The sequence below is a fragment of the Medicago truncatula genome, chromosome 7 (genome assembly GCF_003473485.1).
Source record: "Medicago truncatula cultivar Jemalong A17 chromosome 7, MtrunA17r5.0-ANR, whole genome shotgun sequence".
In the NCBI taxonomy this organism is placed as follows: Eukaryota; Viridiplantae; Streptophyta; class Magnoliopsida; order Fabales; family Fabaceae; genus Medicago; species Medicago truncatula.
In genome coordinates, this window is record NC_053048.1 from 36,653,654 (window position 1) to 36,725,742 (window position 72,089).

At 33.4% G+C, this 72,089-nt stretch overlaps 4 protein-coding genes across 4 annotated transcripts; 2 read left to right on the forward strand and 2 right to left on the reverse strand.

Annotated features, from left to right (window-relative positions):
* Window positions 1–4,794: 4,794 nt before the first annotated feature.
* On the forward strand, window positions 4,795–10,076 carry LOC11411204 (putative F-box protein At2g16220). The gene is made up of 2 exons (XM_024771003.1): window positions 4,795–5,781; window positions 9,759–10,076. The coding sequence occupies exons 1-2, from the start codon at window positions 4,795–4,797 to the stop codon at window positions 10,074–10,076; spliced, it is 1,305 nt and encodes a 434-aa protein (XP_024626771.1).
* Window positions 10,077–16,294: 6,218 nt separating this feature from the next.
* On the reverse strand, window positions 16,295–22,604 carry LOC11405168 (C-terminal binding protein AN). Its single transcript, XM_003624028.4, has 7 exons — window positions 21,902–22,604; window positions 20,280–20,433; window positions 20,046–20,176; window positions 18,195–18,953; window positions 18,028–18,075; window positions 17,347–17,463; window positions 16,295–16,626 (listed from the first exon to the last, which is right to left on the reverse strand). The coding sequence occupies exons 1-7, from the start codon at window positions 22,463–22,465 to the stop codon at window positions 16,546–16,548; spliced, it is 1,854 nt and encodes a 617-aa protein (XP_003624076.4). The 5' UTR covers window positions 22,466–22,604; the 3' UTR covers window positions 16,295–16,545.
* Window positions 22,605–31,267: 8,663 nt separating this feature from the next.
* Window positions 31,268–33,409, reverse strand: LOC11409669 (F-box/kelch-repeat protein At3g23880). The gene is made up of 2 exons (XM_024771004.1): window positions 32,156–33,409; window positions 31,268–31,396 (listed from the first exon to the last, which is right to left on the reverse strand). Exons 1-2 carry the CDS (start codon window positions 33,407–33,409, stop codon window positions 31,268–31,270), a joined length of 1,383 nt encoding a protein of 460 aa, XP_024626772.1.
* Window positions 33,410–57,486: 24,077 nt separating this feature from the next.
* On the forward strand, window positions 57,487–60,729 carry LOC11416893 (heavy metal-associated isoprenylated plant protein 39). The gene is made up of 3 exons (XM_003624039.4): window positions 57,487–57,854; window positions 58,286–58,361; window positions 60,084–60,729. The coding sequence occupies exons 1-3, from the start codon at window positions 57,849–57,851 to the stop codon at window positions 60,518–60,520; spliced, it is 519 nt and encodes a 172-aa protein (XP_003624087.1). The 5' UTR covers window positions 57,487–57,848; the 3' UTR covers window positions 60,521–60,729.
* Window positions 60,730–72,089: the final 11,360 nt, after the last annotated feature.

The window sequence follows — 72,089 nt, forward strand, 5'->3', positions numbered from 1 at the left end:
GTTGAAGAGCTCCAAGCTCAATTAGATGAAATTTTTTCACAATGATATTTAGAATAAAAAGGAAAATTCAAATTGGAAAAAACCCAGTTGAGGCCTCTTTACCGGCTGCCAAGGAGAAAGGTCCCTTGGAACTAATGCTCATGAACAAATTGGAACAAACTATGTAAAAAAACATGAGGCAAACAAAGATTATGGTGCTAACAAAAAAGCAAGGGCTAGATGTATATAGTATATTGCTCGATTCTTTTATACGAATGGAATTGCTTTTAATGTTACAAGATCAAAACATTTAAAGTTGATGTTGGAAGTTGTTGGAATATATGGTTGTCATATGAAACTTCCAAGCTACTATGAAAAACAATACTCAAAAAAATACTCCATTCGGCCAAATCTGAGCCAAAAAAATACGTTTCTGTTATATTTTCTGCTGGCGAATTCGGGTCCCGAATTCCTCGATTCGGCCACCAATTTTTGTCGTACCAACAGGCTGAAAAACAATACTCAAATTTGGGCTCCGGACAGCACCATTCGGGCCCCGATTTTGATAGATTCAAATCTCCAATTTTGAGTCACTTTCACAACATAAATTGTTAATGAGGAATAAACCCCGCTTATTTTGGACTCCAAGTGTTTCACAGACAAGGGGGGATTAGTCTTCTATGTTACATTTATAACCACACATCTTCTTTGAACTTAATGAGGAAGAAAACCATCAATGTTGAGTTGGTTAGGCATGGAGTTACGAGGTTTGCTACCACATTCCTTATGTTGCAAAGGTTACCCAAACTAAAATCCAAGCTTAGGTAGATGTTTATATGTAAAGATTTGTTGAATTTCATGTGTTAAGGATCATAAAGAAAGAAGAAAATCGTATGTGCAATTATGCCATCATTTTGAAATGATGTATTCTAGACTCTTGGGGTCATGAGACCTCTTCTAATGTGTGAAATATATGCAGCAATGGAGGTTGCCAACGATTCAATAAAAAAAAAATTAATAAATTTTAATTTAGACCAGTTTATAGATGTGATTGTGATTAGAATCATTGAATAAAATATGGGAGTGCCATGTGTTGTTAATTGATATTTGAGTTTTTCATTGAACGACGGTGTAAACTTTATTATGAGTTGCATTGCTTCTTTAAACTCATATATCAAAACTGCAGTAGGTGAGCGAATCAATTATCAGTAAATACTCCCTCCATTCCTTTTCTTTTGATGTTTTAGCTTTTGACACAAGTTTTAAGGAGTAATTAAAGTATATAAACACTTGTGTGTTTTTTACTTAAATGTCCTTATTTATCATTAAATTCACATGTGATAAACCAAAAGTCACAACTACTTTAATAGTTTATTGTGTTTTCCATCAAGGATAAACTTGAGAAAACAATCATAAATTCACTAAAACATCAAAAATTTTGGAATATAGTTGAAGTTTTAAAACATCAAAAGAAAAGGAATGGAGGGAGTAGTAATTAACGGTACTTGCGGGTATTCTCGTCAGTTTAAGGTGTGTGAAAGCAAACAATGGTGGTATTCTCGGCAATTTTTTTTAGGGACTCTCATATGACGTTGATCAAGGATGGCAAACAAATCTACACCCGCAGATATCCGTGGATAAAATCTGTCACAGACACGGGATGGATACCTTAATAGGTACATGGATAAAATAAATGGGGATATACATGGATAAAATAAATGGAGAAGTTTTACCTTGTACCCCTACATCAATACCCCCACCCCTGCATTTTACTTGAATTGCCAACATTACCCTTCAATATAAAGTTCAAACACCAAATTATTTTATTTTTCTCCAAAATTTGTCTGTTTACCCTACGTGAAAACTTACGGAAAAACACTTTCTAAGTTTTCCGGGTAGGACAAAGCATCAATTCATCGCTCATCTCCAAAATCTCATCTTGTCAAGAATCTCGTCCTCTAGCTCAATGTCTTCTTGTCCATAATCATCAATTTTTTGCGATAGCTAGTTTTAAGGAATTAATTTTTACGTTTGTGTAACAAATCTGGATTATCGGATTCGATTCTGGATTAATTTCGGATGAGACGACGATAGTGAGCTTTCCAAAATCATTTATGAGGTTACATTTGTCTTTGTGTTTGCACATTGAACATGTATCTGGATTTGATTATTAATTATGTAGTCGAAGCTTTCCCATTGGGATACCGTGAATTGGAAACTGTACCGTGAATTTGATTTTGTTAGTAATGATCAGTTAGTAACTCAATTAAACTTTTCACGGAGTTGACTAATAAATGTTATTGACCCATGTTTTTCATCGACCTTCTTCACCATCCATATTCAATTGGTACTATTAACAATGGTTACGGTAATGATTATGGTGACCAAATTTTATTTGATTTAATAGTTGATTCACATTTGTTGTTATAGGAAGAGTGGTTATGATGATGAGCAATTGATAAAGGAACCCATTGTTTTCTTTCAAAAACCTTTTCAACAATTTAATAGTCTATTCACATTCATTTTTGTATGATTATTCACATTGTTGTTGTTATATGAACAAGGTTTTTCGGAAAACACGAATCTGCACTACTATCTGGAGGATGAACTCATGTTGGACAGAAATTTAGATAGTGAGGGTGAAAAAAAAGAAAAGAAAAAGTTCAATAAAAAAGGGTAATATTGGATTTTTTGTTAATTTGTAAGGGTGAAAGTATAGACACAGTGGTATAGGGTAAAAGTTCCAATAAATGGATATTTCAGCTATCCATTATTCAATAGATCCAGATAGTTTTTTTTTTTTTTTTTTTTTTTTAGGAAGTAGATACAAATAGTATTCACATCCACGTATATCTGCATCCACTATTAAACTAAGTAAATTACGTAAATAATCTTACTATTCTTTCACTTAAAGTCATATTACAACGTGGCGTTTCAATTCTCTAAAAGAAACCAATCTTTTATTGAACCTTTTTTTTAATCAAAGAACTTTGTTTTTGTTAAAGTGATTGATATTTTTTTTATTAGAAATGAAATTTATGGATATATTATTATTGTAATGTATGAATATTATTATATTTTTGAAAAAGCAAAAAATTGAAATTGATAAACTTTTGTTATTAAATTTAGGTAATACTCCTCCGTCGTTTTTTTCATAGAAGTAGTTTACAAAAATCACGGGTATTAAAAAAAATTGGAGTAATAAAGTTGTTTCAAATGTATGTGACTATTACTAGATTACCCTTAATAAATATATATATTTAATGTTAACTTTTCATATACCAAAACAAATTGGTAGTATTAATAAGGGGTATATTTGAAAAAAGAGTAATCACTGCATCTAGGAATTTGTATATGATTATATTTAGGGACAAAACTTTTTTGTAAACTAAGGGGGATGTATTAGATTAGGATTCTATGAGATTTTAAAAGACTTTTTAATTATGAAAAAGTCTTGTGGTATTCAATCAAGACTCTTTGTCATTTTAAAACAGTCATGAGGTATTCAATCAAGACTTTTCATCACTTAAAAAAAGTCTTGTAGTATTTAAAATAATTCAAATTTCTTGAGATTGTTTTTCTTTTAAAAGTTACTATCTCTTTCTTCTCCTCTCTCCCTCCCCATCCCTATTCTCTCATTTCTCTCTTCGTCTCTCTCTCTCTCTCTCTCTCTCTCTCTCTCTCTCTCTCTCTCATCCCCCCTCTCTCTATCTCATAAAAAAATAAAAAATTGTATTGAGAATATTCTGATAGAGAGTATGTCGTAATCAATGTTCCGCAAATCGAGTGTTAACTCTCCGAGATTACCGAGTTTACATTTTTAAGTACAAAAATCGTGTTAACTCTGAGGTAAACTCAGTTTCTGGTGAAATCGAAAGGTTTAACGAGTTTGACTGAGTTAACACTCGGTAAACTCGTGTAAACTCGACCGATTTATAATGGCTGCCACAATATTATTTTTTGAAAGATTTGTAAGTGCTGACATAATTTTAAATATGTACAATTGAATTTTGTGGAATAACATTTTTAACAAATAAAAAATATCTGTTAGAGTGTTTTGTAGTCCCTTAAAATCTTATAAAATCCATAAAATTCTTAAAATTTGAAAATCAATAGTAAAATAATTTTTATTGGTTTTATTTTTCTTTATTCAAACGCTAAAATTTATTTGTTCATTATTTCTATCATTCACGCTTGTAAGTTTGTTCTTTTTCCCCTAAAATTCATTGAATCCTTTGAAATTTTAAAATCACATAAAATCTTTTGAAATCTTTAAAAGTCAGTGTGATAAATTCTTTAAAATCTTGAGTGTATAAAGTCTTTTACATAAAAAGTCTTTTAAAATCTCACAAAATCAATACAATCTCACACAATCTTTTAAAATCTTAAAGACTTTTTTTTATTAAAATAGTCTTTTAAAATCCTAATCCAATACACCCCATAAAATCATCTTTTATCTAAAATGTTATCCAAGGATATTTGTATATACACGTAGATATCTCAAAATCTGTGTATATTAACACTTAACGGATGTCGATATGGATATGAGAGGGAAGAATATCATATTTTATCCAACGAACGTGAATATCATATTATCGGCATCTATGCATATCCATTTACATCAAAGTGCTGGGATGGTCGTTAGCTTATTTTGGAAAAAAAAAAAAAAACTCTCACGAGTGATTCTGTTGTGACCGTAGTATAGCTTATTTTGGAAAAAACTCTCGCAAGTTGTTATCTCACCTATATGAAGTAAAAAAGTGTTTAATTGAAAAGTAGGTCAAGAGCTCCGTTCAGAACACAGTGACTGCAAGGATGACAAGGAGACGTGGTAAAGGGTTGGATTTTTCTCATCCTCGACGCCAACACCCGACTGCATCTATCATGATTCCGACAAAGCTGGTGGTTCTCCCTGACGATCTCATCTTCAAGATACTTTCCTTACTTCCGGTTATATCTCTTGTTCGATTCACTTGTGTTAGCAAGTCTTGGAAAACCCTAATCTTTGATCCCACCTTCGTCAAATTACACCTCAATAGATCCTCTTCAACGCGAAATCCGCCATGCACGCTAATAACGCGTAACAGTTACTACAAAATCCATACCATCGCATATACCGCCAAAGGATCTCCCAGTGTTACATCCTACGAAAAACATGTGCTTGCTGTCGTTCCTTGCTCCATGCAACGTTTAATTGAAAACCCGTCGTTCACTCTTTTCATCAATCGTTGCTACCTATTCAAAGACGAGGAATGCAATGAATGCACTCGTATGCTTGGTACCTGCAATGGACTCATTCTTCATTTGACAACTGCTGTTTTTACCCATCCTCCATATCTAGAGTACTGGTTTCGTTTATCGAACCCAGCCACCAGGACAACATCTCCAAAATTTGGCCATTTTCCCAGTTTTCCACTTCAAATTTGTTTTAGTTTCAAGTTCAGGTTTGGTTATGACAATTCAACCGGCACTTATAAGGTGGTGGCGTATTGTTGCAATCCACTTGAAAAGAGAAGCATTGTCAGAATTCTAACTGTGGGTAACTTTTGGAGAGATATTGAAAGTTTCCCTGCTGTCCCTCTTCATATAGACTATGATCATGATCGTTATTGTCATAATGGTGTGTATTTCAGTGACACTCTTAACTGGTTAGCTATTCACAATCACAATGGCATTGACTACGATTTTAAGAATCTTAGAGTTGAGCAATTTGTTATTGTTTCGCTTGAGCTGGGAACGGAGACTTACAATCAATACCTGCTGCCTCTGGGTTTTGATGAGGTGCCCCCTACACAACCAACGGTTAGTGTCTTGGGTGGCTGTCTTTGTTTTTCTTATTCTTCTGACAAGGAAAACGAATTTGTTTTATGGCAGATGAAGAAATTTGGGATAGAAGAGTCTTGGAGTCAATTACTTAGATTAGTTTCCAAAATCTTCAATTACACTTAAAGCATTATTATCCAATGATACCAATACTTCTTTTTGAGGAAGATCATACAATGATACTTAAGAGCATTCAAGAACACCATCCACTTCTCTATAATTGGAGAGATAATAAAGTAGAGCTAATACAAACTACTGCAAGTAGTACTTTTACTGGTGATAGTATTGACCGTGGTGGTATAAGTTGGTACCCTCCCAATTGTTACGTTGAAAGCTTGGTTTCACCTATTTGAAAGTAAGTCCTCTCCCACATTTTTCTTGTTTGAATTTATGTTAATTTGTATATGTTGTCTTCATAATAATAAAATTGTGTGAATATTCTATTTTATGGTTACTAATTACATAGATTGTATTTTTTGATGACTATCTATGTGACTTCTCTTAAGGAATTTCAATCTCTCTTGTTCACATGTTTTCAAGAAAGAATATTTTTATCTCCCTTAGGATGGGTTTAGTCTTATTTACAGAAAACAACTACTCCTAATGAACAAAATAACTAGCAACCAAGAATTTGTTTGCAACCTTCCCTCTTTTCCCGTGATAAACTTGCATGACTTCATCATATGATGCGGGTTTATGCTGGTGCCTAACAATACCATCCTCTCACAACCTTGTCTTAAAGGTTGAAGACGGAACTGTTGTTGAATGGTTGCCTTGTTCTCCCAAGTTGCCTCATTAACTGGTCTGTCTTGCCACTGTTTCAGGACATGAGATGAGGTATGCTTGTATCCTGATGTGTTCTGTTCCCAAAATGTGAGCTTGATTGTATTCTTTTTCAAAGAATGGGCTTCGAATTTAAAAGCTACCGCCCCAATTGGTTTAAGAACCCAACGTTCAAAAGTCCAAAGATTAGTTTATTATGAGTTTATTCAAGTCACGAGTTGCTATTATTCTTGTGGTATTGCCTCTTGTGGGAAATTGTACTTTCTATTTCGCTATTCATGATAGAATTTCATAATATATCTACGGCTTGGTCTTGGTTAAGGATGTTAAGATTCACTACTGAAACTATTTTATGAATTCTTTCTTGGTTTAGAATTACTCCTATTTTGATTTATCTGGTGGTAATCGTATCAAGATGGTGGCGTGAGTTATTTTACAAGTATGCTTATGGAACCAGTAATGTAGGACTGTAGATAGCTGATCAACTGACTTGGGGATGCCGCTGTCACTCCTATCAGAAGGAAGCTGAACTGTGATGTACACCAAAATTATTTCCATTATGGACTCGAGTTTTGATTTCTAGAAGAAGAAAAAAACAGATTCAAGAACTTTCTCTGTTTTTGTGGACTTGGTCACCAAAATTATTTCCATGTTTCAACCAGTTTTGCTCCCTTTTTTTTTTTTTTCCATTTTTGTGAGCATCTATTTCTATGACAATTTCAAAACTATGTTGGTGTTTATGAATTTAAGGGTTTATGTTTGATTATGTTATCCAATTACTAATCTATACTATAAACCATGTTATGAAATCTTGATCGTTATTAACCTATTCTATTATTAACCTCTATTGATGTATTACTCAATTTCTCATTTGAAAATCTGGCACTATGCACAGAAAATGAAAGAAAATTATGATAAAAGAGGAAAGAGGGAAGGGCTATTATATAGGGGATTTATGATAAGATGACAATAAAATACAAGGACAAGGACCAATTTCATCTTCACTCCGACAAAATATCATCAACGTCCCTCAGCAACTGATTAATTTTAATAAAAGAAATAGAAACACAAAATAATATTAAGCTCTAACCTACAATTACATTCTAATCTTTTACAAACAAACATTGAAAGATCAAGGTGACACTAAGCTCGTCCTTTATCACTATAATACAAACCCAAAATCACTACAAAGACTTCGGAGGACAAACTCTATCATGTTAGAAGTTTTCAAGCCAACGTGTAACTCTACCATGTTTTAATATCTCATGTTCGATTCTGTTTGCTGTCAAATTCAGTGGGCTAGTTTATCTTCTTCAAAAATGGGTTGGATCTTGTATTGAAAATTTATCAGTAATACGCAATTTAATTTCTCCACTCTCATTGGCATATCCAATTTCATCCCTTGTTCAAAGAATGCATTCAGCAAGCTTCTTAAATTCAATTTGTTGAGTTTGATTGGTTGAAGAACGTAGACTCATGTTTATTGAAAGAGTCAACACTTTGCAATGATTGTACAAATTGGATGAATTGATGGCAACCGCTGGTATGTTTTGTCAACATGCTTTCCTAATCACGAACAAAAAATTCTAAAATCGCCGCCCAAAACTCTTGATATACCACCGAAACATTTTTCCATATTTTCAACACCATCGTAAGAAATTACATTTGCATTTTCGATCAAAAGCCTAAAATCTATAACGATTCATCATTGATGCTTCGTGTCAAATACTTAATTTGGTTTTTAAGAAGAAAGTAACTTTTTACTTTTTTTTTCTTGTTTTCAAATCCACATATCAATGCTTCATTGATTTGCAATGAAATATTGAAGGATGAACCGGTTGTACAAACAGCTGAAAGTATCACACTAGTAGTATATAAAAAGAGCAGAAAGAATCAAGTAATGACAAAAAAATAGAGATGTGAGTAAAAAGTATTGTAAATAATTGAATCTTATTTGGTATCTCCTATCCACATTTCTTCTTGCGAACCCAAAAAATTCCAGTTTTATCCTGTTCGGTATACTTCCTCCAATCTCCATTATAAGAGAAAGTTTAATTTATAAATTCATTCAATAACCGATAAGGTGCTAACACAACAGCAAAACAGTCCCAGCAGCACCCACGGCTAGCAGCAAGAGCTGCTAACAGCAGCAGACTCGTCCGATCCAACCCCGGCAAAATATCGATACTCTAATAGTCCTCAATGATATATAATGTGTTTAGTTCCCTAATGATATACATTTGGACTAATCTTCTTAAAAAATATCGATACTCTAATAGTCCTCAAAATAGTTACTATAAAATGTAAATAGGGGCTAAAATTGAATAATTTTCTTTTGAGGGATTAAACTTGAAAATTCATGATTCTGTTGGGACTCTACAAATTTTACCCGAAAAGAATTATCGTTAAATATGTTTTCGGTCCCTATAAAATTGTTATCTTCTAATTTTAATAACTTTTTTGGTTTTTATAAAACATTTTGCACGTAGTTAATTGAGAACCCGACGTTCCCCCTTTCCGTTAAACCCAACTATTATATGAGAGACAAAGAATCTTGAGGTATAGTTGGCACCTGAAATGGAATGATATGTTTGTTTGGAGAAAATTTTAACTCCACCGATGAATATCTAGAGTACTATCTCCGTTTATGGAACCCAGCCACCAGGACAACATCTCAAAAATTTGGCCATTTGGGCGACTTTTACAAAACTTTCTATTGTCATGGATTTTACAAATTCAAATTTGGTTTTGACAATTCAAACAGAACTTATAAGGTGGTGGCATACCGTTACAATCCAGTTCGATTGAGAAGCAATGTGAAAATTCTCAGTTTTGGTGATAATGTTTGGAGAGATATTGAAAGTTTCCCAGTTGTTCCTCTTCATTCGGACTCCATTTACGGGGACCATTTTAGTGAAGAATGTGTATATTTGAGTGGCACTCTTAATTGGTTAGCTATTCACAATAACATCGGTTACATTTGCAAAGATATCACAGTTGGGCAATTTGTTATTGTTTCACTTGATTTGGAGACGGAGACATAGAAGCAGTACATGTTGCCTCCTGGGTTTGATGAAGTGCCGTCTGTGGAGCCAACATTTGGTGTGTTGGGGGGCTGCCTTTGTTTTTCTTGTTTTTACAATAATACCAATTTTGATTTTGTTATATGGCAGATGAAGAAATTTGGGGTTGAAGAGTCCTGGACTCAATTTTTAAAAATTAGTTGCCAAAATCCTAGTGACAAAGGGTTTATTGAGGATGACGGAATGCATTATTGTCGAGTGGTACTGTTGCTTCTTGCTGAGGATGGTGATACGTTGATGCTTAAGAGCAAGGGAGATAAAGATGCAGTTCTATATTATTGGAAAGATAATAGAAAAGAGCAAATAAAATTTACTGCAAGTAGATTTATTACCAACAATATAACTAGAGAAGAAGTATGCGGGTTTTGGGCCATGGATTACACTGAAAGCTTAGTTTCAATTTCTTGAAAGTTGCTTTTCTAGGGTTTACTTGATTGAATTTATGTTCGTTTGGATATGTTGTTTTCATTATAAGTTATTGAGAGATTATTCCTTTTTATGATTGCTTATGTTAATTGTATTTTTGAATGACTATGAGACTATCTATTGGCTATTGTTACTGGCTTGACAATATCTTGGTTCTAAATGAATTTAGTATTGTTTTTATATTATCATCAATATCAACTAGAAGATAGTTAGGAAATTCAATAGCTTGAACTACAATATAGATCAATGTAGTTAGGACATTTAGCTTAAATTTGATTGCTTTACTCTTTCATAATGCTAGATTGTTATATAAAAACATTGAAACTACAGGATCATATTTTGAGCTACAATATGTCACCAGAGTTATCTATTTTAACGCATTCTAAATTTTATTATAAAATAGAAACTGCATTCAAGCATTTGGTATGACACATGAACACAGTTCTAGGTGAAGATAAATGGAACTCCATTCCCCTTGAAGTTTTAAGATACAGGGACTAATCTGCTCTGAGGATTTAATGCTCGCCATTTTTCTCTCATATATGTTACTTTTTCATCTGAAACCTTATCCTTTGAGGTTGGTTATTGTTTAACAACTCTTTTACATTTGGTTTTATTGTTTTATGTGGTTGTCCAAATAGAAAATGCATCAATTCAAAAGGCATAAAAAGACTGCAGAGAGCTGATGCATCAACTCGGGGATGCCACTGTTACTCATATCAGAAGGAAACTGAACTCTGATGTCACAACCTTGTGGACTTGAGTTGTCGTTTCTACAAAAAAAAAAATATTCAAGAACTCTCTCTATCCAAGTGCACTTTTTCTGTATTTAATTTTCCCCTTCTTTTGGTTCTAGGCATATTTCCAAGTTTCAACCAGTTTAGCATTTCTTTTCAGCCATTTTGTCAGCGTCAATTTCTATGACAATTTCAAAACGTTTTGTCGGTGTTTATGCTTTTTAGGGTATGTTTGACTATGTTATCCAATTTATAATCTATACTATGAACCATGTTATTAAAGCTTGACTGTAATGAATCTATCCAATTATTAACCTATGTTGATGCATTACACAATGTCACGTGAAAACCATGTTATTAAAGCTTGATTGTAATGAATCTAACAAATTATTAACCTACGCTGATGCATTACACAATGTCACGTGAAAAGGAGATAAAATTGTGAGAAAATATGAAAGAGCTATTATAATGGATATAGAATAAAAGGGGTGTACAATAAGATCGGTTTCACCAATTGTATATTACTGGAAAAATGAACTTCTTTCTGTTTTTAATGTATAGACCAAATGCTATTGAATGGAAATTGCATTCGAACATCTGGTATGAGACATGAACTTCATTCCACTTGAAGTTTGAAAATATATGTACTAATGCAGCTGCCAAGCTCAACATCATCATATATAAGTACCTTCAGAAAATCAATGAACAAATTTGGAAGATAAGAAGGCATGTGTGGACTCCATTTATGATCAGGAAGCTACTAGATATTCCTCTCATAGATGCTGCCCACAATTGTCTTCCAGTCCACTTCAAAATCCATATAAGTGGAGGTCTCTCACCCATTGCATAGCTGTTAGTAAACCCAAAGCTACCCCTATGTCGATGTCTAATATTGTGAAAATCCATTTCGTTCTAATTAAAACAAAACCTCCTTTGTCATCTCCTATGAAAATATTGATACCCACTATGTTTAGAGCACTTGAAAAGCACACATCCACATTGCATTTGAAACGTCCTGCAGGAGGTTTCGTCTAACGATTGCAACCGGTGATGACAGGGGACTTTTACTCCTAAAATGAATTTCACTCCTTCTTGAATGTTGATTATTTGGTTTCCCATTCAAATGTTATACACATCAGTAGACTTTGGACAGATTTTTTATGCCTGCGGGTGATAGATAGGATAAAGATAAACCATCTTTATTTCTTCAAGCAAACAATATTTTTGTTAACTTCAAAACTTTGTAACAGATAATGAGTGTAATTGTGTGGGTTTATTCTGGTGCCAAACAATACCATTGGCCCCTTGAACAACCTTTTCCTAAAGGTTGACGTCAGGAAACCGCTGCTGAATTATTTCCTTGTCCTCCCAAGTTGCATTGTCAACTGGTCTATCTTGTCACTGTATCAAGACTTCTGGTCTGCTTGTATCCTGGTACGTTAGTTGTCTGGTTTCCAGAACGTGAGTTGGTTGCAGAATCACCCCTTCAAATAGAAACTCTGTTGTCACGGTTTGGTGCCCTACTGCTCTCCTTAATTGAGACATGGAAAGCAGAGTGTACTCTTTTCAAACAGAGTTTAAATTTAAAAGCTACTGGCCCAACTTGTTAAAGAACACATCATTCTTTGTCAAAGTCATTGATGCTTCTGAACATGCAAAGACCATGGAAATATTATATGAGTTGCTGAACAATTTTATTGAGATTGGTGAGCTAAATGTTGTGTAGGTTGATTACTGACAATGGAAGTAACTTTGTTACGGTTGTAAACTGTTAATGAGGAACAAACCCCACTTCTTTTGGACTTCAAGTGTTTCACATTGTATAGACAAGGAGGGATTAGTCTTCTAGGTTACATTTATAACCACACATCTTCTTTGAACTTAATGAGGAAGAAAACCATCAATGTTGAGTTGGTTAGGCATGGAGTTACGAGCTTTGCTACCAAATTCCTTACGTTGCAAAGGTTACCCAAACTAAAATCCAAGCTTAGGTAGATGTTTATATCTAAAGATAGGTTGAATTTGTGTTAAGGATCCTAAAGAAAGAAGGAAATCGTAAGTGCAATTATGCCATCTTTTTGAAATGATGTAATCTACACTCTTCTAATGGGTGAAATATATGCAGCAATGGAGGTTGCCAACGATTCAATAAGAAATATGGGAGTGCCATGTGTTGTTAATTGATATATGAGTTTTTCATTGAACGACGGTGTAGCCTTTATTATGAGTGGCATTGCTTCTTTAAATTGTATGCCATCTATATATATATATATTTTTGAATTTGAAACTTGCTTCATTCTAATGTTTGGATTGTGCCTATGTGGCACCTCTAAAGAAGCTTGGTTTCTACTCTCTTATTCTATCTAATAATAATCTAATAGTTGTAATAGATAGATAGATGATCAGAGAAGTAGGAGAGACAAATGAAGGAAGAGAGAGAAAAGAGGGTGGGGAAGTTGAGAGAATTGCCCCTCAATTTTTGCAAATGGACAAAATTATCCCATGCCATATAAGGGGTGTACAATGGGGTTTGCCACATGGGGTTGTCTACCAATCACCACTATGTTTGTTTAGGGACTCTCATATGGTGTTGTTCAAGGATGGAAACAACCTACAAATATCCGCGGATAAAATCAATCACAAACACGGAGTAAATACCGTAATATATAGATGAATAAAATAAATGGATTTTTCAATTATTCATTATTTAATGGTAGCCACATTACATAAATAATCTTACTACTGTTTCAACTAAAGACCTACAGTAAAAAAAAAACTAAAAATCTAATACTATACAGTATTATTATGAGGGCTTCAATTCTTTAAAACAAACCAATGTTGTATTGATCTTTTTTTTAATCAAGGAACTTTGTTTTTATCAAATGTGATGTTTTTTTTTATTAGAAATGAAATGTATGGATCCTTGTGGAGCTGTTATTTGGTTTTTATGTTTTTCGGGTGGGGTGTACCCTATATATGCGGCACCTTTTTGTATCTTTCTATCGTCCATTCCTTGCGCCTTGCGGGGTTGGCGCTAATAAATTTTGCCGATTCAAAAAAAAAAACTAGCAACCAACAATTTTTTTACTACCTTCCCTATTTTCCTGTAATAAACTTGCATGCGTTATCATATGATGCGGGTTTATGCTGGTGCCTAACAATACCATCCTCCCACAACCTTGTCCTAAAGGTTGAAGTCAGGAAACTGTTGTTGAATGGTTGCCTTGTTCTCGCAAGTTGCCAATCAACTGGTCTGTCTTGCCACTGTATCAGGACATGAGATGAGGTATGCTTGTATCCAAAATGTGTTCTGTTCCCAAAATGTGAACTGGTTGCAGAATAATCCCCCCTTTAGATAGAAACTCAGCTGGCAACTTTGTTGTCACTATTTGGTGCCCTACTGCTCTCTTTAATTGAGAGGCATGGAAAACAGATTGTTTTCTTTTCGAAGAACGGGCTTCAAATTTAAAATCTACCGTCTTAATTTGTTTATAAACCAGCATTCAAAAGTCCAAAGATTATGTTAATATGAGTTTATTCGAGTCACGAGTAGCTATTATTCTTATGGTATTGCCTCCTGTGGGAAATTGTACTTTGTATTTAGCTATTCATGATAGTTACATGGAATTTCATAATTATCTACTGCTTGGTCTTGGTTAAGAATGTTAAGATTCGTTACTGAAACAATTTTTAGAATTCCTTCATGGTTAAAAATTACTCATATTTTGATTTATTACTGCAACTATTTGGTGGTAATCGCATCTTAATTTGACAGAAAAAGAAAAGGCATCAGTTATGCAATATGCTGACATGAGTTATTTGATGTGTATGCATATGGAACTGGTAATGTAGAACTGCAGATAGCTGATTCACTGACTTGGGGATGCCGCTGTCACTCATATCAGAAGGAAGCTGAATTGTGATGCACCCAACGTTATGGACTTGAGTTTTCATTTCTAGAAGAAAGAAACAGATTCAAGAACTTTTGTGGACTTGGTCACCAAAATTATTTCCATTTTCAACCTGTTTTGCTCCCTTTTTTTTTCATTTTTGTGAGCATCTATTTCTATGACAATTTTAAAACTATGTTGGTGTGTATGCATTTAAGGGTTTATGTTTGATTATGTTATCCAATTACGAATCTAAACTATAAACCATATTATTAAAGCATGATTGTCATGACCTATCCAATTATTAACCTCAGTTGATGCATTATTCAATTTCTCACCTGAATATCTGGTACTATGCACAAAAAATGATATTAAATAATGATAAAAGAGGAAAGAAGTATGTGCAATTGTAGGGGATATAAGATAACTGAAATCTCTCTTATATGGTTTCCTGTCCTGACTGCTGGAATTTGTTTTCTGAGTGTGAATATGAAAATTTGTAATTTATGTGGAATGAAGAAAACATGGTATTAACTCAACTCAAGAGAATAATGTCCTTCCTTCTAATGTCCTTCCTTCTGGAGAAAGCTTGAACAGGCTACAAATGTCCTTCAGATTACTTCTTTTTTTATTGGAGAAATAGATTGATTCATCAACAACAATGGCTGAAAAATAAAAATGAAAATCCATATATAACCATAATTTTCGTAGACTGCTGGTGGCAAAACTCCATGATCAAATATCGTGTTTTCTTTACTTGTGTTTTTCATATGTTTTTCCTATGAATCGGGGTTGCTGTTCTAACATTGGTTTATAATTACATGGTGATTTGAATCGGGGTTTCTGTTCTAACATTGTCTTTTACAGATAACAAACGTAATTGTGAAGATTGTAAAATTCACTGTTCATAAGTCATCCATAGATATTATTACCCCATAACGGATGTAACGGATTTAGAAATCTTTGGAGCCAGAGACATAATAAGAATGTGTTGGGGATCATGGTGAATGTCCCAACTAACACACTTTCAACTCGAAGTATAAATGTGTACTACCTAATTTTTTTTTTTTTTTGTTAAGGAGTTTAATGGCTAGAAAACTGAGCTAATAATTTTTTTTTTGTTCAAAAGAAAATATTTAGGTAATTTTAAAGTGTTATTTTTGAGTCAATAGATTCACTTTCTCTATATGTACATACACAATCTTTAAACGTAAGTCTATTTTACCCAATTTATACAAGAATTAAGAAAACTTATAATCTAACTCCCAAAAATGTCCAAAAAAAAACTTATAATCTAGTCATTTTACATTAAACTCACTAGTTTTCAAAAGTAACCTTCAATTATTGAGACTTTTTTTCATTTAATTAATGAGTATATCAAATTTTTAAACAATTAAGAATGTTGTGTAAGAAAATAAATAATAAATTTGAAAATTACTTTTTTAAGGAATTTGGAAAATGACTAAGGTTCAAACCTTGGCCCCACCACTTTTGTGTGAGTTTCAATGGTTGTTTTTTATTTCATCTATCTATCAAAAAAAAATTGGGGTCCTACGACTATATGACAATAAAATACAAGGACAAGGACCAATTTCATCTTCACTCCAACAAAATCTCATCAACGTTCCTCAACAAATGATTAATTTTAATAAAAGAAAAAGAAGCACAATAAATAATGTTATGCTCTACACTACAATTACATTCCAATTCCAATCTTTTACAAACAAACATTTTAAAAATCAAGGTAACACTAAGCTCGTCCTTTATCACTATAATACAAACCAAAAATCACTACAAAAACTTCGGAGGACAAACTCTGTCATGTCAGAAGTTTTCAAGCCAACGTGTAATTCCATCTTCGTCTGAAGCTGCCAATATCTCAATGTATATATGATCCAAAACAGCCTAGTAGTTGCACCATTACGAAGAAATACAGAGATTAACTAATCAGTTTCCATGCAGATAATTTATAAACCAAATTCTCAACTTACAAATCATAGCCATTTAATAAACATGGATACAATAATTAAGCCAATTCCAATCTAAAGTAAAGTATGCATAGTGTAATGTTCATAGGAATGACTTAAAACATTTTCAGTTATTAATTTTAAACTACTAACAAGGAGATGGAAGACGTGTTGTGAATGTTTAGAGAGAAGGTGAAAAGCAAACTAAGAAGAATGCATTTTCAAAAATAATGGAAACAGTGTTTTGGCATTTTCATTTTTTTAAAATGCTAAATCTGCTTTCAGAAATTGTAAAAGATGATGATGATGAAAGTATTCTCTTACGTTTATTAGTTGAAGTGAAAATGAAAACAGTAAACATGAGAAGTAAATGGATCCCTCGATTGTCAATAAACTATAACATCATGATATCATATATACATAAACAGCTGAAAGAATTTATACTCTTTATGTCAATAAAAAATAGACAACCAAAAGAAGTGAAGAAACAAAAAAGTCCTGAAAAGCATATTCTATATTTCTGACACATGCAAAGCCCATTTCAGAAAACCACAATATCATATATACAGCTAGCTATACATTATGCAAAATATTCAATAATAGCATGAAAACCATTTAAATCTCATCCCTTTAGTATCAAATACGGATCATAACTTACCGATGGGTTTCTACAATTCACCAGTCTCCATTCATCATCTATGGAACCTTCCAATGTCCAATTCTCCCAGACATCAAAACTATGACTAGCAAATACGAACTCCATTCTTCTATTGATCTGCAAAAAAAACGTTTATAACAAAATTGTAGGCATCAACTATATTAGCAATGTAATTATGATGATATTAATAGTAGAAGGAGCGTTGTATCCAAATCTTAGCTTTCATATATGTTAAAAATTAAAAATCTTTAGATATTCCTTTAATTGTACAACTTCCAAGGCTAGTGCTTACTTACTAAGCATTCAATGCATTTAGTGTAAAACCATTATAAATACAAGGTGTGTGATCTCATTGTACATAGAGTTTATCCTAAGTTTACATATTTTCCACTAATTGGGGGGCCTTGTCACAACGGTAAAGTTGTTGTATCATGTGACTGAAAGGTCACGGGTTCAAGTCCTAGAAACAGCCTCTTGTGTAAAAAATAGTGTAAGGCTGCGTTCAATACACCAAAATGGTGGGACCCCATCCCGGACCCTGTATGCGGGAGCTTTAGTGCACCGGGTTGCCCTTCTTGCATATTTTACAATTGAAAATATACTACGCAAAAACAGCAAAACCACATACAGAAGAATCAACATACAACATAGTTAAGCCTAAGGGGAGTCTGATCAAATTACCTGTAATAATTTTCCACCGGCAGCAAGAGATCGCAAGCCAATTGTGTCCTGAAGCAATTGCATTAAAAGTTGAAAATCAAGACACCTTTTACAAGTCTAAAATACTTGATGAAATATATGGACAAAAAGTGCTTGGATTAGTTAGTTTAAAGAGCCTTCAAACAAACCTTATTTCTGAAGATGATAAGGAACTGTGCAGCAGGATCTCTTTTTGACACATCTGGCATGGAATCTAGGATCCAACCTCCACCTTTAACTCTTTGTCTTGAGACATAAAGTGCAGAGCGGTCTGTTGCATGCAGAGCTATGATACATCCATCTTTCAAAAGTTCAGTACATTTTCCACTAAGCCTTGTGCTTGACTTTAGAGCTTGAGTGGCAATTGGTTCTTGTAAAGATTCTACTGGAGTTTTTCTACTTCTTGAGTCTTCAGAGCTTGAGCTTAAAGCTTGATCAGTGCCACTCATAGCAGTATCATCTCTCTGAGATGTTCCTTCTTTCTGATCTGATTTTTGTTGAGACTTTTGACGGATATGCCTCTTTTTGGCCTTTTTACTTGACCTGCTGCGCCTTCCTTCAGATCGAGTAGATGTACTCAGAGTCAAACTTGAAACCTGATGCTGGGATGAGGACTCCTTGACTTCACCTACTTTCTTTTGGGAGCTTTCAGGATTTGAGTAACCATCGTCTAATTGCTCTCTAACAATAATCTGCAGAGCATTTTCTTTGTATTGTTGATCAGATTGTTCATTTTCATCATCCACCTCACTCTCTTCTTCTGCATCAGACAGGGCATTTTTTGGAATAATCCCATCAATGAAGAAGGTCTGCAATATAGAGATAGCTTTCTCCCTTATCTCCATCCAAACCTCTTCACTGTAATCTGCACTTCGTGGAAGTATCAACACATTAGGCATCTCCTTAACCTGAAGCAGAAATACGGTAAAGCATGTTAATATTTTTTTTTTTATCAAGGGCTTGTTTGTTTAAGAATACAACTGCTATGATGATACGATATTCTTTTAGAGCTTTTAATCTTCTGAGAAAGTAGCTTTTCTTTAGATTTTTTCTTCATTTTTTTAAAACTTACATAATTACTACAATTTTTTAAAATCCCTTTTAATTAAATTAAAAGGTGCTTTCTCTTTAAGAAAAAAACATAAACAAATGGACACTAAAACTTTCAATGCTATACACTCACAGAGAGATTTAAATCAACATATTATTGTAAGCAGCAGATGTAAAAGTAAATCCAATTAAATTGACAAACCAATATTATCACAGTAAAGTTTCTCATTCATTCTATACTTGCTTTAATGAGGAAGTATAAAACTCCACAAATAGTAATGTTATTTGATTTTAAGTTTTTCATACAAAAAACCCAAGAACTGGTTAATGAATGGTTAAGGTTACTGGGTGACCACACATGATGAATCCTACATTGGGTAAATACAAATTTAAATATAAAAGTTATGTGAAGTTCATATAACTTTTTAAATAAACAAACTTCCATCCTAATTGACATTTACCATTCCAAAATCAATTTATTCCAGGTCTTACTTTTAGAGTACCAGCAACATCAGTCCTCGACTACCATCATTATTTATAATCCCGTTTTTTCTACCAATTTTTTCTAGGTGGGACAGGGTGCCATTTCTTATTGTTCAATATGCATACTTAAATCAACAATGCAAATGCCACTAGGTGCCTTTTACTATGAGAAGTCAAATGATTTCACACACAAATATATGATAGATGGATGAATCCCCAGCAACTACATGCATGTGCTGGCATAAAATTGGTTATCACCACACTGAGAAAATAAGTGATGTAGTTACTAGTTACTACCTAGTGATCCTAGAGAATAGTTTTCTTCTTTTGATGGATGTAAAACATCCTATGAAACATTCTACTCTAACGAAAGGAATAAAAAAAACTATTTGGGCAAAAATAATGCAAAGTTTCTTTTATTAACGTGTTTTGAATGCTTGCATGTACAAAATCCAAATTTACCATACCCATGCTTCCATCCATTGTGGCCCTTCTGCACCGTCCAAAGCACATCCAGCTATAGTTCCATCAATCAAAAGCTGCTTTAAAGCACAATCATCCAAAAGCTGACTACTACCAGTATTTACAAGAAAAGCACCTATGAAAAATTACAAAAACAATAAATCCATGACGTGAATTAAAACAGCAATATTTAACAGATCAAAGGAAAATCCCCAAAATAGAAATAAATAAGTGCATACCAGGCTTTACATGTTGAAGACATTCCGCACTAATAATTTGCATTGTCTCATTTGTTAGAGCACAATGGAGCGATATAAGGTCACTTGCAGCAAGTAAATCATTAAGAGTATCCATTTTTCGTGCTGCAGGAGGGAACTTCATTTTTGCTTGTCCCTGTGAGTGCAAGATTGTAAAAAAAAAATTAGCCAAAATGATAGAATCCGGTCATCTATTCAGGATTAGCATTTGGTTTGCGTGGCATTTAGCTAGAAGCCCCTGGTTCAAGTCATGATAAATTGTTAAACCCTTTCTAGTTTAAGGGTATACGCACTTCTTAAGAAAATAATTGAGTGTACTGATTCCCATGATTAAATAAGCTTCCTAAACTATACCCTTGGACAACTTTTGGGAGCTTAAGAGGGGAAGGGAGTTCATTTTTCTAAATAATACAAAACCTCCCTAACTTGGGAGAACTCAAAAAGTGTATTGGAGTAAGTGGTCTTATCATTCTTTACAAAATCAATCCTAGTGATGTAGCTAGGTAGAAAATTAGTTAATATTAGGTTGAGAAACAATAAATAAGGGTATTGCTAGAAGGCGAAAAAAGCATTTAATACTTCACTGATATTCTAAAATGACAAAATTTAAGAACAAACAAATATTCCAAACAGGACACTCAAAATATAAGACGGTGACTTATATGAAACACAATTACAAGTGGAAGACAGCATCACTCAGCCTTGTCTTCAATAACCCCATCACTAAATAGAGTTCCTGACCATGAAGCACCGACACAGACATGACACTGACACGTGGACACCGGTGGAAATTTGAGAAAATGACAGAATTGAATGTAATCAAATGTCTCGGTGTTCTGTCGCACACTAGACATGGCTTTGATCAGAAGTGTCGAATGTCGATGCTACAGAGGCTAATAATGGTCAATTGATAGTGTCACATATGTGTATACAGCTATAGTTACATAGTATATACATCAATATTAGAACAACAGAAATCATAATGCACAAGGAAGCCAAAAAACAATGATAACATTTCACAATTACTAAAAGTAATTAGCTCATGTTAGAAATAGAGTATCTCAATCTCAATTTTTTTGAGAAGGCCAATGTTAGTAATTAGTTGCTAGATTAGTTTTTTTTCTCCTTCATGACATCCAACTCATTTAACCCTCAGTTCAAACCAATTAAGCTACCCAAACCCAGTACCTCATTCTCATTCACATCAACAATTCACCATTTCTCAAAATTAACAAGTTAATCGTGTGCCCCAAACTGTGTAACAAACCTATTACCATTCAAATTTCCTCAACAACTTCTCCAAATGGCATCATAATACTAACACAAGTTAATCATAATACTATATAAATATCACTAACATAAGAAGAATATACCAACTAATCACAAGTTAATCACGAAACCAAACCAAGTAACACTAACACCTCTGATCAAACGTGTGTCCGGTGTTCAACACTGACACAACACATGTGATGTGATTACTTTCAATTAATTCTTTTTCTCAACATGTCAAGTGTTAGCATTTTAAATTTTAAACATAAAAATTGCTCAATTAGTTTAATTAGCAGAAGAAAAAACAAAAAATAACTGATTGATGAAGAAATTACCGAATGAACATCAAAATAGAGAACACTCATTTTGAAAGCCAAGCTCCGAGTAGCCAAAGCTCTAGCAGAAGCAGATCTACCAACAATACCAAGAACAAGACCACGACACCGTCGCATCCCGCGGCACAGCGGCTGAACAGAACCAAGCCAACCGGAAGCTGAAAGCGCATGACGAGAAAGCAGATGAGTCCGACGAAGAAGACCGAGAAACAACGCCATCACAGTATCAGCGATCTCTTCAGCACGTGAGGTATCAACATGAACGAGACGGAGACCAAGGTCAGCAGCGAGGGAGGAATCCACGGCGCGGTCAGCAGAGCCAAGGCAGAGGATGAGGTGATAGGACCGGAGACGACGCTGAGCGGCGCGTGGGAGGTAAGCGAGGGAGTGGAGGAGTACGGCGGCGGCGGATTCGATCTTTCCATCGGAGAGACGGCTGAGAGGAATGTGTTCGACGGCGGCAACGCCGGAGAGGGAATCGAGTTCGAGGGAACAATCTTCGATGCAGTTTAGGGTTACGATTAAGGGAAGTGATGGCGGCGTAGCGTTGTTACGGTGAGGCATTGCCGCACTGGATTTAGATCTCGATTGATTCGAGTTTTGTTTCCCAGTGGTGAGTGATGAAGTTACAGTTATGGTGGCTTCACTCTGTGACGAGCTAGCCGGTTTTTGGGAAGAACCTACAGATGGGGGATATTTTTTTCAAAAAATGTAATTAATGTAATTTTTTTTTTTTTTGTGACAAAAATGAAATTTTCTTTTCTAAGTTCTTCCTTTAATTTAAAAAAAAGAGTTTACATAATGAAATTCAATGTAACTAGCTTAGAAACTTGTGCCAAGCACGAGCTAGAATTTCGTGATATTTAAAATATTAAGTAAAGATTTGATATCATTCTCATTTGTCCGGTTGTTCTCTGTGCAATGGGTCAATTCATGCCAGTGTTGGCTCCCTTGTAAGGCCCAACAATGGTATCATATCTCAGATCGACTATGTGGAGAAGCAGAATTGGTTTATGGTGGTAGATCTCATATGCAGAGAGTCTCGTACTTGAGAGAGAAATGTTAATGCGTCAAGTGTGAGTTAAAGTCACATTGGATGTAAGAGTAGATGTTGAGTAACATATAAGTGTTATGATCCATATACCTAATTTCATAAGATTTGGGGTGAAGATGTGTTGTCAAACTCACGTGTATTGTTCTCTTTGTTTAATGTGATTATCAAACTCGATGCAGAATCTCCCGAAAGTCACAAATAAATTGTCTTTTAATTTTTTGATGTCGTTTGTTTGCATTTTTATCTTAAAATTTAGTTTTTAAATGTCATTGTTTTTCATTTGAATTTTTTTCATTCAACCTCTATTAATTTAAATTCATCAACTTTTGGACTTTGGCGGCAAGTGGCAATGGAAAATTGCAGATGTGTTATGCTGAGTTCACAAAATACATGTTTATTAGACATTTAAAATTATGTGGCATTTCTTAATTGAATAAATTTTTTTAGTAAAATAATTACCCAAATATCTCCAACTCCTTTAACAAACTCATAAAATCACCGATAACTCACACTACTCTCTATACTCTCACGAACATAACGCACAATAATTATTTTTTCTGTTATCTTCTCTCATGTTCAAATTCCTTTTTCAAATCCGTTATTTTTCCTTCTAATTTCCTTTTTGTCTTCACATAAAAGAAAGGAATATAAAACTCTCTTCATGAAACAATAACCAACCAACCTTCCGGAACATGGTGTTCCTCCGCTTGACCTTATTTTACTATGTCACGTGATTACGAACACGAATAGTTGCCCACTTGGTTAAGAAATATTAGTGTGTCTAGTGTGAGTCAGAGTTCTATGTTAGGATGGGATATATGGTAAATTTTAAACAACATATAAGTGAGATGACATATATATCTGATGCCTTAAGGTTTAGGACAAAAATTTGATATCAGTCAGACATGTGTGGTTTTTCTTAGTCGAATATCGTGATCAAACTTAGACTATGATCCCTCGAAGGTTCCAAAATTAGGATGAAGTGTTATGTCAGCTTTTGGATGTCATTTGTTATGCTGAATTGACAAAATACATGTCCATTACACATTTTAAGTTAATATGTAGTGTCGATCTCACTTGTGTGATTGCTCTTAACCTAATATGATGATTCAACTTAGTGTAGACATCCTCTGTGGTCCCAGCAATATAAAGAATACTTATTTCTGAGTTGTGAGTGATGAAGTTACAGTTATGGTGGCTTCACTCTGTGACGTGCTAGCCGGCTTTTGGGAAGAACCTACAAATGGGGGATATTTTTTTCACAAAATGTAATTAATGTAATTTTTTTTTGTGACAAAAATGAAATTTTCTTTTCTAAGTTCTTGCTTTAATTTAAAAAAAGAGTTTACATAATGAAATTCAATGTAGCTGATGGTATATGCATTTATTATTTACACTAACCATTGGAATAGCAGTTATTTGACTTTAATCAATTTTATCTAAAAAAAATCATTAAATAAATAATAAAATTTATTTTTTAAAGTTATATAGAAAAAATTGTGTTTGAAATAAAGTGGTGTCAGATTTTCATCCATAATACATAAAATTGAATTGTCATAAATAATTTTGAATTGATAAAAAAAAAAAAAAAAAAAATCGGATGTTTGAATACTTCTTTTATGTTATTAGACCCAATATCAAAACTTAATAATTCATTTTTCGAATTCTATCAAAGTGAGTAGACCAAACATGTGTTTTTTTTACTTCATTTACATGAATGGCGTAGTGGGAATCTCAAAGCATCTACAATTGAGACATTCATTTTTTGGTATTTAAATGAGTCTCAAGTTTACGCATCACTTATTTATAATTTTTATAATAGTAATACCTAATAAACACTTAATCCCTCCAACTTAACATCTCACACAAATTTCATAAATGGGACTCGCTAATCAACTATCAATAACTTTATATTATTACATTTCAATTTTTTAATATTACACTACAAGAATTTTGTGTTTTACTGGCGGAATTAAACCCTCAGTAATGGAGAAAATCCCTCAGTAATACACATTAATGACGGATTGGTGTCCCTCAGTAATACTAACGTCAGTAATGTTACTGGCGGAATAATCCCTCAGTAATGGTTTGTCAAAACCACCTTTACATTACTGAGGAAAAATTCCGCCAGTAATGATTATGCAGATTTGCTTTATTGATGGAAATTTCCGCCAGTAATGTACTTTACACTTTTTTTTTATTTCGTTCCCACTTTTTATTTTAATTAAATAACATAAATAAATTGAGGAAATAAAATTTTAAAAGACACAAATTAATTAAACGATATATCATCATAATTTCATATAAGTTATAGAGTTTTCGTACAAAATTATAAATATTTCAATAATATTCATACAATCCAAAAAACTAACAAAATAAACTATTTTTGTGTAAATCAACAAATTTATTAGATACCAAGCCTGCACAAGACGTGCAAAAGCTAGCATTGAGAACAATACAAAAGCGCCGCCTATACGCGTAACGCCCAAGACCAAACAGAAAGCTAAGAACATAGCCAGGAGATCCCGTAGAAACTCCACACAGCTAACACAATTACATCTTAAAACAATCATCTATGAACCAACTATTCATGTAACCATGGTTGTTGCACAAGGTAAATCTTACATTAGTAAACCATAGTTGCTGCACAGGGTAAATCTTACCAAATGAGAGTGTCACAGTATACAAAAATTAAAGACTTGCAAATATCTGACACTATCAAGCATGAAATCTAATAGAAATGAAAGAAAATTGAGAGAATTGAGTGTCATTACGTAATTCTTAAGATTATTTTACAGTATTTAATATAGTGAGTATGTAGGTGCCTGTTAGCTGAATGATTTCCAGATCCTTGTTAAATTCATTGGGGTATTGGCGGAAATAAAGGGATAGTGGCAGATTTTTTTAAACTGGCTGAACATTACTAGCAAATTAATATCTGCCAGTAATCCAATCCCATGTACAACATCATTATTGACGGAGAAATCTGCCACTAATCTAAGGTAGATTTGTCGATTGTAGTACTGATGGATTTATCCGTCAGTAATGTAATCAACTAAATTATTGAGGGTTTATTCCGTCAGTAATGTTATTGAGGGTTTTCTATTACATTACTGAGGGTTTAGACTGCCAGTAATTACTGAGGGTCTAGATCCCTCAGTAATTCAATTTTAAGTTGGTCACTAATAAAGGGAATTCTTGTAGTGTTAAAAGAGTGTGATCCCGCATAAGATTGAGGGTCTTAATATTAAATTATGGTGGGAAGTAAGGTTGACCAGAGGAAAATCCACTTGGTCGAGAAAGAGAAGTTGTATAAGATTAATTTTAATGGTGGGCTTAGATTCGGAAGCCTAAAAATGTTTAATGAGGCAATGGAAGCCTAAAAATGTTTAATGAGGCAATGCTTGATAAACAAGAATGGATAATGTACACTAACCTTATAACAACTTGCTATAAAGCCTATCTTGAAACATATATTCTTAACAATCAAGTGGGAACTAGACCTAGTCACCTAGATATGTTTGGAGAAACATCGATCAAGTTAAATAGATTATTAAAAGAGAGTGATACTAGAAAGTTAGGAATAGTAACATGAAAACTTGTTTGTGCCAAATTAAATCTAAAGCTGCATTAAAATTTTGAACCTTCTGGCTAGTGAGCAAATGATACACACCCTAAATTGAATAACCACCATCAGGATCAAGCTTTCACTGCCACTAATCTGTAGAATGAGCCCACATAAAAATGTCATGAATTAAAATCATACACTCCCTTAACAACTCATCCTCCCACGCCCACAACCGACGTTGCCACTACCAAGCCACCCCTTCTTCCTCCCACCCTAAAGCACACATAATTGCCTCCGTACTCGACTTATTCTCGGCCAAGTCGAATAGGGGCCTAAACCGCACACGCAAAAGAGACCCTCCTAACCATGGATCCGTCCAGAAAAAAGTAAATGTCTCATTACCAATCTTCCTCACAATACACTCCTCATACCACCTTCCTCCGTCAACACCTACACCATCACAGATTCTCGCTACCTCCCTCCACCACGAAGACCCATTCCGGACCCCTCCCACCCTCCTCACCATAACGAGCTACCAATACCCTGTACCATAAGCCCCTTCTGTCCACTAACATCCTCCAACATTATTTACTTAACAAAACATTTTTTTTTTGAAGAAGTTAAATTAACCAACCTAAATCAACATGGGGAGAATCGAACCTGAGACCTTGAGGAGGAGCACACTCTTAGATCCCACGTCAATCCTAACAAAGCAATGTTAAACTCCCTCATCTGCCTTAACCCCCAAACAAATGTTTTACCAAACAAATATTTTTCCAAACAAATATTTTTCCAACCAATCCAAGTACTTTTTCTAAGATCCTCACTTCCACCCTAAAAAAAATTAATCAATAAAGATTCAATAGAAGAGATTGTACCTGAGGGAGCTTTGAAGAAGGAAAGTGCATAGACATGTGACATACTTTAGGAGAACTAGACAACCACCAAAAGAAAGAAATCTACTCTTCCAACCGGACAACCTATTCTTACCTATTCTTAATACGGGATAAAATCGGCTCCCAAAACATTAAACGCCTCGCATTCCCACTAAGTGGAAGTCCCAAATACATAAAAAATAATCTCAATAAGACCCAAGTACATCCGATAAATAACCACCGGATGTGTATTTAGGAGGCCTTAGAAATATCGGTGCCCTAAAGAAAAACGCCCAAAATTCTCTCACACACACCTGGGCCCGCACACTCCTGGGCCCGCACACTGCCAAGCTTGGCCCATTTATAATAGTTATATATAGCATTGCACAACTTAGTTTGGTATGTATAAACAACTTTCTCACCGCATTTGCAGAAGAATTGATTTGCGTTGATAGTTGCATGTGTTGGGGTTTTTTTTTCCAACTTCTTCAACTTCACTATACTCTGATGGACGCCCCTCCAATTAAGAAGCAACGACGACGCCGACCCAGTCGATCCAATGCAACATATCCGACTTTGTTCCTCCCAGACGAACTCATGTTTATATATGTTGTATCAACTATATTAGTTTATGCTTATACTTTGATCTTTGAACACCGCTATCGCTACTTGGTTTAAGTAGTAGTCGTAATAGTAGTAGTAGGGTTTAATGAGTAGTAGTAGTGTTGGTGGTGGTGATGGTGAAATTTTCTCTCTAGAATTCCAGAAACAAAGCTGGCTCAAGTCATAAATTTCATACATCAGATATCATTAATAAAAAAGTTACATAGTATTATGAGATGTGTTAAATTGGAGATCTAAAAGACCATAACTTGCAAGATGTATACTAGGTGGCAATGCTAAATCCACGGCCAAGATTGTCAGCATTATGAAAGCAGAGAAGTTTTTTCCAAACCCAAGGATGTCCAATAACTATGTCTCAGGTAAATAAAGATAAAATGGTTTTCTTAAGGAATAAGCGTACGTCATTTCCATTGGAATAGTGTTTAGTAATAGAGGTTAGAGCAAAATAAAAAAAATTGAAAACTAGCATAAGACATTGACACCCTAACAAGGGTGTGAGCAAAAGGTTTGGTTGTCCTCTGATAAAATAATCTTATAGTTTTGATCAATATTCAAAAAAGCTTTACACAATTGAAGGATATATTCAACTTCAATGACATGCAATAGCTGTCCATTGATATTATCTACAACCGCTTTGCAATCCAATTTGACGATGACTCGTTGAAAACCTTTGCCGTGTAACCAAATTAGAGCTTCCGTAAGTCCCATTGCCTCCTCCTCTTTTTATTTTTTCTTATTTTTTTTTATAGATAGACGAAATGACAATAGCCACTTGAAAACTTACACACACAAGTGGGCCGGAGTTCAAACCAAGATAAGGACGCCCGACCTATCATTTTAGGATGTACAATGAATCCGCAGGTTTGGTTAATAGATTTTCTTCAAACCAAGTGGGTCAAACTCCTGATTCATTTTATCATTGTACATCGTTTTGAAAATCTATTAACCAATCACCACGTGTCGTCAAGTATTGGTGTAAGTAAATGAAATGAATAAATGCACTCTGACCAACTCTGCTGCATGGGAGAGGCTTGAGATCACTGTTAATGAAAGTAAATCATACAGGCTTAGTGGAAATGCTTGAACAACTAAATGAAAACCAAAAACATTTATTTTATTTGACCTTTAAACATGCGCGATACGACTATATTCTCAGGGCCGGCCCAAGTCCTTAGCCAAGGCCTCCAAACCAAAATAATTAGGCCATTACTTATCCCACCCTATGTGTTTCCAAACCAAAATATTTTGGTCTAATTAGGCCAAAATAATTAGACCTTTATTTATTTTATTTGACCTTTAAACATTTGCATACTACTATAAGTTTGCATTTAATTAATACTGAGAGTTGATATCATGTTGCATAGTAAGCATTTCAAACTACTTTCATATGTCCTGATAGAAAACATTGAGTTTTCTCCTTCTGCTTACTGTTATTGTGAAAGTCCTGCTGTTCATTTATGAATTATGCTGCTTCTGATGTAACAATTGTTGTCTATATCAAAAGGGGTAGAGTAGAATACAAGTGGTTTCGTAATATAAGCCGAGTTGCATTTGGAAATCTAGTGGAATAAGTGACCAGCGAGCTTATTTTCCAATAGTATTTGTTGCAAAAATTTGTAGGGGTCAAAGTACTATATGTATATACGTTTGAAAATGAGAAAAAGTAAACTTGTTTATTTAGCAATAGAATTATATGTATATCGACCATTTTCAAAACAGCATGTTTAGTGTGAGAAATATGTTGTAAGTTACCGTGAAAGAAGTGTTTGAGTAAAAATCCTCTTAATGATCTCCAGTAGAGTCCTTTTGAAACACTTTTGAAACCCTATTAGAGTCCTTTTGAACAAACTGCAATTTGTTATATCAACAAAAGTATTGTTTAGGTAATTGTGGAACATATTGAAAAGTTTGTCATGAAAGTACTAACTGCAATTTGGCTGATATATCTCTGAAAATGCACACTTTACCTATTTGATAAGTAAAAATTACAAATGTTTATTGTGCATTACTACTATTTTAGATCATTTACTGCATCTTGGATTCATTAGACAAGCCTAGAGCCAAGTTTAAGCAGAGGGAGCCAAAATACACTGAAAGCACTTCGATTGTACTTCAACAAAAACAAAAAAGTGGCAAAATGAAATCCCAATAAAATGCAAATTGATGAGAATCATTAGTTACATCATAATCAATTTTTCAAAACAAAAATAATATTAAACCTATTATCTTTTATGCAGTTGTGGTATAAATCAATAATATATTATCTAATACTCTCGTCAGTTGATTGCATTGAATTTCAATCATGTAAAACCATAAGCTCTTTTAAGACTTTCAACAACATATTGCCAATATGCCAGAGTTGTTCCATTCTGTCACCCTCCAAACTGTAGAAAAACTTGAAGGAATTGAAACCAAGAATATTCAAGTCCGAATTTCTTCATCTTCCATATTATAAATTCGGTTTCCTTGTAAGAATAAGAAGAAAAAAGGCAGCCTCCCAACACACCAAGAGTTGGTTCTACAAGTGGCACTTCATCAAATCCACGGGGCAGTAAATACTGATGGTAGGTCTCTGTCCCCAAATGGAGAGAAACAATAACAAATTGTTCAACTGTGAAATCTTCGCGGTCATTAGGATAGTTAACGAAGCATCATTCTTCTTGTAAAACAAAAAAAAAAAATGCATCATTCTAATTTATTAAAAATTGAAGTTTAGCCACAGTAGCTCGACATATATCTTACCACCTACATCATTATTACATGAAACCTAAGCTCCAAAAACTATGTCATCATTCACTGAGCAAGATAGTGCAACATTGTAAACAAAAAAGCATAATCATAATTTACACACCGAAGCTTATTCTTAGCAAAAGAGATAAAGAACTCTGGCAACTTTGGAAATGAATTTTCTACTGTCAATAATTGATTGAGTTGTTGGTCCTGAGCCATTTGATGATATGGACCTGTCTCAAGTCATGTTTTAAAATTGATATATTAAGAGTTAAAATTTGAGACATCTCATCTTCGTCATACGATTGGAAATCAGATTCATTATCGAGCCTAGAGACAAGTTTCGGCAAATTGAAAATCCAGTAAAATGCAAATTGATGACAATTCAATAATCACATCATCATTATTTTTTTTAAAAGAAAAACATAATATTAAACCCTGATGTTCCCCTTAATCTATATTATCAGGAATGAAAGCTCATATGCTACAGCCTCCTTTCCTTTTTATTACTGTCATTAGATGTGCCCAAAAGACTTCACGCAGAGCCGGGAACTTCCAAGAACCTCGCCAATATGTCGGGAACTGTTCCATTCCGGCATTTCCAAATTGTTGTAAAACAAAACTGAAACGTAAACAAACGCCACCTTCAAGGAAGCCAAAAACAACAACAAAATCAATACACATACCATGGAATATACAGAAAAACACAATGTATACATACATTTTTAATACCATACATGAACTAGGCACAAAATTAGACATGGTCAATGTTTTAAATAAATGTACGTGACTTCTGTACTGCATAGATACATCTGGTATCTCCAGGCTCAAGTTGTTATGTAATGACTAGAAAAATCAAATAACTAAGAATGATAGCAAGTAACAATCAAAACAGAACAAAAAAACCCTTTTATTTGTACGTGTTAATGTTACAAAGCATGCAAAATGAACAAGAGTTCATCATGTGTCCACATTCTATGTTGTATACTTCCATGGCATTAAAATTAACTCAATTAAATAAAAATAGGCAAGATATTAGGATTTACTTTTTGTTTTAAACTGAGCCATCAATTCATGAGCTCCCTGACTATAATATATGTGGGGAGAAGCGTGACTGCAGTAAGAAATCCAGTAGTAAAGAAAAGAAAAAATCCTGAAGACAATGAATTGAAAACCTATACTCTACAAAAGTTAAATATTCAGATGGTATTTATATCAGAATCTAGTTGTGTCCTTTTCCGTGCTTGTTGGTGATGGTACCAATAAGTCAATTTTGCGATTATTATGAAAACAACTTATACAAACGAACATAAATCCAAACAAGTAAATCACATAATAGGAACTTACTTTCAAAAAATTGGAACTAAGCTTTCAACATAATCCTTTGCAGATTCCCAACATACCCAATTTGTGATTCTTCTATCATAAGTAATAGTTCTACTTGGAGTAATTTTTGTTCTCTGCACTCTATTATCTTTCCAATGATAGATAATTGCTTCAAATTCTTGACTGCTTTTAAGTATCAATGTATCACCATCTTTAGAAAGAAGCAATGGCACCAATCGAAAATAAGTGTCAAAAATGTCATAATCTATTAGAAGATTTTGATAACTAATTCTAAGGAATTGAGACCAAGAATCTTCATCCCCAAATTTCTTCATCTGCCATATAACAAAATCAGTTTCTTTGTAAGCATAAGAAAAACAAAGGCAGCCCCCCAACACACCAACGGTTGGTTCTGCAGATGGCACTTCATCAAGAGGCAACAGATATTGATTGTATGTCTCCGTCCCTAAATCAAGAGAAACGATAACAAAATGTTCAACTGTAATATTCTTAACACGATAGGGAAGGTCGTTGTGGATAGCCAACCAGTTAAAAGTGCCACTTACGTAAACACCATCACACATACAATGTTCACTATGAATATGATCACTATAGTCCAAACGAAGAGGAACCACCGGGAAAAATGCAATATCTCTCCAAACATGATCACCCGAACCTAGAATCTTTATATTTCTATTTCCTTTTAGTCTATTGTAACGGAACGCCAACACCTTATAAGTATCAGTTGAATTGTCAAAACCAAATTTGAAATTGAAATCGCCTCCATACCCCGAAATTGGTCCAAAATCATAAAAATACCCAAATTTTTCTGATGTTGTTGTCCTGATGGATGGGTTCCAAACACGGAACCAATACTCTCTACGCCAATTCTCTTGATACCCATCATGGGTTAAAGAAGTCTCAGCCAAACAAATCAATCCATTGCATGAACCAATTATACGAGAGCATATGTCGTTGTTGACATGATAGTAAGTGACACTATTGTAAGGATCATCTAAAAGAAGGGTGAATGACGGGTTATCTAGTAAACGACTTATAGGGTATGGAACGAGATTGTAATCCCTCTCAGATTCATCGTCAATACCATAGAATGACTCTCCAGGGATAAATTTTTCGTGCCCCATGATTAGGGTGAAGTGAGGATTTTGTACTGCTGATCTCTTGAGGTGCAATTTCACGAATGTGGGATCGGAGATGAGTATTTTCCAAGACTTACTAACACTCTTGAATCGAAGAAGAGGTTTCACCGGAAGAAAGGAAAGTACTTCAGCGATGAGATCGTCGAGGAGGAACACCAGCGATGGAGTCATTGCAGGCAGACTGATTGAATATTCTTATTCTTAAGCTACAGAGAAACGTGAGATTAATTAATGTATATAACAAAGCAATACAACGTTAAGGTAACCGAGGATTCTCATATATGGTTGTTTATTAACCCTAGAAATATTCTCATATATGGTTGTTTATTAACCCTAGAAATAAAATCAATTTCGAAAACGGTGAATGTGGAACAAAACAAGGTTGTTACCAATTTTCATGCTAGCAAACCGCCTTTTAATACTTCCATCAAATCAAATAAGGATACACACATGATAACAAAAAAAGATTTCCTTAAAAAATAAAAAAAATAAAATAAATGGATTGTCGTTGCCAACTAAGCAAAACTCACAACGGCCGGTATTTAAATTAATTAACGGTTAAGTGAGTTATTTTTTTATTTTTTTTATTTTTTGCAATTAAAATAACAAATCTTATTTTCCAAAAATGTTGAGGAAATAATTTGATTTTTTTCTTTAATGTTTACGATAAAATGTCAAAAATTTAATATGATTCTTATGAATAACAAAATGATATTTTATTTTCTTATGAAATGATATATCCTAAAACATAAAACCTGATAGATAACTTTTTACTTAATAAAAGTGATCGTTACTTTATTGATTTAGAAAGATAAATGACATTTGTACAATCATTTTTGTACAACTTTCTCTCTCATACTCACATTATCTTATTATTCTCTCTTTTCATTTTTCTCTCTCTATTGTTTTTGACCAATAAGAAAAGAACACAACAAGGTTGTCCAAAAGTTGTACCAAAAGAGTTGTTCAAATATCACTACTCATTTAAAAAATAAGTATGCGATGGTGATGTATGAGTGTGATGTAAAAGCTTCCATATAATATGGTAAAAAAAAGCAGTGTTGGCTCATAAACTTGAAATGTGCTCCTTCTCAAGGTGTCACTATCAAATAGAGTTAGCTAATTTAACTTCTAAGAAAATGATACAGTAAAAAATACAAATAGAATACGTAATAATTTTGGTGGAAATATTCGCACAAGGAAGAAATAGTTCCTCCTACATTAATAATAGTATCAAAATAATTCCTCCTAAAATAATAGTTTTGGAGAAAACTGCTCAATTTATATTTCGGAAATTTGATGAAGAAATTTTGTAAGAATTGGTTATATTTCGAAAGCCTTCAACGTTCAAAATTCAAAATATTAGAAGAAACTTGCAGAAGTTTTTCATGTTGGTTAGAAGACACCTGACGTTCGAATTCATGCACCATAGTAAAATTTTACTACATGGAGAGGAGTTCATTTCCGTTTCATAAAAACTTGTCTACTAGATATAACATCAGCCCTCATAAGATAAACATCTTACTTTGATTCGAATTATGTATGTAACTCAATTTTACTAGGTTGGAAATTCACCTTAATTTAAGTTGGTTTTTAATTTAGTAAATAGAAAAAGTTAAAAAAAAAACAAACTAATCTTGAGTACTATGATGATTATGATGTGGCTATTAGAGTATAGTGAAGAAGATAACTTTGGAGAGCAAGTTATCTATGTAGAAAGTTAGTTACTCCAAGTCACTATAAATAAGCTACACCTATTTTATTATCTTTTATATAATTGTTTTTTAGTAATGACTCCTAGAGAGAATTACACAATCTATCTTTCCATTGCATTTGACCTAGAACTATGGAATCCTTTGATTAATAACATGGTATCAGAGCGCTATGGAGATAGCGATTTTGATTCAGTTTATGATGAAGAAGATGATTCTGATGGTGATGAAGAAGAAGATCTTGAAGCTTCCGCATCAGCAACCTTGAGTTCTTCAGCTTCGCAATTTTCAGTTGTTTTCGGTAGTTTTGGCGATTCGGTTTCTACTCCTCCTTCTTCATCATGGATCGCACCAGAAATTGATGGATTCACCATCAAGATCGGTGCAGTTCCTTGTTTTCTGGTTGATTCATGTTGCAGCAATCACGACTCTGCTTTTGACGCTTCGGAAGAAAACCAGAAAACACCAATTCTTGATTCGGAGTTGATGGTTTCTGCAAAATCAATGAATTCGAACAATCGCGAATCTGAGTTCCATGTTTCTGAAGCCGCGTTCAAGCAATCGAACCTCGGCAATAAAACCATAAGCGCTTTTAGAATTCCAAGAGCCTCGGCAATATTCTGGGAGTTGATCCATTCCAGCACTTCCAAATTGTTGAAAATCAAACCTGAATTGTAAAAAAACACCGCCATTAAGGAAACAATATATAACAACAAAATCAATACAGCTCACGCTCACGCATACAATTGAATCAACAGAAAAACACAGTGGATAAATATATTTTTAATACCATCGATAAACAGAACAAAACACACTTTATTTATAAGTGTTAATGTTACACAGCATGCAAAAAGAAGTTGACTTCAGCAATTGTTATAGGTTTGACTCCTCTAAAGTGAATTTTATCCTCTAAAGTTTGCTCCTATTTTTAGAGTAGACGCGTTCTTCTGGAACAATCCCAAAGCCCGTCTAATAATTATAATTGCATTGTACATGTTTAAATGAAAAGTAACATTACATTGTTCATACAACCGTTTTCAACCTTTTCTTTCTGTTCAGTAAATCCATCTATTTAACTAGTTACAATGCAGATATCGTTAAGTGACTAGAACTTAGGACAATCGATGATAGTGCTTGTCAAATTATGTTGGTCTTGTGAAAATGATTAAAAATCTGGATAGACATATTAGACAGAAATAATCTTACTGACATTCAAAAAAGACACTAGAGTAGTGTACATGCTTCAACAGTCTTAATAAATAGCATGTCTTTTGCATTACTCTTTCGCATTACATGGTATTTTCCTACATTACTATGTTTAGGCAATGTTCATCTGTGCCTTTGATATTTTGTTTCTTATTGATAACAAGGAATAATAAATCAACTCTTTGGTTTGTTCAAACTAAAATGGAAAAGATAAAATTGACCACATTAATTTTGTGCTTTGATGCAGTCAATTCAAATAAAAGAATTATTAAATCTTAACCAGGAGTCTAGAGGATCCTCTCTAGTGAAATATTCATTGGATATGGTTCGGTGCCAATCTCCACCATTCAATGGTTATTTAAAATTTTTGACCGAGTCAATTCTAGGAAAATGTCCGAATGTGATTCCAGTGCACTCTTATGTATGACCGTATTTTATTTTACTTTTCTACGAAAAAAAAGTATTGTAAATTTTATGAAAATAAGGAGTATTATTGTAAATTGTTTTCTTGATATTATGAATTCGATATATATTGAGTTTAGTTGTTTTTTTTTTTTTACAAAGTTGAGTAATTTAGTTTAGATAAAGTATATATAGATCTTTTCTTGGTGGTGGCCAGAGTTTGAACCCTGGACATTGCATATATCATGCATTGTCCTACAAACTGAGTTAAGCTTACGAGAACGAAGTATATATAGATATAATTTTAAAATATAATTTTCAAAATTAAAAAAAATTGAAAAATATTATGTTTGTGGTCATCATGTAAAATATTGATTTGAAAATATTTTAGTAAAATCTGTAAATAAAACTACGCATAAAAAATAAATATATTAAAGACCCGGTCAATAGTCATATAGTCTGGGTTTGAAAGCATTGGTCTACACTAAACAATTCCAACAAAAATAAATATATTAATTGCTTTTGTCAAAAAAAGAATTAAACCGATTGTTTAATTTGATGCAAACTTTTAAGTATATATAAATTGATGATTAAGTTAATTAGATGCATCAATATTTCAGTTGTGTGATTTCTCATACATTTTATACATTCTTCTTAGTATCACAAATCTCATATATTTTTTGTTGTTGATAATTTATATCTTCCAAAAATATGAATCAAATAATAAGTTGTTGGGGTGCACTAATAACCATAGTGTGGATGAGTGTGACAGTGACATTATCAAAGGGTGTTGTTCGTCCTATGGTTCATAAACATGACGAGCAAGGTAATTTTGAAGTAGTAGGGAAAAAATGGGCTTTACTGGTTGCTGGTTCAAAAGGTTACTCCAATTATAGGCACCAATCTAATATTTGTCATGCCTACCATATATTAAAAAGTGGTGGTCTTCAAGATGAAAACATAATTGTTTTCATGTATGATGATATTGCCTACCATAATGAAAATCCAAGACCTGGTGTTATAATCAATAGACCGGATGGTCCTAATGTTTATCCTGGTGTTCCTAAGGTATATTTTTAACATTTAATATTTAATTTGATTATCATATCTTCATTTAATCTATTTTTATAAAAATTTCAATTTAGTGGTATAGTTTACTTTGAAATTTATATTCCACTACAAAAAGTTAGTGTTCAATAGAGTGAAAATGAAAATATTTCATTTTTCTATGTTTTTTACTTTTTAGATATTTTATAATATAGTGGTGAAATTTCAGGACTACACAGGGAACAATACAAATGCAGAAAACTTTTTTGCTGTGCTTAATGGTAACCTAAGTGGTATCACCGGAGGGAGTGGTAAAGTACTGAACAGCGACCCAAATGATACCATCTTTATTTACTATTCAGGCCATGGTTATCCAGGCTTGATCGGTCAGTAAAAAATATTTGTATTACTTTTTTAGACATCTTTAGTACATTTTATTTTTAATATCAAAATTAATTTTTATTTCATGTATATGTTAATACTTATACGTTAAAATTAGTTAGAAGTTTAATATAATAAATATTTTTCCATTGCAAGTCTATTTTTCACAATCTTCCTGTTACATTGATCATCACTAAATAAAACAATTAAAACTTAAGATGGTGTAACCTAATTTGTTGAATTGCACTGCTTTACTTCTCAAATATTATCCTAGCTAGAATATTCATCGAAGGTCTATACCTTAATCAGACGAACGATTTGCACGTTAGTATCGTTGCAAGACTCCACCAGAGTTCCCTCTGGCTTTGCACTGCTCGGGCATATCTTGAGATGATATATGAGTTGGTTTTTTTTTTTTTTTTGAAAAAAAAAAATATATGAGTTGGTTATCATTCACTACAAATCATAAATGTGAGCTAGTATTGTTATTTGATCAGGTATGGCAGATCAAAGTCTTGTTTATGCAAAAGATTTGGTGGATGCTTTGAAGAAAAAACATGCTTCTAATTCTTACAAAAAAATGGTGAGTATCCTTGAATATTTTACATTGACAAATAAAATAAAAAACCACCAAATCAACCAAGGTAATTCAAAATATTTATTTCATTGATTAATTCCATTCAATGAAAAATAGGTGATATATGTGGAAGCATGTTATTCTGCGAGCTTATTCGAAGGACTTCTTCCAAATAATATAAGCATCTATGTAACTACATCTGCCAATGCACGTGAGTTGGGTTATGGATTTTACTGTCCGGGCAGTATAAATCTTTCATCGACTGAGTATACAACATGTTTGGGAGATACCTTTGGTATTTCTTGGATGGAAGACAGGTTTGCATTTTGTGCATAATAAAATCAATTAAGGTTCAATATTTGATGATATTAATTAGGGTTAGATATAAAGCTAATAACCTTTTGAATTTGTGCTATTGTTCATGGAGCAGCGACAAAAATGAGAGCACGAATGAAACTTTGCAACAACAATATGTTACTGTAAGTGATCTATTTTTTCATAATTTTCTCTTAATTATAAACATATGTGTATCTAATGTTGACTCAATATTAAATTTTTGTGAGTGATGTACAGGTTCGGGATAGAACAATTACTTCTCACGTGACACAATTAGGAGATTTAAATATCAGTAACGATTTTCTAGATACATATATTGGTTCTGCCCCTCTTAATAATGTTAGTGATAACTACAATCTCACTAACACTACAAGTGTGTATTCATTTGAACCATTCAATACTTCAACAAGCTTAGTCAACCAAGATGATGCTTATTTACTTCATCTTAAACTTAAGGTAGTTTTCTCTTCAATGTCTTATTATGAATGCATGGCATGACTTAAAGTATTAAAGTTTAAATTTGGGTAAAGAATAAAATACTAACATAGCAATTAATATATTATCCTTGTATACTAACTTTTGTATGTATAGGTTCAAATTGTATATACATGGGGATATTTAAGCTTAATTTTCTTTATGTTTTTATCATTGAAGTTTGAAATGTTATTATTCCACTCATAAAAGGATAATTATTATTTTTTAATAATTGTAGTTGGAAAAAGCAGTCGATGGTTCTAAAGATAAATTGAAAGCTCAAAACGAGTTAGATGCTGAAATTGCTCATAGAAAGCATGTGGACCACAATATCCATCTCATAGGAAATATTTTGTTTGGAGAAAAGAAGAGCTCCATTATGATGTCTGATTTACGTTCAGCTGGTCAACCTCTAATCGATGATTGGAACTGTCTTAAAATACTTGTAAGAAGAATAACACAAAATATTATTAGTATTGCCACTATCTTGAATTTTAAGTTAGGCCTTGTATACCATATTGTTTTTCAAACACGTAACTATTTATGATAAATTGCTTTAAATACATGCATTGTTTAACATATATATGATGGTATTATACATGTTTACACATTAAGTCACCAAGTTTACATAATATTTTATGCAGTTTAAAACTTATGAGAGTCATTGTGGTATCTTATTATCAACCTATGGAAGGAAATACTCAAGAGTCTTTGCTTATATGTGCAATATTGGCATTTTTGAAAAGCAAACGATTTCAGCAGTATCTCAAGTTTGTTCTAGGATACACCATTCTTCTTAAAATTTGTCCTAATTATGGATATAACTAGGGGGTGTCTAATGTGGATCTAGTCCAAAGGTAGACCTTGTTATTTTTAGTAAATTTGATTTTAATATTATATTATATTTGTTCTCTATTTTTATTATAAAATTCATTTTTTACTAAAATTAGTAAGAGTTCATCCTTAGAAAATTTTATTGCACATGTAATAACAAATATATCAATAAATAAACGAGTTACTCATTCTACAAGATGTATATTCCTTCTTAGTATTGGAGCTGCTATTTTCATTGCATCAAATTATGCTCTGAATTAAGACATTTGACAACAATTTTCGATAATTCCTAGCGGCAATCCAATTGCAAATCTCCATTTATTTTAAGCAAATGAAGATGATCTTAACTCTCAATGCATTGCTTTAAAGAAGACTGTTTAGAAAATTATGATTCTAAATTAAGGCTTTGAGATTGATTAAGTGCATAAACACATAAACACTTTTGCTTTGTTAAGTGTTTGTTTAGGATTTAAGATGATGATTATGTTGTAGTTGCCAAGGACGATCTCTCCTGATATGACATACTTGACCACATTGAAAGCATACTTTACTTTGAAAAGAAATATTTCCAGAGTCGAATCAACCACTGCAGACTAAAAATTACTCTAAGAGCCTAATCTGAAGTGTCAAGCTCGAAACCTTCCGTAAAGTTGCATAAATAGATCCAACCACAAATCCAACAAGTATTTCCTTGATCTTTTGGTGAAACACATCTCTTCTGTATGATAGGGTCTCCTTTGCAGTCGCCCACAATTTATAAGCTCCTCCCAAGATTTCATAAATTACCAATACTTTGAACATAAAAAATCTCTTTCAAAAATATAACACATGCACCTTTTCACTATTTGAACAAAAGTAAGTGTACTTGGATATAATACCATAAGAATAATAGCCACTCATGACTTGCCTAAACTCATATTGATCAAATTTTTAGACTTTTTTCTTGAATGCCAGTACTCAACTTTTGGCATTTTCCATTTTTCTTTGATTGCTTGAAGCTCAAGCCAACTCAGCAGTTGGTTATTCTGTTTTGATGGTTGTAACTAACTTACACCTAGAGTAGTAGTGGCTATAAATATTAGTGTCTTACGATACTTGAAAGAAATAGTATTAGAGAGAGAAGAAAAAATAAACCAAGAGAGGATATCACTGAGAGATTCTGGATGATTCCTTGTTGAATCATGCCTGAAGATTAAGGTTTAAACCCTCAAATTCAGTGTTTTTTGCAGTAGGATGCTACCTCAGAGATGTAGGAGCACATTGCTCTGAATTTCTTTAACAATCAATTGTGTTGACTCCTCTTTCTCCTTCAAGTTTATTTATAGATCTTGCATCATCAAATTCTGGTTTCATTCCTTTGTTTCCACAAGCATTTGAAATTGTGTGTTGTCTAATTTTTGTTCACTGATTCTAAAATCAAAAGCATTTTTGTACAATTTGCTGCATTATCAGTGTCTCACATCGCCTTGGTTTTTACTTTTTAGGTTGTGCATTGCTCATACATGCTTAGACATTCTTTGACCTAGTTCTTAAGAGTGAGATTCAAAACCATAGACTAGTAGACTCTAAATCCATAGGCATGTTCTACACAGCATGTGGAGTTGTGGACACCAAATGAGCTCAAGTTCTTTTTCCTTTGCTGTGTTATTTTAACACTGACAAATGAAGTGTGTTTCGTTATATACTTCAATCATTTTCATATGCCACTATTCGAGATACAAACCCGGATGAAGGAGAACAAATTAATATAACAACTAACATTTACAATTCAAAAAATAATAATTGCTTAGATATTATACATATGCCACTATTCTGGCCTCTTCTTTTAGTTGGTTGATCTTGGTTTCATCATGATTCAAGTGGTTTAAGAGAGTTGAACCATAATCAAGAAGTCTCTCTGATTCGATGATTTTTAAAATATTATGAGCTTACAGTGAACTTTTTGACTTTTATTGATAATATATGAGATTTGTAACTGTATGTTGAAGATTAAGAGAATGGGCCAAAAACTATAAAAGATTTGAAGTTAATTAGTAGTTGAGGAATATTGGAGAACAACAGAACAGTTGGGGAATGCCAGAGCCAGAGCCCTTTATGTCATTTCTATCCTTCTTGGCTGCAAGAATGAGAATAATGTAGAGGGGAATTTTATAGAGTATATGTTTCATTGGATGAAAACTTGTAATTGTGTTAATATGTAATGTAATTGAAATTGTGTTGGGTAGTTCATTTCCATTATGAAATCCAATTTCAAAAGTTTGTTTGATAACATATTTGGAATCTTAATTTTAAATAAAGTTTGTTCTTAAGTTTTTAGCTAGTTCAAATTAGAGTTTTTCATCAAATTCAAATGAAGTAAAGCAAAAATAAAAAAATGCGACATGTCGCAAAAATTATAAGTAGGCAAGGTTTATTATTGTTACTAAAGATGATAAAAAAATGTTACAAAAATGCAAATATGCAACATTTTTTAATTGTTACTAACAATGCTAAAACCTTTTAGCAAAACTCTTTAGTCTCATAGGCTTTACCTAACAATTGTCCAAATGTTATTAGTTATAATCATAACATTTTTCGCGATTTAGTAATATTTTTCAAATGTTACTAAAACGCAATTATGTTGTAGTGGGTTTATGCTTTAGATTTCTTATTCAATTGGAGTGTCTAAAGTTTTTTCTTTTTTTCGATATGGTTTTGGTTATATTTACTTATTTGTATCGAGTTGACTGTTTCAGATTCGATAAAAAGATTTGAAGCAATTGTAGGATCATAAAGTCTTATAGATGTGATTTTATAGATAAGAAAATTGTCTGGAAAATTACAATCAGACATATTCTTGTTTGTTGTTTCACATTTTTTTAGTTCCATTTTGGATATTATGTGGAAATTCATAAGTTTAATTTTCTGATTTAAGGTTTCTAATGTTAGGCCAAGGGTGATATCAGATATGATGATTTCCAGAAAAATGAGCAGTTGAATCCGATGACGAAACAAAGGGAAGTACTCTCCAAAGTTTTCTGCTGTTATTTCTGTTGTGATTTTGTACTTTCATATATCATTACAAAACAGCCTTTTATATTTATAACTATTTTTAAAAATTGTTTCTCGAAACAAAGATTACTCTCATAGAAGCACTAGCAGCCTCCCCCTGCATCGCTGTGTAACTTGTGCTTTCCCTTCCCTCTTCACTTCGTGTAAGACAATTATATATGTTTAACCTTTAATTTAATTACTTGTTTGTTTCTAACTAAACTTTTAATTGCTTGTTTATTAAATTTGTTCTTAGTGCGTAAGACTTTGGAGATTGAACAAATTTAAAATAAATCATTTTGAGAGTAGTAAATTAATGGCTTAATAGCAGTTTTGACCTCCTATGTTTCAAGAAGTTGCGATTTTGGCCCTCTAATTAAATAAACTATAAAACCGCCCTCTAAGTATTGACTTTTTTTACACTTTTGGCCCAGACCAATTTTGATCAAGTCAATGCACACATGGACGCCACGTGTGTATTTATTTTTTATTTTTTTGATATATTTTTTTTAGTTAAATTTTTTTTTATTTTTTATTTTTTAATAATTAAAAATACACATGTGGCGTCCACGTCAATTTTGACTTGGTCAAAATTGGCCTTGTGGGCTAAAACTGCAAAAAAGTCAATACTTAGGGGGTTGTTTTGTAGTTTTTTTAGTTAGGAGGCCAAAATCGCAACTTCTTAAAACATAGAGGGTCAAAACTGTTATTAAGCCTAAATTAATTGTAGTAGACAAAAATCTTCAGGTTATATTATTTGTATTGCTATATTTTGCTAACAAAAGGGACCAAAACCAGACTAAATAAAATTTAAAGTACTCAAATAATCGTTTTTTTAGTTAAGGGACCAAAGCGATATCAATTAAATACTTAGGGACCAAAAGAGCATTTAAACCTATAAAAAACTTAATTTTAATCTCATTTTTTCGAATATATTAAGTAAGAGTTATTAGTAATAGCTTGGTAGTAGTGTTTACATGTCAATTTAATAAACTAGTGTAATACACCATTATGAAATTAGAGATAAAAATTAAGAGATAAGATATCCAGTAGAGTAGAATGATTTGTAACATAAGTTATTTTGAAGATTAAGTCACTATATTCCTTTCTAATTCTTTTAGTTGAAACTATGATCATATAATTGATGTTAATTAGTGTTAGACTGTAAAGGTAGGTGTATAGAAATTTGGTCATGTTTCTTTAGTGTAGAAAAATTAAAGAGATAGCAGGATCTGCACCACTACGGTATATAGTGTTCCTATGTCGACAGTTTTATCGTTTTAGTCCAATTGCGACGTTTTTCCATTTACATATTTTTTGGTTCGACATGAATTCTTATTTTGTGTACTCCTTTTATCTATTCAAGACCCTAGGAAAGCAATATTGAAGAGATATTAGAAGTATTAGATTTAGAGCCAATGGTAGAGTTACTAATTACTAAATAAGATGATTAGACAATTCAGAAAGTATAAATATGAATGTGAGGCATATTATCCTCTAATAAGAGTAATAGTTAACCAGGTAATATAGTCGAGGCTATATTACCTGGTTAACTATGAATGTAGAGCCAATGGTAGACTAACAATGTCTATATTCATGAACTATTTTGCAATTTATCTACCTTAAGAGACTAAAGTGACGACTATTTTCCTATCCAAGGACTAAAGTAACTAATCTCCCAATATATAACACTTTATATTTCATTCTAAATTATAATATGGAGTGTTGCAATCACAAATCACGAAAAAAAAGATTCAATCATAAATCAAGAACAAATAATAGTAAGTAATATAAAATCTAATCCTAAAATATATTCTATAAGATTCTTACATGTGAGGAGTTTTTATTTTTATTTTGAAAGAACGTGATCTTAGAAACATGGTAATCGGTCATATTGGGTAAAAAGCATTCATTGCAATGCCACATAGGCCTTCCTTTGCATCTATGTCTCGCTTCATCCTTATATATCCTTTCTCTCCCCATGAAGTTCCCCATGAATTCTTTACTAACCAATATTTAGTACCGTCATTCGATGTACCATAGCCAACTATTGTTACAGCATGGTTTCCCTGAGTTCCACATTCTCCTGTAGATATTCCACTCGAGTAAAATCTGAACATACCTCTTATAACGTCAATGTTTACCGAAACTGGTTGATTGGCCACAGCTTTAACAAAATGCGTTTAACATTATCCTTTAAGAGTTTGATGATAACAAGGTATTAAAAATTGTCAATTGGATATGCTAATATTTTGTTCAAGTGTACATGACCATAGACAAAAATTTGATATCATTATTAGGTTCTGGAAGAACAAAAGAGAGCTAAGGAATCAACAAAAAGGAAGCTTAAATCGTCTCAAGAGAAGTTTTCTGAAGTCAAGTGCTCCTGAAGTGATGATGTCATCAGAAGCATCTCATCAGAAGCAAGATCACCAGAAGCTAAAGTTCATCAGGAGATGCAAGACTTAAAATTTCAAAGGTTGTTCAATATATTTAATCACACTTAACATTGCAGAAGACCAGAAGAGTGAAGCAACGACTATTTTGAAAGGATTTGAAAGCATTGGATGCTTGTTCTTTAAAGAGCGTTGACATAGTACAATTGTACGAAGTGTACAACCACTATCTCCACTACTTAGTTTGTGTCTCTGCTACAAGACAAGAATAACAGCTCTGCCTGCAACAATGTTCCTTCATACTTGGAATGGATTTGAAATTAATCCTTCATAGGACAATAACTATATCATTGGTAATTGATCAAAACTTCAAACGACTCTTTTTTGAAGTGCTGGCAATTCACAATGTCTCTTTCACACCTCTATATAAAGGAGTGAAGATTTAGAGAATGGCAAGACTCTACAACAATTTGAAAGCGCCAAAACTCTGCTAAAATTGTTCTGCATCAAAAGTTCACTTAGAATTTCTTATCAAAGTTCATATCTTCGAAATTCTAGAGTCTTAAGAGTCTGTATTTGATTTGTATTGTGAACACCACTGATTGTATATCAAGTGTTCAACCTCAAACAATTTTCTGGTAATTCTGTTTGAATTAGAAGTCTCTTGCAGTTATGCTTGAGCATTAAAAGTCTCTTGATTGTGCTCAGGAGCATAGAAAATCTCTTGCAGTTGTGCTTGAGTAATTTGAAGACTTTTGCTAAGTTTAGCAGTGAGCAATTGTAATTAGATATTACATTTTTTAGTGAACTCTCCTTGGAAGTGCAAGGGGACAGGACTACTTCCGGTTTGTGGAAGGAACCTGTATAATTGTTTTGTGTCTTTCTTCTCTTTCTCTCTCTGTTTCATCCGCTGCATTCAGTCATGAACATCACTTCAGAAGCAGAACTCTATTTGCTTCTGATCAATGTTTTCATCTTACGAGAAAACGAAGAAAAAGCAAACACAACCCCCCCTTGTGTTTTTCTCACCTTCAAATCGAACTAGTTTTCTGCACCGGTTTATATCACTTCAAAAATGTTTATTAACTATATCACAAATCCTGAAATGCGTCCAACTTTATTCTTATGAATGAAACCCGCATTCTGTGACAAATAATATTGCCCATGAATAAAAATATATTTAAATAAGAATAAATTTATTCATGGAAAATATTATATTCATGGGAAAAATTTATTGGGATAAGATTAAGGTACCGTGGAAATATAGTAATTTAACGTAGTAAGATATATAAATTATTCAATATTATAATTAATATTTTGATATGCACTCCGTGACAATTGTAGTAGAAAATATCATGAATTAAATGTGTTCACATGCACCTGATGACATTTTTACATATATAAACATGCTTCTATGCATCAACTCCATTTCATAAGATACTATTATATTTTCCTGAGTTACTGCATGAATATTAGTTTGAGGGGGTCTATGTCTATAGGAGGTCTCCTTTAATTTCCTTGTTAAACTATTCATTTGGTGTGCAAAATATTTTTCTTTTGGTCCTTCCTCATACAATTTAATAGTGAAAATTGTACATAATCACCATCGAAACTAGTTTATTATCAAAAGAAGTTAACTCAACCTGGTGCTATAAAACTCCCGCTATAGCGAGATCTAAGGACAAGCCATTCCAAATGTATAATTATAGTAAAGTATGTCTACATAAATCCATATTATGCCCAACCCTTCCATAGACTTCTTAATAGCAGAGTTTTGTAGCACCAGGTTTAAAATATTTCTTGATTACAAGCTAGTATCAATTGTGATTACACATAGTTCCCTGTGTATGTTTGGTTGCGGCTTTTTGGAGGTGGTGGTGGTCGAGTCATTTGTTGTGTTTAGGTATTGGCTAATCACTTGTTGTATTCTTTGTGATATGCTTATCTTTTTAACAGTCTTTTTGATACATCTTATCCTGAGAAGACTGTTATGACAATGTTAATATAATCCATGTTTACATGTTCCAAAAAATGTATACATACTGTACTTTATATTTTTGGAATAATGCTATACCGTAGTTTACGACAGTGTAAAATGAAAACGACACAACTCTCATTCTGGCACCGTCATTGGACCCACCAGACGTGGCATTTCAAATTTCTGTTTTTTTATCAACGTGTATACAGATTAGATTATCATGAAATTTCTAAAATTATTTGTTTTCTAAAAGATTTTTTTTTAAATATTATCGTAATATAGTACATGTGGTATCTTTAAAAAAAAAAAATAGTATTTGTGTTAGGATTATGATTATGATAAAATGTTCTCAAATAATTGTATCATATTGTACTATATTTTTTGGTCTATAATTGCAAGTAGTTCTTTGTTTCTGTTATAGAATAGTCTTTTTTACAAGTTAAGTTTTTGTTAAAATGAAACCAAAAACAATGATGATCATAAGTTCATAACCTGCTTTTGCAAAAGTAATTATTTTCGGAAACCAAAGATTGTATTGGTGGTGGTGTGTAAGTGAACTACAATAAATATAAAGTGCCACTATCACCATTCTCCCTAGTGGTCTCACCAGTATTCTTTCTTAATCTTGTACGTGATATATAAGAATATGAATTGCATATGAACTATAACGTACTAAAATGTTAGAGGACATTGTTTAGATACTCACCAAGTTTTATTTTAGTACAATCTATGCTTGTTTTTAAAAATAATAATAAAAGGTTTAAGATATAATTTTTTGACAAAAACAAATGGTTTTTGAATGATGTGATTTGGGCAAACGAGTTGAATCTAACGAACTGAAACTAATTGTTCGTGAACTTTCAACAATCCAATTTTTGGTTAAACAAAAGTTTCGTATCGAATTCAAGTTTTAAGTTGAACAAATTCATATTGAGTCAAGCTCTAGAGCATTCGACTCGACTCATTATCTACCCTATTTCTAATACTCCCCCCTACTCAAGAAGGGAGGAAGTACACTAGAAGTGTATACAAAACTTATTTTATCATGAACGCATGACCATCGATGGATAACTTTTTATTCTTTCGACTTAATAGTGTAGATCTCACTACCTCAATCCCAAGATGCCACATATATTTTCTCCTTTGGTTTGCACCAATTGGCTGACCAAGGTGGGGGTGTTCGCGGTGAGGTTCAACTCAATTTTGAGGTTAAAAGTCATATAAACCACAGGATAAAAAAGCTTGTAGTTTTGTTCGCTAGGTTTTTTTAAAAACAAACCAAACTATATGGTTTGAGTTAGTTCCGCTGGTGTGGTTTTTGAGACAATACATTTACTTTTTCAACATTAAAGACAATTTAAAAGGTATGGTGCAACAACGTTACATCATTGTTGCGAGATTTTGGCTTTATGTATTGGTTTTAATACAATTTGGGAGAGATTTTGATAGGAGAGAGAGATTAAATTTAAGAGGCTATGACAATTTGGGAAGAAACCCTAACTTAGTTTATGAGACCGAGAATTTAATGGAGTGGAAGAGAGAGATTTAGTTTGATGGAATGGGTCATAGTCTACATGATGAAAATTGGGAGAGATTATTAGACATGTGGAGTATGGGGTTGAGTATTGGATTTGGTGACATATGTTTTAATTAGTGTTTTCATTATGTTAGGGTTTGGTTTGGATTGATTGGTAAAATAAAAGAAATGGTCTAAATACATATGAGTCAAACACAATTTTTTATGATTTTTAATTTGAGTTGGTTTGATTTACGATTTTCTACTTGAATATGTTCTATGATTCAGAATGTTAGCCTCCTCTTCAAACCACCTTTTAGGAAAATTTACCCCTACCAATAAGCTCGTAATAATTAATGTTAACATTTAAGCCTAACATCATTTCAAATAACAACAAACTTGTCTTTATGATCATAATATTAGATCACCTCTTTTCATCAATGATTAAATTGTTGTCAGCATATTGTAGACTTTAGTCACCCCTGTCAAGTATGTAACCAGCAAACTTCCACAATTCCACAACTCCCCTAATCAACATATTAAAGAGATCTCCTTACATTAATCCACAACTCTTAAATTTAATTTCTTCGTGGCGATACCATTGACCAATAATGAAATAGAAGATGTCTTTAAACATTCTTATATACATCTCCTCCATTTTTCGTGAAACTCCATCTTTAATATCACTAAGTTAAGAAAATTTCAATCAACCGAATCATACGCCTCCTCGAAGTAAAACTTTAAACAGAAATACTTCTTTTTCTTTTTCCTTATTCATTCAATACATAAGTTATGATTATGGACAAATATGTTTGATTTGCCTCTAGGCATATCAGTTTCAACTTAATTTTCTTCAAACACTATTAATCGAATTAGCAAAAGAGTGATCCTCTTTTTCCGTCAATGTAGGTGAAAAATGATTTGTATTGTACGTACTACTAGTAGCCATTAAAACCAACATTTACATTAAGCCTGACAATTGCTTCTACAGTGTTTCCGTGAAAAACGAATCACCTGTCATATTACGTTTTAATTTTATTTTTTATTTTGTGATTCAATTGCTAATAGAAAAAGTTTAATTACTATATAGAAAAAATATAAAACAATTTTACACATACATTCAATGATTTTTTACTACTTCAATTAATAAATATGATAATTTATATATTTTTATATTTATTAATTGACGTAACAACATATCTTTAAATATATATTTAAAATAATTATTTTACACATATACTATCCTCAATCAAGGCTAACATAGTACTATATTGCACCAAAAGTGAAGTCTAAAAAGAACATTTATTCGTAAAATATAAACCGAAACGACTTAATTTTCACCTTTATAATACTATGTTAGCCAGAACTTTACATAATATAATATGATATATATACAATGCACCAAAAATGTGGCAAGCAATTAATGTTAGGGGACTCAATTAAAATCTCCCCCAACCTGAGCTCTGCTAGGGTTACGTGGTGGCTGTCCCCAGGCCCTCCTGGATCTCCTCCCAGTTTAGATCTGGCCTTCCCCATCACGTTTTGGCTATCCCCCTAGTAGATCTACTAGTTTACCCCCAAATCTCTACTGGTTTTCTTCTCTTTTTCTTGTTCTCATACCTTTCTACAGATCTTTAACACTGTTCCACGAGCCATGGAGAAACGAAAATCGAAGCAACCCATCGATGAAGAAGATGAAACAATTACGGTTGAAGCTGACGAGATGTGTAACGATGACGAAAGCTTCTCTCGCACCCTTGTGGGGAAGCTCTGGACAGAGGGGCCTTTCAACATAAGAGCCTTCAAACAAACCATGATTCAAGCATGGAGAGTAAGGAATCCGATAGAAATACAGGATTTAAACAAGAACCTGTTCCTGTTCAAGTTTACATCGAAGAGGGAGGCAGAGCAAGTGTGGAAAAGCGGCCCATGGAGTTTCGATAGAAACTTACTCATTCTCAATCGAATCTCTGGAAATGAGCAACCATCTGAGTTAGCAATGGACAGAGCCTCCTTCTGGGTTCGTGTCTATGATCTCCCTTTGAAGCTCCGGTCTGAGGGTATAGCGAAGAAACTGGGTAACAGTATGGGAATGTTTGAGGAGATGGACTTGAAGGAAATTAACAGGATGGGAAAATTTCTACGACTCAGAGCCTCTATAAATCTCACAAAGCCGTTAAAGAGGGGTTCTAAGCTTCACTTTCAAGGGAAGGACATATGGGTTGATTACAAGTATGAACGATTGCCCAACTTCTGTTTTGCATGTGGGAGGATAGGACATCAGATGCGTGATTGTGAAGAATGTGAAGACCCGGATGCTGATGGTTTCCGGGAGCTGGAGGAGAAAGACCAAGCTTATGGCCCCTGGCTTAGGGCGTCACCGCTCCCAAAAGTTACATACGAGCCGAGCAAGGAATCAAGTTCTAGTGCCTGCAGTAAAAACCTCTTTCCCTCACACAGCAATAGCAAAGGTCAGAATTCTGGAACTGAAGTGGAAAGAGAGGAAGAAGTCGAACAGCAGAGGACACTTATTGAAGCTTCAACTCAAAAGCAACTTACTGTTGGGAAGCATACAGAAACTACAATGAAGGAGGTGGGGGATGAACATAAAGTGCAGGATGAAGTTGAAGGTGTTGCAGAGTCTCTAGGGGAAGTGTCCATATCCTCTCTTTCAAAAAAAGTTGCTGCAGAAAAGAAAGGTAAGGAGAGGAATGGTAAGAAGTGGGTGAGACAAAAATCTACAAAGCCCCAGAACCGTAAAGCTGCAAAAACTGTTGTGAAGGAATTGGGTAAGCGCTCACTTGTGGAGGTTGTGGTGACTGAAGGGCAGTTTGAGGATGGGTGGGGAGTGGACAAAAGAAACAGAAGGGATGTAACAATGGAGGAACCTCATGAATCAACAGGAACGGTGGTGTTGGATGACCAACACCGCCAAGAACCATGAAAATCCTAAGTTGGAACTGTCGGGGGTTAGGGAGTCCCCAGGCAGTTCGAGCCTTGTTAAGGCTCACCCGTATTGAAAACCCCCAAATAGTCTTCTTAATGGAGACAAGATTAAAAGCTATTGAAGTTGAAAATATTAGAATAAAGATGGGCTTCAAAAACTGTCTGGCCATTGATTGTAGAGGTACAGGGCGTGAAAGAGCAGGGGGATTATCTCTTATGTGGATGGAGCACATTCATATTGATATCAACTCTTACTCTTTGAACCATGTTCATGGGATGTGTGATGATGAGGAAACAGGCATTCCTTGGGCGCTGTCTTGTATTTATGGTTTTCCGGAGGAACAACACAAAAAGAAAACTTGGCTTTTAATTGACTCTTTGGCTAGGCAAGTTACGGGAAAGTGGTTGTGTTGTGGGGATCTTAATGATATTCTAGATTCCCATGAGAAAAAAGGAGGTAATGAGAGAAGTCAGACTCAACTAGCTTTGGGAAGACAAGTTGTGGTAGATTGGAACTTAACTGATCTTGGGTTTGAAGGCTACCAATTCACATGGTCCAATGGGCGTGAAGAAGATGATAATATCCAGTGTCGGCTTGACAGAGCTCTTGGGAACGAGGAATTTCTGAACCGATTTTCCCCTATCAAAGTGTGCCATCTGCCTAGGTTTGGTTCGGATCATGCAGCCATTCTCATCTGTCTAGAGCACTCTCCTCAACAGAACAATAGAAGAAAGAGAGTTTTTCGTTTTGAAGAGAGCTGGACAAAAGAGACTAAGTGTGAAGATCTAGTGCGACAGAATTGGGGGCGCATTCCTACTCACTGTATTCAGAAACTTGACAGCATGAAATACTTGGGGAGTGCTTTTGGTGACCATAACCTGGGGGAGATAAAGAAGGACATTATAAGGATAGAGGAGAGATTAAAGGATCAAGGTTTGTGGTCTGAATCTATTGAAGACCATCGGCGGTACAAAGCACTTGAAAAGGAATATGAGGAACTTCTAAAGAAACAAGAAACTATGTGGCGACAAAGGAGTAGGGCTGTGTGGTTGAAAGATGGAGACCGCAACACAAAGTTCTTCCACAACAAAGCAAACCAAAGGTCTAAGGTGAATAACATTAAGAAGATTAAGGATGAGAATGGAGTCTGGTGGAAGGGAGAAGAACAAGTGGAAAGAGTTCTAATTAATTACTTTGATGACCTCTTCTCCTCCTCAAATCCGTCAAACATTGAAGAAACATGTGAGGTGGTAAAGGGGAAGCTCTCTGATGATCACAGACACTGGTGCGAACAAGATTTTACCAGGGAGGAGATTACCGAAGCCATTAACCAGATGCATCCCTTAAAGGCTCCTGGCCCAGATGGTTTACCTGCTCTTTTCTTCCAAAAGTATTGGCATATTGTGGGGAGGGAGGTACAGGATTTAGCTCTCAGTATTCTGAACACCGGTGAACAGCCCCGTGACATAAACAAAACTTTTTTGGTTTTGATCCCTAAGGGCAAAAACCCGTCAGCTCCAAAAGACTTCAGACCAATAAGTCTCTGTAACGTGGTGATGAAGATTGTGACCAAAGCTATTGCAAATAGGTTGAAACACACTTTGGGAGATGTCATTGATATAGAGCAAAGTGCCTTTGTTCATGGAAGGTTGATAACTGATAATGCTCTCATAGCTATGGAGTGTTTTCACTGGTTGAAGAAGAAAAGAAAGGGAAAGAAGGGTGTTATGGCTCTCAAGCTAGATATGTCAAAGGCCTATGATCGGGTAGAATGGCAATTTGTGTACCAAGCTCTCATCTCTATGGGCTACCCTGTGAAGATTGTGGATCTTATTTGGAGATGCATCTCATCTGTGTCTTACCAAATCTTGATTAATGGCCAGCCTAGCAAATCTTTTTCGCCTGAAAGGGGTTTGCGACAAGGCGACCCACTCTCACCTTATCTTTTTATTGTGTGTACTGATGTGCTTTCAGGTTTAATTCATAAAGCAACTTTCGCAAAGGAGATTCACGGGATAAAAGTGGCGAGATCAGCCCCCCAGTTGTCCCATTTATTCTTTGCAGATGACAGCCTTCTTTTCTCCAGAGCAAATTCCCATGAAGCATCCAAAATTCTTAACATCCTTGCAACTTACCAACAAGCCTCGGGGCAGGTTGTGAACCTTGACAAGTCTGAAGCCTCCTTTAGCCGAAACGTGCATTCAGAAGATAAAAACATGATCTGCAATATGATGGGAGCAACGGCAGTAGAGGCTCAGTCGAGATACCTCGGTTTTCCTATTCCTTTTGGAAGATCAAAGAAGGTAATCTTTTCCGTTGTCATGGATCGAGTGTGGAAGAAGGTTAAGGGATGGAAGGAGAGGTTTTTATCAAGAGCTGGCAAAGAAACCCTCATTAAGGCAGTAGCGCAAGCAATTCCAAATTACATCCTTAGTTGTTACCGGCTGCCTGTGGAATGCTGTAAGGAGATTGACTCTATGCTTGCAAAATTCTGGTGGGGATCAAACGATGAGCAGAGGAAAATTCATTGGATGAGTTGGGAGCGACTCTCCAAAGCTAAGGTGGATGGCGGTATGGGATTCAGAGGCATGGGTGAGTTCAATAAAGCCCTTTTAGGGAAACATTGCTGGAGATTAGTTTCAGGTGAAACATCCTTGCTGGAAAAAATCTTCAAGAGCAGATACTACCCAAACGGCAATTTTTTGACAGCAAAGGAAGGATATCAACCGAGCTTTGCTTGGAGAAGTATTCTTAGTGCCCGTGAGTTGGTTGATAAGGGGGGTTTATGGAAGATTGGAAATGGTAGGAAAGTTCGGATTTGGGGGGACAAATGGATTCAGGAACCACACCGTCTTGAATTTGACAACCCAGACATTCCACTAAATGCAGATGCCCTTGTGTCAGATTTAATAGATGAGGATACAAAGCAATGGAATAGGGATCTCATATCCTCTTGTTTTGAAAGGGATGTAGCTCAACAGATTGTTAGTATCCCCCTGTCCTTTAGACTCCCTCCAGATTCTCTGGTTTGGAAGGGCGAGAAAGATGGAATGTATTCGGTCCGCTCGGCATACCATCTCCTTTGTGATGAAAAGTCCAGAATGCAACCAGGGCCATCTTGCCCGCAAAGAAATCAGCTTTGGAAAGAGATTTGGCGTGCACCTATCCCTAACAAAGTTAAAAACTTCATGTGGCGCCTTGCAAAAGACATCCTGCCAACCAGAACAAATCTCCAAAAGAAAGGTATCATTCTTGATCTTCAATGTCCTCTGTGCCATAGAGAGGTTGAATCTGCGAAGCATTTGTTCCTAAACTGTGATCTCTTTAAATTGTCGCTGTTTGCATCGCATCTTGGCTCCCACATTCCAGGGCAGATTGATTTACATGATTGGCTGCTGAAATGGCTCACGTGCAAAGACTCTTTGGGTGTTCAGTTTTTCTGTACTCTCTTGTGGAAATTCTGGGCTGCAAGAAATTCATCAGTATTTAAAGGGCTTCCTCTAAATCCTTCTCGGCTGGCTGCTGAGGCCATGAGTTTTGTCCATGAATATAATGAGGCCAATCCTAGAAGATGTACTAGAAGAGCAGAGGTTAACTCCCCAACTCCATCAAACTCAACCTTGTTCTCTATCTTTGTGGATGCTGGCTGCGGTACTGGGGAAACAACAGGATGGGGCCTGATTGTAAAAAACCAGGTAGGTGAAACAGTCCTGAGCATGTGTAAAAGAGATAACATATCTGTGGATCCTCTTACGGCTGAAGCGTTGGGAATGAGATGGGCCATTCAAGTTGCTAGTGAACAAGGCATTACCTCTGCCTCTTTTTTCTCTGATGCAAGCAATGTTGTCAATGCTGTCAATGGAAGAACAACTTTTGCAGCCATTAATCTCATAGTCCAAGACTGTAGGGACCTTATGTCCACTATGTTAGATGTTTCTGTTATGTTTGTTAGTAGAAATCACAATGGTGATGCTCATAATTTGGCTTCTTTGGCTAAGATTGTGGGTAATAGAACCTGGCATGGGGTAGCTCCTAATAGCCCTCTGTCCTCTGTTTTTTTGGCTGTTAATGCCGTGTCTTGTAATCATGATGGCTGTGTTCCAGCTTTGATCTAATGCAAGCTGTTTTCACTTCAAAAAAAAAAAAAAATTAATGTTAGTGTAGATTGCTTAATTATTCAACACATAAATCAAATCGATGGAACATATATATCTTTACATATGATATTCTTATCAATTTCTTTTGCTTTATTTTCATGTCTTCTTAGATAGTAGTTCCCTTTCTACACTCTTTGGAGTAGTCTAGGAATCCACGACTAAAGAAACAAAACCCCTTTCACAACATAATCGCTTGATCTAACAAGGGGATCACCGTCTCAAGTGCAAATTAACATGCATATCATCTTATCAGCTCGAGAATCAATAATTCAACCTAGTTGTCATGAACTCGTGGTTGATTGCACATCCACTCAGTTGAGCTCGAGTGTATCATCTAAGAACTTCAAAGAAAAAACTTTCCTATTTTTTATCTTATCACTTGACACATTTATACATCGTATGATCAAAGTCACTTGTTCTTGATGTCTCATATATGAGGTATAATTAAGGATTACAGGAAAAATATTTTACCACTTTAATGATTCTTATCATTGAAGTTCTAACAACATGGACTAAAAGAGAAATAAACTCGTTATGAATTTGAGGACCAAGGTAGTGATGATGAATTTATTTTCTTTGGATATGTTTAACATAATATTGCTTTATCAAATCAAATTCAACTATAATCTCAATGAATGCCAAAAAATTATCATTACTATCCTCAATCAAGGCCCTAATTTTATTGTTTATTTTCGACCCCAATTTTATACTTACTTCTTAGAACCATATGAATGGCCGCTCTCTTTACCGTACATCAAATACGACCTTAATGTGGGTTGGTTTATTAGAATAGATTAAACTATCATGTGAGAAATCAAAATTCGAATCTCAATTAAGTGAGTGAAAAAATATAATAACCTATTAAAGCAAAACATCATATACATTCATCTATATAAAACAAGACAAATGCTAATATGTGTCCAAATCGCACATGCTGAGAAATTTAAAATAAAAATAATTGTTTAAAAAATTATGCATTCAACTTTATTTAAGTTTTTAAGATCAAAACTTTGTTTTTTATATAAAAGTTTTTCATTTTGAATTTCTTAAATTCGGTCCATACCTAAATTCCTCCCCATCCAAACAAAACATGCGTGAGACAATTAATTAGATCAATTAAATGGAGAGAAAAAAACGACCAACCCTAGTTTAACCTTGTGGTGACCAACTTGTTTAACAAAAACATAGCTTCACGTGGCTTTATTGCATAACAAGAGAGTGATTGTTTTATTAATTATCATCACTATTATTACATACGTAGAGTAGACAATCTCACTACTCTCTCTGTCTCTCATATTATATTACTCTCTCCACCTGTTCCATTACTCCTTTACTACGTACCTACGTACAACATGTTTAATTTTCTCTCACTAGCTTTTTCATTCTCTCTCCTACTCTGCAAAACCTTGTTTTGATTCGCATTTTCCGGTATTAAAGTGTGTGTCATTATTTTCTCAACATAGCAAAAGCATTATTTGATTTCGTGCACCATACATACTCTCTTATCTCCTCTCTCTTATTTCAACTTACTTACCATATTTTATTTTTCCTTCTAACTTCTTTCATTTTCACATTTCTCTACCTCTCATCTGCATACACCCATATAGAGATACATAAATGAAGGTATATGATTCTAACTTTCTATACTTTTTTATTCTTTGTTTGTTTTTCTTATTTTTCTTTTTCTAAAAGGGGTTATTCTTTTCTTAACTTTGACTAGAACCTTGGATATTCACTTCTGATTCTCCTTAAACTATGCTTTGTTTTCTCTCTTTACCTTTACCCTAATAATCATGGTTCTGTATATTTTTTTATGATGCAAAGTGATATAGGTTTTTGTTGGTTAAATTATAAAATTGTTAGAGAATTTTTGGTTTCTAAACTTTGTCACCTTTATTTGGATGGTTTTGATTTTGTGTCTTTTTTATGTTTTGTTTGAGATGTTGAATTTTGTGTCTTGTGATGTAAATTTATTTTGTTATTACATGAAAATTATTTGAATTAAAGACTAATTAAACAAGTCACGATATATGTGATTTATTATATGATTGCAGAAGTTTGTGCTCAAATTAGATTTGGAAGATGATAAGGCAAAGCAGAAGGCCTTGAAGACAGTCTCAACACTTTCAGGTACCAAATAATTGTTCAACAATATAATAGTTGTGACACCTAATTAATGATTTTTTTAAGAATATACAAATCAAGGGAATGTTATAAAATTTTGAGATCTGGTTGTAGGAGAATAAATTGATGGGTAACCCGTTAGTGGTAGGTGACAAAACCTCCAATATCATTCATTGACACGTGACATTTGATCTACAATGCAAACTATATTGTTTTTTAATCAAGTTAGGACTCTATTTTTATTTTTATTTTGCATAATTCTCTTCTTTTTGTTTTAATAGATGGATTCTCTCTGCTAAAAGTAATTATATTCAAAACAAAATCAAAGATTAAATGTAAATACTTCTTGCAACTCATATTTGAATGTTAATTCATCACGTTATGAGCGACTAACTCATTCCGCTAGACTCGACAAACTTTGACACTCTATTCTCTAAGTAGGCTTTACATTTTATTATCATACAAAATATTATTTTAATATATTTTTTATATATATCATAGTTCATCATAAAAATTATGGCATTCATACTTGTTGAATATACAGTGTCTTTGATAATACAAATATAATTATTTTAAAAGTAAAAAAATAATTTTTTTTAGAGGAGTAAAAAAAACATATAATTATTTTTGGTATTATAGTAACTTTTTTGTAGAGGAAATATGCTAATTGCGTTTTACTTTTGGTATTATATATAGTAACTTTTTTTACTAAAATTGACAACGACCTTATCAGTTAGTACGTCATAAAATAACAATTGTCCAGTGGTTATAATAAAATGTTATGAAATGAGTTTTCGTGATTTGAAAGGAACATGTATGATGCATCCACTTTCATGTATTTCATATATAGGTGCATTTATAGCAAGAATTGACACCAGTAGTCAGCATTTAGACTATTATGTATTTGATTCACATAATCTGGATAAATAAAACTCTATGCTGTCTATTTTATTTTCCATTTTTGATGAAAAATTCTGTGCTGTCTGTCTGTCGTATAGTGCTTGTAATATTTTGTTACACTATTAAATAAATCTTGCAAGGACTTCACTGAGGAGTAAGGATGATTTATGATCAAGTAAATTAAGTTCTTGTCAAAAACAAACTCAAGTAAATTGAGTTGCGAATTTATTTGGAATATACATATACTTTGGTCACTTTTATAAACAAAAATAACATTTTAGATTCATTAATTGAGGAACCTAAAATGTAAATTTTTGTTTATAATAGTGATCTGAAGGTGTATTTGATGTATTTAAAATAATTTGGACACAAGATCCAATTCAATGAAAATGCTGACCAAATATTCCATATATTCTGCTTTAAACTTTTTGCTTTGTCAACTTTGAATTAAGTTCACTTAATGTGACACCTTTTTTAATTGGTCAACTTTTAATAAATCAGCTTTGAATTAAGTTCTTGTGTGCACAATAAGAAATTTATATTGTCACTATACTCAACTCTTGGATAAAGATGAGATTGGTGACTAAGAAATATTTGACCACAACAAATCTATTTTGTCTCTGTAAAATTTGACGTTTTAGTGCATGTTTAGAACAATGGTGGTTCGATGAAATCATGGTAACATTGTATTTTTGTTTAAACATTGAAGATACTTTTCTTCAAATCAAAATTAAGGTCATACATCGTGATTATGCTAAACTCATTACAAACATGCACTTTTCGTAGATGATTTTATAACTTAAGTTCAACTTGTGCAACGATATGTAGGGATTGATGCCATCACCATGGACATGAAGGAGAAGAAATTAACCGTGGTAGGAACCGTGGATCCGGTAAAAATTGTGAGCAAACTTCGAAAATATTGGCAAGCAGATATAATCTCAGTAGGACCAGCAAAGGAGCCAGAGAAGAAAGAAGAGCCAAAGAAAGAAGAACCAAAGAAAGAAGAAGAAAAGAAAGAAGAAGCAAAGAAGGAAGAAGAGAAGAAAGAAGGGGAAAAGAAGGAAGAACCAAAGAAAGAAGAAGAGAAAAAGGAAGAGAAGAAAGAAGAAGGGGAAAAGAAAGAAGAGGAGAAAAAGAAAGAGCCAGCACCTGATCCTGTTTTAGAGATGGTGAAGGCTTATAGGGCATATAATCCCCACATGACCACATATTACTATGTTCAAAGTATGGAAGAGAATCCAAATGCTTGTGTAATTTGTTAAATGGAAAATATGAGAGAAAGTACATGTGTAAATCTTTCTCAACTTGTAATGGAATTAATTCTCTTTGATGAGTTATATATAGGAGATCATCACCAAGAAGAGAAAACTCTCTTAGCTTGTATATAATTTGGTGATGCACCTCCTTAAGTTGTTTTGAGACATTAAGTAATGTGTAGAGAAAGGAATAAAATTTTGATCTATTTGAATTTGTTTTGAATCTAATATTAATTTGTGCTTTGCTTTCTTTATACAAAAGAAAACTGTTGCTCAAGTTCGAATTCTAGTTCGAATAATTTTTTAGACTTTACCTAGCATTTATCAAACTTTAGATTACGAAAGCTATCTTTTTATGGAAACTAGAAGGTTAAACTTATAAATTATGAAAATAATCACATTTTATTAATAGTTGAGAACATTTTTCAATAAACAAATATTGGTAAATTAATGATGATATTAGTTTCTAAGTTTGAATTCTAGATTTTCTTCTAAATTCTCATTCCATGTTCTTTACCAAATGACAGTTTACTATGTGAGAATGTTGAGGAAGTATTACAAGTGAAATATAATAGCCATAACTAAAATTTGAAGGAAAAAAAAAAATCAAAATTTTGTGGTATCAAAACAAATATTCAAAATTATGGGAGTATGTCAATTAACATTAGTTTTATGTGATTTTTTTTTTTTTGAAGGAATTAGTTTAGGTGATTATAATGTCAATGAATTTTCTTTGGTAAAAAAGATTGAAAATGCTATGCATATGGTTTTAGAATGGTCAAATTATGGGAGAATCTCAATCTCTTATGACACTCACCGCCACTTGATGTCATAAAGAAAATGTTTCTTTATACTATTCTGTGGAATTGTCATGTCCTTTGTCATGTGGGACATTGGTGGCTGAAAAGCATGTTTTACCCCATCACTTTGTTTGGTGAAAATCTGAGCGTACGACACAAAGGTTATGCCTCTCCATACATTTATGATGCAAATATACGAACTCATTTGAGGTTCATCTAATGGTTGATTTGAATTTGAGATCTTAAAGTATATTCTTTTTAAGGTTTTAAATTCGATTTTTGTTCTGGTGGACTCTTCAAATTAGTCGGTTCTTTGATCAGATGTCAAGTTTAAAAAAAATACATAATCGAAAAGTAAAAAAAAAAAAAAAAAAAAAACAAGACCACTCACTCACACCAATTGTATGGTCCCATTGTTTCATATCTATATTTGAATGATTGAAGTTTAAAGGTCCCCATTTAGTTATATTGGACGGTCTTAGCTATCATCATCATGATCATGATTCTTTTTCTAATGAGCTTTCTGATCCATATTTGTGATTCACACATTGTTAGCTTGTTGGTTGGAAGCATATAGCATATGGAATTTTCTGCTTATAGAATCATAAAATTTTAAATTATTTTGAATGTGTGGTTCATGCCTATCAATCAGATCTAAGCTTAATTTTTAATACAATTAAGTGGTGTACAATTAAAGTAATTCCCCTCAATCTTATTTCCTTTTCGTTTTTATTCCTTCATAAGGACAACAAAAATTAAGCTACCACCTTAAACTTTTACAGGTGGTGGGTCATTTTAGCTTTGTATTCCGTCTTAATTTAATCCACATGGTGACAACCTCACAATTTGTACTTGGACATAACAAAGCAATGACATGTGATTAATCAACAAATTGTAGAAAATGCTGTTTTTGATTAATATTTTTTATTTTATTTAATATTTGAATTCTGTCCAGAGGTTCCCACTTCCACATGCTCTTACATATATTTCTATTATATTATGTTTATTATGTTCTTAATTGTGGTATTCAGAGTTCCACCAGAGGAATAAGTAAAATCTGACTAATAATTATTTCAATTATTTTTAAATAGCAATAGAAGGTTCGATCCTTTTTGAGCTGGTGTATGTTTATAGGAGTGATTTAGGTATTTTTCACTTGAGTATCTCACAAATTAAAGTATATTTGTTAAACATAAATTTTCTGAATTGGTGTGAAGGAATTAATGTTTAATATCATCTTTTTATTTGGTGAATCCATTGTAGGGTTAAAATGTGCTTGACTCTTTAGGTTAAAACTTAAAACAATATTTCATTTCCAAAAAATGTGTTCTATATTGAATAGCGATTAAAGTACACTAACTAATCCTCCAAAAAAAATATAGCTAGAGTTTGATATATGACTCTCTTTTTTCATGAGAAATGTGGTTAATTTATTTTTATTTTTTTACATTTCCTGAAGAACATAACAGATTAAAATGCTTTGCTTTTAAATTTCAACATCCTTAATTAGCATGCTACCATGCTTTCTTTAGGTAGAGCTACAACAACTGTTAATCATTAATTATTAGGACGTTATGTGGATGACATTCCTACGTGGATGGATTTGACTAATGACAAGCTAGATTGTTTTGGACGGTGAGTGGATGATAAATCATCGTCACTCACTTCATCGCATGTCCTTTCAAGAATGTACACAAAAATGTCCTGAAATAATGGGAAAATGAAAAAGGTAAGAAAAGATTCCAGGATTTACCAGAACAAAAAGTGAACTCTGAACAAAATTATTGTTCATTGTTTACGGAAGTGAATCTCTATATATATTTTTTAAAGAGTACTGTATCATTTATGTGTAATTAGAAAGATTAATCCTTCAAATTGGATAGGATCATAACGAATCAGGGGCAAACTCTTTCTTCGAAATATTTAGAAGATGTTTCAATCTGTCATACTTTGGCTCAGTGGCGAAGTCAGAAATTTTTTGGAGTCTGGGTAAAATAAAACAACGATTAGTTTTAGTAACAGATGCAACCGTAGGTAGATGTCAAAATGTATTTAAAACGGTCTCCTTAGAATTACCTACGATTTTTTCCGTAGGTAAAGGTGGAAAACATGTCGTGACAGTCATTTTGAAATGACAGCCAGATTTAACTATGGAAATTTGTCCTATAGTGATGGATTTTGGTCGTCACAAAAAGTCAAATTTCGTGTAAATTTCTTATAGCAATACAAAGAAAGTATGGGTTGAGCCCGGGCGCGTGCCCGAGCTAGCTGGGGGTAAAATTGCCCCTGCTTTGGCTATTCTCGCATCCCAAAGCATAAATGAACGTGATTTGCTAAAGCTGCTAATTGTAAGTTTAGAAAAACACACGGCAGCGTCTAGGCAGCCGCTAGGCCAAACTTAGGTTCAATAGTGCCACATTTGAATTCATAACATCTAGTTAAATTGAAAAGAAAAAAAAAACTTTTATCTTTTCATTCAAATGTTTTAGATGTGAGAATCTCTATCTTTTCTAAAATCTTGTATTAAAATTTATTTAAATTAAAATATATATTTTAATAAACTTTGAAGTTGAACTCTATGTTTAATTAAAATATATATCTAGAAGTTTAATGTTTTCAAAAAGGAAAAAGATAGGTAGACACCCTTTTTCATACACTTCTTATGTAGACTTCCATGTATTAGGGATATTTGAGTAATTTTACATCATATCATCACCCTTTTACACCCACACACATTTGTGACACACTATTGCTCTTAGGGCACCGTTTAACAAGACGCTTGAAAATATAATGAATTTTAGTTTAATACATAAAAGTTAAAATGAAATGTTTTTATCGTCTTGAAATTTCCGTTTCATTTTTTTTATCACTATTTAACATGATTTTGAAATGTGCTTGATATATCTTGAAGATAAGTTTGACATAATAGATTGACATAACACACATTTTAAACATAACATGAGTCATAACCTTGACATTAATATTTAAAAAAAAAAAACTTGATATCTTTTATTTATTAAAGTTAATCAGAAGGCTAATTGTTGCCCTAATTTTAACCTAAATTCAGTGCTTGCTTTTACTGTATTATCCCTATTTAAAAGATCAAAATGCAGAAATGATCTCCTATTTTTTTTAAAAAATCGTTTCATACTAAACAGATAAACATAAAAAATAAAAACAAATCACTCATATTGACAAATTGTTCCTATTTTGTTTGCAAGACAAAAATTGTATCTTTTATCTCTTATTCTTAAACAAAGCATTGTCGTCCTAATTATACCTAATATTTTAACCTAAAATTGTAGCCACTTTTCCCTCCTTCAAAACCTAACCATATTTCATAACTCCCCTCCTCCAAACCCTAACCATGATCTCCTAATTTCCCTCCTCCTAAAACCTATCTAATTGATTTCCATATTTTCTGTTGCTATATATTTTTCCTCACTTCCTCAACTGATTTACCCTAATATATTATTCTCATTAATCTCATAATAAATTGTACTTATTTTCTGGTTTAACCCTTATCAGCTTCCTACTCTTTCTCTTGATCTTAAACAACTTCTTCCTACTCTTTCTCCTTGATCTTAAACAACTTATGCGTTTAACACTTATCAAAACCGAAATCTCATAATCCTACACCCTAATTTAATCCTTTCTCCTAAACCGAAATCTCTTTTCAAAACCAATACCTTTCTTTTAAACCGAAATTTCTTATTCAACATGGCTTCCAGAAACATTGAGACTTTGCTGTCATACCACTGCCTCACTGGTAATCATTCCTTTTACACCTATTCTACACTGGTTTAAACTATAAATCATGCTTTCGAATTAACAGTCAATAGAACTTATGGTTTTATACTATTAGTTATTTGTCACTTTTAATGAAACTGTGTGTATGTATGTATAGTCATTTTTGGATATATTCATCGACCTAATATAACTGTGCTCTCCTTATAATTTGCCTTGGTGCTATTCCATTGGTTAAAGTATTTTGTCATATAGAATCTAGAAACACTAGAGGCATCTTTGCTGTGATAATTGAGCAAGCTTGAATTTTAGAACAAAATCAACCAAAACACACTTTTTCTTGATGTTGTATTAATATATATTCATCTAAAAGAATTTCCATAAATGTATTTTAAGTTCTGTAACATGACTATATTAATATATATGTAAACTTTAATTTACAACGCATCAACAAGTCTTCCGTAGTAGCCCTCATGGAAAAATTCACATACTTGAATTACAATAATATTTCTTTGTCAATTTCAAATTTCGTTTGTCACAGTAATGATTATACTATACTATATAAAAAAAACCATAGCGTTGTACTAATAAAATGTTATAGTAAAGCGATTCGTGACTTTTACGGAATCGGTCTTGGTGCTTGGATTATCTTGGTTTTTGTGGGTGACGGACAGTTTGATATACGGTTGACTGATAGGTTTCACAAGAATATCCCCTACCCGACTTTTGATCCCCCTATGCATTTCCTTCTTGACAAGATGAATTTGCAAGCAACTTTCGATGACTATCTCCCCCCAATAACATCTCTTCTTGCTTATCGTCACAATATCAGTGACATGATTCTTGATTTCGAAAAAAAATTAATTGAGTATGATGTTACTGAAGGTTGCATGGTATGATACACTTTTCGTGTCCACCTTAACTTTTTTTGTTCCTTTTCCGTTTAGTTAATATAAGTTACATGAATTTCTAATTTTGCAGATTCTACTTTACACAGGCAATGTTCCGCAGATGCTTGATACACTCTTAACAACTGTGAATATTATTGACGATTTCGGTAACATATGAGTGTGTGAGCTAACTTTTGAAACTATTCCTTATGAACACTTCAAGATAGGAGGGCGTTGGAAAAGGTTTGTGGAAGCTCGCAGGCTTCGTGAAGGTGTGAAGATCAGAGGGGGTGCTCCGATGGTTGGGTCACATGATACCATTTACCTTGATGTTATTTACAATTAGTCCATGTTTAGATAAATTGTACAAGACCTTTCCAGTTTGAATTTTAAGTTTTAGTTTCTTAGAGTTTTGGAAGCATCTAATTTTTTTGTCTTTGAATTTAGCAAATATCCCTTGAATTTCATAAATAATTTAGCCTTGCTTGGTTTGCTTTTTTATTTATATATTTGTGTTTGTGTTGCTCAAACAATTTAGTAACGTGAATTTTGTTAACAAGGGAAACTTATATATGTGTGTATGTTTTTGTGTAGCTGAATCAATTTAGTAGCATGGTTGTGTTACTGAAACATTTTAGTAACATTATTAGTAACAATTACTTCCTTTTAGTGACATTTTTAGTAACATTATTACTAACAATTACTACCTTTTGGTGACAATTATTTCATTTTAATAACATTCCTGAAAGAGTATATTTTCAAATAATTAATTGTCTTATTTGGAATATGTTAAACTTAAAATGGGAATTTTTAGTCAACATTAGAATCCTTTAAAAATGTATTGCAAACCTTTTCACATGGATAGTTGTACGTCGCAATATCACGGGTTACTTTGAGGGGTGGTTTAAAGATATTAATTAATGACGAGGACGGCGATGATACCGATGTTGCATCAAATGTGGTCTACAGAGAAGTTTTCCGTAATGTGTAGGACTTTTTTGTGTACTATTCATTTTCTTACTTATTGAAACTATTTGCATGTCAACGAACTTCAGTTTCCCTTTTAAAATTATAAGTTATGTTAAAGTAACAGGAAGTACGATCTAGAATTATGGAACAATAACAAAGTCTATGGTAATTGACATTATGCTTTGATTTACGACAATTTTTACATTCAAGCGAACTACATTGTTTTATTTTTACATTGAATATTAACTTCTTAAAATGACCCGTGCGTTAGCACGGGTCAATGGTCTAGTTAACATGAACATAAACCGTCCATTCGAGAACAAAAACAAAACATAAAATTTAGGGAGGCTGAAAACATCTTGGTTTTACTATGGGGTCAAAATCAAAATTTGCTTTATTTTTAAGGACAAAAAACCTATTTAATCTTATTTTAAATCTAGTTTGTTCTTTGTAGATGAATCATGTTCAAAAGTTAGGACTCAATTCTTGTCAAAATTATAGAGTACAAACAAAATAATTATTGAGATACTATAAGATGGATGTAGATTACCTTTAAAAAAAAGATAGATGTAGATTAAAAATGTCTATTTTGTCGAGTGCTTTTACACTTCAATTTCTCGCATTTAAAAAAATGTGTTAAATAAGTTTATTGTTCCTATAAATATGGGTCACATGGACCATATTAGGAACAACATATTTTCCATGATTGCAGCCTATAGCGGATGCAGAAGAATGTAGTGGACGAGAGAGTGGGTAGGACCAAGTGAAAGCCGCGAAAGTAGCGGTCCTTAGGCATGTTTCAACTGGTTGAGAATGGATTTTAAGCTATGACTTGAGGAAGCAGTTGCAACTTATGAAGATAGTGATGTTGATGAGATGCGGTTGATTTGGGATCAGACTAACTGCATCCATCTACTATATTTGAAGAGTGTCACACTCTTTATTGACAAGAGTGCCACCTTTGTTGATGTGATATACCTCAAGTACTTATGTGACCTTAAGTTGGTCAACCATTATGCATGAGGAGCGGTTATCCTAGCTCACTTGTACAAGGAGCTTAAAAATGGATGTTGTTATCAAATTAAGCACCTTGTTGGATACACGATGTTGTTTCAGGCATAATAATAAAATTCTTATTAAGTTAAATGTTAAACATTTTTTTATTGATGTGTTGTCTATTGATGTTCATATAAGCTTGGATATTCAAGCACTTTCAAGGAGTCAGGGGAACGGGTTTCTTGGGTGGATACAAGTAGGATCGGCACCAAGGTGCTATAATGTTTGCTCCAACGAAGGGGATGGATGTCACTGATCCGATTAGATCGCACCTGGACCGCATCACGTAATGACATTCTCTTCTACCCATACAACCAACACCGTTAGACATACCCGCTCGAGGACACCGGTCTTTACTCAGGATGGCTCATATACGAACCTTGTATGGTCTGCTATCTATCGGAACGAGTGCTACGCCAATTTGGTTATATATAGATCATTCCCTAACATCCATATGTGTCTGCTTCTCCCAGGATGACCCGTCATTAGGTGGGTAAACACTATGTACAATATATTGATCATGTGTTGTCTGCTCAAGATTCGGGTCTGGTTGTTGCAACTGGTGTAGAGACGGAAACTGAATACATAATATGGTATATTACCATTTCACATCTGTACGTCATACCTTGATGAGTTTACTTCTAAGGAGCAGCGAGACTGGAAGTTCCTTGACATTAATAGACGGTTAGAGCGTATTAGAGAACATGTCAATAGTATCATGGGCGGTAGTCAAGTTGAGCAGGGAAGTCCGACTTGGCTGAATTTGTAGAAGATCCTGAATGAGGTTCAAGAAGTGATGATCTATAAACGTAGGCGCATGGGTGATAGAGATGGCCATGATATCCAGTAGTTTTATGTAGTTAATGTAACATTTGAACAATTTCTGTTTTTAATTTATGTTTGAAAATTTTGATATAACTTTATGGATATTGGTGCTACTTTGTTTAATCTATGTTTAATTTGTGTTATTTCATATAATTTCCTTAAATATTTTGCTTATTATTTTTTTGGATGCATGTTAAATTAAACCTTATTCCTCAATTTACCAAAAAAAAGATGTTAGTTAATCAAGACAAATTATGTTTATGTGCTGACACGGTTCATATTATATAATCAAGAATGTGACATTGTAATTTGTATTGGCTCTGATATTCTAAGGATTTTTACACATTTTGGATTACAGTTACCAAACTATTATGAAGGTTTTCAGATTGTATTTTCCAAATAGAATATTTATAAGTTTTGGTAAAATTAATTCTTTCCTTGAATTTTTAGGGTTTTAGATTATATAAACTAAAAAAGACGTTCAGATTATATAATCTGAACATAAATATTTCCAAAATTTAATGAAGTGCATAAGACGAGAGTAGGATAGAAAAAGAAAGGGTCTTGCTAACCATTGTCCTCAGGGCAATAACCATTGCTCTGAGGACAATGATTAAGGAAACCAAAAGTATTATGTTTGCATTGGTTTCAACAACATTTTGATTTATGTATTGAACTTTTTTGGTCTTACTCTTACCTCTAATTTTTTGGTTCATGCTCAACCACGGCTAACAACGAAAAAATTACATTAATTATTTTCACGTAAATGTTTCTAACCATAAATCAATTCACGTTGCATGTTTAAATCAATTCTCACTATCGAAGAACCAAACACAAGGTAAGAGAAGTTGTTAGTCTTTTGTTTGGCTACCTTCTGCCTCAAGCACTTTTAATTTTCACATCCATGTGTTTCATCCTGGACCTCATTTCCTCCCAATCCTTATGTTTGATCTGCTTTTCTTGACATGAAAAGTTGTCTCTATGAGCGATCCGAAACCTCCTAACATTAAATGCCGGAAAAAGTAGATAATATAGACGATCTATAAATTTATTCTTCGAGGAATATAAGGTTGACTTGATGACTGAAGCGAAAGAGATAAGAAATGGAGTGGTAAAAAAAAGTAGAGTGTTTGATTCCACTTTCAGTATATAATACTAACAAATTAAAATAACAATTTCTGGTTTAAAAAAATAATTAAATGATATAAGTTTTTTTGCTTATACTATAGTCTACGAGATCACTGTCAAAATTTAATTATCAATGTGATGCAATTTTCTTTTTCAGTGTGATTATTATCAAGGTACAGCAAAAGAACAACAATGTCCCAGACGGCAAGAAAAGCTCCCAAGAAAGTCAATTCCGTTGATGTAAGACCAACCATATATAGTTTTACCAATGTGTACCAATTAAAGATCATCGATATAAAACTGTCGGTTTAAATATTGCTATGTAAAAATGAAGACAATGTGAATCTAGACATGTAATTCAATGAAAAATACTAGCTAGTAAATATGTACATTTTGTGGGTCACTCTATTGTCCCCCTTTCAGGGTAGAAAATGACTTCAAGTGCCTTTTAATCCGATTCACACTTGACCCAATTAATAATAGCTTCTATTCAAATGTAACCACATATCTAAAATTGGAAAACTATCTTCTCTAGGAAATTTAATTTCTTTAGTACTATAGAATGCATGCAATGCAACCACGTACGTAGTCCAGAAAATGAATACAAAATATAGACAATCATATATATATACGTCTTACTTTTTACAAGATGTGAAAGTTTATTATTGAGACAAATTTATTGGTAGAACATTCCAAACTTGTTAATTTAGCTCGATATAAACTCTTGGTGTTTGTAATCATGAATAATACTTTAATTAATATTTTTTGTAGTGGGAACATTACTGAGTTGGATGAATTGAAATGTTGGATTAGTTAGTAAGAATTTATATGTTCAGATTCTAATATTTTAGTGCTCCCAAGCTGTTTTTTATTTTATTTTATTTTTTTTTATCAATGCTTCCAAACATGTATATAATGAAATTTGACCTAACTAGTCCAGTCACTATGACGAATATTAAGTCTACATGGCAAGGTAAGAACCACATACACATACACACACGTACACGCACATAACAGCTCTTGTCACTCTCTAATGCCACGCATGCAAAATGATATCACAGAAAATTGACATTAATCTCAACTAATGTCAATTGTTTAAGCAACCTTATTACAAAGTATGAATTCGTAGATATTTTCACAAATGAAACTACTACTAGTTTAATCATCATGGTGTAAACCAGTAGCCAAGTTAATTAATTTGCACAAATAAAAATACAAAGAAACAAGTAAATTTGTTTTGGAAAAATTAGTTAAGTGATTAACAAAGAAAATGTAAATTCTTGGAGTATAGCAAGTGCCTCTCAAAGGCAGGGCGGGAGATTATGATTAAGTCTGTTCTACAAGCCATTCCGTCTTATGTTATGAGCCTTTTTCAATTACCTACTACGCTTATCACCACTATCGAAAGGATGATGAATTCATTTTGGTGGGGGCATGGCAGATCTACACATCTGGGTATTAACTGGTTAAGTTGGGAAAAGTTATCAATGCATAAGTCCCACGGTGGAATGGGGTTCAAGGATCTTTCGGCTTTCAATCTTGCGATAAAGAAGTTTACCGACTAGATTTCGCTTGCAAGACAAAGGAGTTTCATGCCCGACGAATTGTGGAAGTTGTGGTTCTGATTATGAGGATTTAAATCATTTGTTGTTTGAGTGCCGATTTGCTATTCAAGTTTGGAATTCTGCTGATGTGTGGTCTGATGTTCAACATGCTGCCATATCCACAGATTTTGCTGTCAATTCCATCTTCCATATGCTTCAGAACCTGCCTCCGAACATTCAACAACGCATTGCAGCAATTTGTTGGAGCTTGTGGAAGAATCGAAACATCAAGATTTGGAAGAACGTAACAGAGAGTAGTGCACAAGTGGTTGAGAGGGCGCGACATCTAATTGAGGACTGGCAGGAAGCCAAACTGCGCCTCTGCAGGAGGCCGCACAACAGCAGGCTGCTAACACATTGCAGCATAGTGTGCAGCCCCAAAATTCCCCAACTGGACCTGCTCTCCCGCAATGGTTTCCGCCTAGTATGGGGAGGTTCAAATGCAATATTGACGCGGCTTTCTCTAAGCAATAACAACGGACAGGTATCGGAATGTGTCTTCGGGATGATTCTGGAACTTTTGTTTTAGCTAAAGTGATGCCTTTTGATCAAGTTT

Excerpts from the sequence above, each read along its gene's own strand:
- LOC11409669 (XM_024771004.1), bottom strand. The coding sequence starts at position 33,409 with ATGACTCCATCGCTGGTGTTCCTCCTCGACGATCTCATCGCTGAAGTA. Across the intron at positions 31,397-32,155 it reads ATAGAAGAATCACAAATTGG|GTGGCGTTTGTTTACGTTTC; the intron begins GTATGTTGGGAA and ends GCTTCCTTGAAG.
- LOC11416893 (XM_003624039.4), top strand. Across the intron at positions 58,362-60,083 it reads GACAGTCTCAACACTTTCAG|GGATTGATGCCATCACCATG; the intron begins GTACCAAATAAT and ends AACGATATGTAG.
- LOC11405168 (XM_003624028.4), bottom strand. The coding sequence starts at position 22,465 with ATGCCTCACCGTAACAACGCTACGCCGCCATCACTTCCCTTAATCGTA. Across the intron at positions 20,434-21,901 it reads TCTATTTTGATGTTCATTCG|GGACAAGCAAAAATGAAGTT; the intron begins GTAATTTCTTCA and ends TTGCACTCACAG. Across the intron at positions 18,954-20,045 it reads CACAATGGATGGAAGCATGG|GTTAAGGAGATGCCTAATGT; the intron begins GTATGGTAAATT and ends TTTCTGCTTCAG.
- LOC11411204 (XM_024771003.1), top strand. The coding sequence starts at position 4,795 with ATGACAAGGAGACGTGGTAAAGGGTTGGATTTTTCTCATCCTCGACGC. Across the intron at positions 5,782-9,758 it reads TGCCCCCTACACAACCAACG|ATGAAGAAATTTGGGGTTGA; the intron begins GTTAGTGTCTTG and ends GTTATATGGCAG.